This window comes from Triticum urartu, chromosome 5A, assembly GCF_056163025.1.
Source record: "Triticum urartu cultivar PI428250 chromosome 5A, HENAU_Tu73, whole genome shotgun sequence".
Taxonomy (NCBI): Eukaryota; Viridiplantae; Streptophyta; class Magnoliopsida; order Poales; family Poaceae; genus Triticum; species Triticum urartu.
In genome coordinates, this window is record NC_141877.1 from 443540049 (window position 1) to 443612137 (window position 72089).

At 46.3% G+C, this 72089-nt stretch overlaps 3 protein-coding genes and 1 pseudogene across 3 annotated transcripts; all 4 read right to left on the reverse strand.

Annotated features, from left to right (window-relative positions):
- Positions 1–641: 641 nt before the first annotated feature.
- On the reverse strand, positions 642–1648 carry LOC147971827 (uncharacterized). Its single transcript, XM_087524140.1, has 2 exons — positions 1099–1648; positions 642–1021 (listed from the first exon to the last, which is right to left on the reverse strand). The coding sequence occupies exons 1-2, from the start codon at positions 1646–1648 to the stop codon at positions 642–644; spliced, it is 930 nt and encodes a 309-aa protein (XP_087380266.1).
- Positions 1649–29509: 27861 nt separating this feature from the next.
- Positions 29510–30873, reverse strand: BKI1 (BRI1 kinase inhibitor 1). The gene has a single exon (XM_087522863.1). The coding sequence runs from the start codon at positions 30679–30681 to the stop codon at positions 29887–29889; it is 795 nt and encodes a 264-aa protein (XP_087378989.1). The 5' UTR covers positions 30682–30873; the 3' UTR covers positions 29510–29886.
- Positions 30874–50909: 20036 nt separating this feature from the next.
- LOC125547357 (putative protein phosphatase 2C 69) lies at positions 50910–55786 on the reverse strand. Its single transcript, XM_087526365.1, has 9 exons — positions 55381–55786; positions 54719–54890; positions 54127–54280; positions 53999–54062; positions 53327–53434; positions 52992–53117; positions 52649–52908; positions 51416–51618; positions 50910–51264 (listed from the first exon to the last, which is right to left on the reverse strand). The coding sequence occupies exons 1-9, from the start codon at positions 55567–55569 to the stop codon at positions 51260–51262; spliced, it is 1281 nt and encodes a 426-aa protein (XP_087382491.1). The 5' UTR covers positions 55570–55786; the 3' UTR covers positions 50910–51259.
- Positions 55787–61409: 5623 nt separating this feature from the next.
- LOC147971829 (uncharacterized) lies at positions 61410–63176 on the reverse strand (annotated as a pseudogene).
- Between the last annotated feature and the right edge of the window lie 8913 nt (positions 63177–72089).

The following is a 72089-nucleotide window of genomic DNA, read 5'->3' on the forward strand; positions in this document are numbered from 1 at the left end:
CGTTGATATTCACTGCGGTTCTGCCTGAGCACACCATCTGCATCACCCGGGTCACCCATCGCTCGTCAAAGCCCTTCCGAAGCAGGCATTCCCGTAGGAAGTGCCAGCTAACCGTGTCATAGGCCTTGTGGAAATCCAGTTTCAGGAAGACTGCCGTGAGGTGCTTGGAATGCACCTCGTGTAGTGCTTCATGAAACACTAGGACTCCGTCCAGGATATAGCGGCCCTGGATGAATGCCGACTGATCCGGGTGGATGATCCGGTCCGCAATTGGGGCCACCCTATTGGCGTACCCCTTCGCGAGGATGCGAAAGATGACATTGATCACCGTGATTGGGCGGAATTGGCGGATGTCCGAGGCACCCGTAACTTTGGGAATGAGGGTGATAATTCCAAAGTTGAGCCTGGTGAGATCAATGGACCCAACGTAGAATTCCTCAAATAGGACCATGACCTCTGGTTTAATGGACTCCCAGAAAGTTTAAAAGAACTTTACTGGGAGGCCATCGGGGCCGGGGGCCGAGGATGAGTTCATGCCCTTAATGGCCGCCATACTTCAGCTTCAGAGAACGGCGCCGTTAGAGCAACGTTATCCTCCTCTGAAACACAGTATCGGGGCGGACAAATATCGTGGGCAAGGGCTAATCCTCCCCGAGGGGAGGCAGAGAATAAGTCTCTGTAGAAGCCATCAACATGGGCCCGGATGGCCTCCGGCTGTTGTAGCAAGGTATCACCATCCCAGAGCAAGGGGATGGTGTTACGGCGTCGGCGCCATTCGCGATTGCCTGGAAGTAAGCTGTATTGGCGTCCCCCTTGAGGACCCAATTCTGCGTACCTCGGAGGCGCCAGTATGCCTCCTCGTCCGTGTAGATGATCGTGAGTTGGTCTTCCAAGTCGTATCTAAGCATCCATTCCTCGGCCGAGAGGCCCGCGGCGTCTGCCCGAAGGTCTAGTGCCTGGATGCCCTCAAGGAGAGTTCTCTTCCGCTCTCGGAGGTCGCGACCTAAGTTAGCACCCCACCCTTTCATGAATTGGCGCGACCGTTTAGCACAGAAATTCCAGGAGTCGACGGCCGAGAGGGAGCGGTGGGTGCCTCACGAGCCTCATGCCACCGAGCGGCAACCGCAGCAGCGAACCCGGGCTGATTCAACCAGAATGTCTTGAAGCGAAAGCGGGGAGGCTGGGGGGGTCGCTCGTTCTCTGAGGAGAGAAGTAGAGGGACATGGTCAGAACCGATCCTAGTAATCGCGCGCAGCGACACGAGAGGGCACCGCAAGTCCCATTCCGGGGAGACAAAGACCCGGTCAAGGACCGACCTAGTCGGGTCGGCCTGGCGGTTGGTCCAGGTGAACCTGGCACCGACCCTGTCTAGTTCACGGAGCCCCGTGTCCGCGATGTAGCCATTAAACATTTGCATCCGGGGAAAGTTGACCAGATTATTGCTTTTATCCTCTTCAGACCGAATGAGGTTAAAGTCTCCACCCAGCACAACCGGAAGCTGGGCGGCCAAGACTTCCGTTCGGATCTCAGTGAGGAAGGTCTCTGAGCGGCTATGGTCTGCCGGTCCGTAAACGGCAATGACCTCCCATTTGAAGTTGAGGGCACGCTCAAAGATCTCCATGCCGACGAAGAACTCACCACGGTCCATGCTTCCGACCTCAAAGGTGGCATCCTTGACACCTAGAAGGATACCACCCGAGTGGCATGCGCTCCCACTAGAAGGGAGCTAGTGCCAAGCAAATAAGTCGGAGCTCAAATGTTCGAGTTCCGACAGCGCAAACTCCGTACGCATCATTTCTTGAATGGCTACAATGTCTATTCGCTCGTTCCTCATGTACTCGATGAGTTGGCGGCGGCGGCCGTCTTGACCGAAGCCGTGGATGTTCCAGAATAGGGTCCGCATCATGAAGCCATTGGGGGGCTGCTTGACCCCAATACTCGGGATGCGCTTTGAGCGTGGAGGGCAGCGGTGCGTGAACGGGTGCGGCCCCGGATCTCAGTCGGAACAATGGCTGCACGGGACGCAGACCCGCGCGGAGCCACGATGGAGGAGACGGAGGCGTCCTGGAGGCGAGCCCGTGCCTCGGCAAGGTGCCCGTCTAGGATTTTGCAAGCACGAATCGCCGCGATCTGGACTAGCGGGGGGCCAATCTCCCCCGGAACATGATGGCCGAATCAGTTGCCACCTTAGCCAGGTGGCCTAACGGAGCGGAATCTAGAGCGGAAAACGAGCAAGTAGCAGGGGGTTACTGGGACGAGCGGGGTACCTGGCTCAAGGTTCCGGGCGGCGGCCCTAAGCTCCGCCCGCTCGGGGATGGGCAGAGCTGGGCTACCCTCCGGCCTGGCCGCCTCGATCCTGACGCTGCGACGAGAGGACGTCACTGGAGTCGAGGCCGACCTGCCTCTCCTGGAGTACGCCGCGGTCCGAGGGGGGAGGGGGGGCAACCACCGGGGTGGTCACCTCCGCCGTCGCCCCTCCGGGCATCGGGCCATGAGCCAGGAGCTGAATCAGTGAGGCGGTGAGCACGGGCAGGACTGTAGAAGTTGCGGGGGGAGTCGGTGGGGCATCATCAGCAGGGCCCGCACCCAACGCCAGCGGGACCAGGAGCACCGGAGCGGCCAGGGAGGGGGGGCGAAGTCTGCTCCACATCCAATCCCTGCCCAGCCGAGGCCTCTGCCACCGAGCGCAGGGAAGGCGCGGCACAAGGAGACAGGTCTGGGAGGGGCCCGAGCGCATCCGGGTCGGCCTGCGTCGGCTCGACATGCGGGCCAGCAGCCGGCCGGACTGGAACCGACCCCAGCCCAGCCGAGGACGCATCCAGCGTGAGGGGCAGAGGCGAGCAGATGGTGGAGGCGGTGACGACTGGAGCGAAGGGCGGGACTTCGGGGGAGCGAGGAGAGGAGGCTGGGAACACCTGGAGGTTGGCGTCAGAGGAGTCGTTGCCGTCAGCCGGCTGCGACGGAGCCACGACGTGGGAGCGGCCGGTCCCCGCGCCGCCCCTCGAGGTTGGAGCGGAAGCCGGGGGGTGGGGCGGGCTATCCTCGGAATCGTCGTCATCCTCCTCCGAGCCGGGGTTGGGACCGTGGCGAGGGTTCCGGTCGCTGTGGTGACCCGGCCCCTCAGTATCGCCACCCAGGAAGTTGTCGTCGGGGATGCGTGGGCGGCCAACGTGGTTGGGCGGCTCGGGGGATATCCTGAGGTCGAAGCCCTGGTCGTTGAAGAACACCTGGATCTTGGCATGGAGTTTGGACGAGTCGAGGGACTTGACTTTGACGCGCACCTCCTCCTCCTTCCGGAGGGAAAGCTCGTCCACCACGACCACCTTGCCAAGGATACGGGACATGCTTCGGATGACACGCTCCGAGCGTGCGATGTCGGGGAGGCCGGCAATGAGGATCCAAGCCGTGTCAAGGACGGCAACTGCCAAGGGGTCACGAATCGGCACCGAGATGTCCACCACTAGCTTGTAGAGAGCAAGAGTGATGTCACCACTGCGGGTGCCGTACCCGTGGCTGACGGCGTCGGGGAAGATGACTGAGAACTGGTTACCATCCATCATGGCGACCGTCCATCATGTAGCGGCACTGTGGACTGGTGCAGGCGACCTGCGAATGGCTGGCGAGGCCGCAGTTGAAGCACTTCTGGAGGTCTTGTGGTTGGTTCCCGGATCGGGCGAGGTTGGCGGGTCATGCGCCGGAGCCAGTGGAGGGGCACCGCCATTACCACGACCAAGACCCCGCTTCTTCTTCCTCTTAGCCCCCTGACGGCCGCGACCTGCCCCATTAGCATTGGGAGGGAAGGTCGGCTCGTCTCGGGGCGGCTGGTACCGGCGACCAGGGGCGGTAGGCGCGGGCTGGGAGAGCTACTGGTTGGGACGGGGAGGCAAGCGCGAGCGGCCCGAGCGGACAGGGGATCGGTCGTCCCGACGCCGCGTCGGGGAGGGGGAGCGACGCCATTGGTTGCGCCAGTCCGCCCCAAGAGCGGGCAAGTGGGATTGAGATCGGCCCTGGCGATCAGCCCGCCCAGGCGAATGGCGTGGTGGAGAGCGGGTGTCAGTGCGGGGGGGGGGGGGGGGGGGGCGAGCGCCGGTCAGTGCGGGGGGGATCGACGGCCATCGCGCGACGATAGGTGCCGGCGCAGGTCTTCTTCCCGGCGGATCGCCTCAGGCGATGGGCGCACCGCATCACGGCGGTTGTCGGCGCGTCTCTTGGGGCGGGTCCCCTCGTCACCCCAGTCCCGCGTCATGGGGGCGGGTTCGGAGGGGGCGGCCTGGGGCGCGTGCGGGAGTTGGGTGGCGGCGGGGGTGGAGGGGAGCGCGAGGGGTAGGGTTGCCGCTGGGTTGCGCCTCGGTGGAGAGGATGGAGGACTGGGGAAACCAGCTGGGGGCCAAATCGACCTAACTGGCGGGCCACGCAGCCCAGGAGCGGACAGGGCAGAGTGGGCCAGCCCAGCATCGGAGCAGCCCACGTGCCAATCGCAGGGCCCATCCTTGGCCGGTCTAGCTGGGGACGGCCTGCCTGGGGTCGGCCCAGCCCGCGAGGCGATGAGGGGGCAGCGAGGGTTTCCCCTCCCGCCGCCGCCGCCACGGCCGGCACCGGCGTCTTGGACGGGGCGAGCGCAGGTCGAGGCATCTGGGGAGCGAGGCGGGGTGAGTAGCTGAGCTTGGAGGCCCCAAATGACGCAATAAATGGCCTAAACGGCGAGAGGCGCACGAGAACGGGGGGGGGGGGAGCCGGAGAGGCCGTCAGGCGGCCCGGCGACACATCGGCCAGGGAGGAGGGTGCCCGAGAGGAGGAGGAACGCCATGAGAGCCGGGCACACCCCTGGTCCGGCCGCCCAGCGACGCCCCATGCCTGGGCGCGGCGGCAGCGAGCGGTTCGGGACCCAAGGGGGGCCCTTTGGCCAGGCGTCTGCGGGGAGACCGCCACAGGGTACCGGCGCGACCGCGGGAGGGAGCCCGATCCGCCCCGGCGAGGGAGGAGGGCGCAGTCCCTTCGGGTCGACGGCGGCCGAGCTGGGGGTTCCCAACGCACCACCGGGCGTCCGGCAGCCACGTCGTCTTCCTCCGCAAGGTCAGCCCAGCGCGGCGGCCCGACCGGTTCGGGGGACGCGGGAACAGCAGGCACCGCGAGTGTGGGGGGGGGGGGAGGACGGGGAGGCTGGCGGCGCGGCAGCGATCGCAGCGGACGGGGAGGCCGCGGGATGGATGTCCGGTAGCAGGGCCGCCGGCGGTCGGGGACCGAGCGGCGAGTCGTCCTCCGAGTCGCGGGAACCCATAGGAACCAACTGATTTCAGACAGTCTTTTTCACTATGTTGCTTTCGATCGAGGACTAGCTTTCAGCAGAAGTCTGCCGAGTTGACTCACTGACTATAACACTAGCATTAGGCCTTGTCCAGCACAATGTCTCCTTAAAGGCCCACATGTGTGACATCAATGTGACATCAACACGACACGCCCAAGCGGTTACTGGCCCAGCACTGCAACGATTCCCTGCACACGAGCCTAGAAGATGTTGTGGTACATAGTGGCACCCTGTTGAAGTCTGCTCGGTAGACTCGTCGTTAACTATAACACCAACATTAGGCCCTATCAAACTGTATCCTATTCTATATACCTAAGAGAGTCATTTCCATCAACTTATTTTATCTCAACGTGCAAGTATACCACCTCATCATATAATTATGAATTGGATAAAGCCTACCTCTACATGCAATCATGTATGGAAAAACACCCACCACTACATTCAACCATGCATATGAAATATTTTTCATTTAATTATTATACTTATATTAAATAAATACTGCTACAACTATACATAATCAAATATAATAATAAGTCATGCATATGTATTTCAGATTTTGGTTCTCATGTTTTTTTAGGGAACTTCTTTTGAGGGGGTTTTAGTTCTCATGTTATCAACTCAAACTAGAACATCAAGGCGCGCGTTGCCGCGCCCTCCCATATTAGTGGCAATATAACTACTTATGAGAGAAAGGAAAGTGTAATTATCAATCAAGATATGAATTGAACGCCTCAATTTTTAGCATGGACAACAATATATTTTTAATAGCAAGGTAAAAAATTATTTTGAATACCCCTACTGAAGGGCCAATTCAAATAATCATCAAATATTATTGAACAAGTTAATCCGCATGAGATTTTACAAATCTTCTACATACCCCTAAGATAGAAGATAGAGAAGGAAACATTTAAAAGATTGAGTGAGTGAAAATAATGAGTTGTGGCATCACATACAGAAATGACATATAATACTGGATTTTACATTTGAGCTTAAGTGTACATAATTTATAATTCTAAGTGAAACTACATAAGTTACAGAAGTGGGTATAATATTGAAGCTAAAATGTGCATTGGTGCCATGGATGTATGAAATCCAGGGCACATGTCAAGGGCTCAATTTAACATCACATATTCCAGGCAGAAGAAATTTTATCTATTTTTTGGGGGAAAGAAGAAATGATATCGAATAAGCACCTTATTCATCTAGCATCATATTGTCCGTTGTTTGCATCACTGTGTATAAATTTCTTCCATCAAGCAGCTGAAATCATTTTATATACAAAACATTGTTAGCATAAGGAAATTAATGGCACCGAGGGTTGCATATTGTCGTGCAACACTTGGCTTGTGCTTTATGTACGGATGCCATGAAGCAGTATTTTACCTCATCGTTCATAACTTGAAGAATTTTTTGTGGGTTCCCGTGTCATAGGACAAACCTTCAACTTAGTGGAAGAAATACCAAGAGATGGAAACATGTGAACTGATGTAAATCCTTCCTAACATTTACATTTAGTAAAAATGCTAGGTACGCATACTGCAATGTGCAATCTCATAGTAGGAACTTCATATCTTAAACCAGACAGGCAAACTGAGTGAAATGTCGGCGTACAAAAGAACCTCATGTATTAACTCTTACCACTAATGAACAATTTGGAGCATAGGGAGAAAACAATACAGATTTTCCATTGGAACTGTGGCAGAGGGTAGCGGGCTTTCTTCCCCAATTCAGCACCAACAGCAAACCTTAAAAAAAAATTCTCCAAATCAGTAAAGAATCAATAACAAGATAGGGCATGCAAGAGATTGAAACAAAAGATTTGACACAGAGTACTAGTGAAACCATCTTGGAAGAGGGCAAAACAATTCGTCCGCTCGTAAACGAATGCTGCCATGCGCCATCGCAGTCGCAAACTCACTCGCCATCGCCAGTAGGTACCGCTGCCACCTTGTCGCAATTGCTCGGTGTTCTGCCTGACTTTTTTTTCTTGTGGGGAGCAGCGGGATGAGCCGGCGGCCGGCGTCCCCGCCGCTGGTGGAGGCAGTGCCGCTGGAGGGTTTGGGAGTTGCTATTGAGGTGACTTTTTTTTAGAAAAGGAACACAAGGGAAAGGAACCGCACAGTGGGCTAGAATGAAGGCCCAGTTAAATATTTCTTGGTCCAAATGATGAGAGAGCGCGCAGCTCGTCCCCCGGAGCAGCGGCCCGGGCACGTTGGCCCGAAGATGATGTGTGCAGCAATAATAGATTAAATTGGTCATGGTGCGTGCGGCGGGAGGGTAAACCAATCTAATGTGTTTGTACGTGAGATCCGATGGCTGAAAACGTCAAATTGCTGTGGATAGCTGTAGCTAGCTTTGTTTTACTGTTTTGTAATTATCATCAACCAATTCCGCATCTAACTCTTCACGTGCATGTTCCCACCAACTCTTCATGCACATGAAGACTACCACAAGTAACAATTAACTACTTCCCCGTTCCAAAATATTTGTCTTTTTAGATATTTCAACAAGTGACTACATACGGAGCAAAATGAGCGAATCTACACTCTAAAATATGTCTATATATATCCGTATGTGGTAGTCTATTTGAAATCTCTAAAAAGACAAATATTTAGGAATGGGGGGAGTATTTTTTTCATGCACTCTCAAGAAGCCACGTTATCCTAGTTTTTTTTGTGCTATCCTATATACCTAGTTCATCCCCACTACCTCTGTTATCTGAATATGCACACATGCCACATTATCTAAGACCCACCACAACATGCATGAAAATCATTTTTCATTATTAGTTGTTTCCCACTAGTTCTATTTATTTCAATATGCACACATGTCACCTCGTCGAAGTTCATTATAGTATACTACCTAAATCCTATATTCTTAATAGTTCATCTCCACTACCTCTATTATCTTAACATGCACACATGCCACATCATCCAAGACCCACCACAACATGCATGGGAATTATTTTTCATTATTTGTTGTTTTCCACTAATTCTATTTATTTCAACATGCATACATAAGTCATGCACACACGTCACCTCATCAAAGTTCATTATAGCATATTACCTATATTCAATAAATTTTTTGCAAGTATACAATAATCCAATACAAATATAATATGTATTTTTAGTTTTTCAATATTATTAATCCAAATGTTTCATACGACCAAATCTTATTGAAAATTACAACATATTCCCGCCGCAACGTGCGGGGTATCATCTAGTTTGTATATGTCTTGGTGTCATCCGATCCACTCCAGACGTCCAACACGAGTGCCCCGTTCAACCATTTGGTTAGACTTCACGTGTTGTTAATGCGATCGTCTAATTTTGAGAGCCCAAACCAGCGTCTTATCTCATTCCTATTATCTTGCGCTTCCTATCCACGTGTCTTTTGCTCCTCACAGACCACACAATTGCACTAGATGCCTTTGTTCCCTCAAACCTCCAATGTTCCAAGCAACCTTTTAATCTTAATTTGATCTATTGTGTACAGAGAGGTATCTCATCAAGTTTTCCCTTTTCTTTTTAAGAACCCATGGTCCCAATTGAATCTTTCAATTCCAATTTGGTTCAGTTGCATACACCCAAGTAGCTAATCGGGCTTTTTTATTATGGAACTAAACTTCATGCCTTCATCTAATGGGGAAGCATGCATGGTTGCACCCCACAGACAAACAAAAAGAATTAGAGTCACCTAATATATTGTGGTGAATGGCTAAGAAAAATAGTGGACCTCATGATTTATAAGCGACCTTTTTTCTAATAGAAATCAAATTATGAGTGAACTCGTGTTTTATTTTTCTATGTGAGCTATGTTTTTTTATGAATGCACATTTGTAGTTGTTATTGTCGTTTTAGGTTTAGCCAAGGATTGATATGTCTCCACTTCCTCTACTCAACATTGTTTTCGTCTCATATCGCTGATATATTGTCAAGGTAATAAATTAACATAACAAAATTCATACTCATTTTGGCTTTTTTTTTATCAAATTTGCTTTAGATGATCACTCTAAGAGGATCTCTAGCCGTTGCCCCCCCAGGAGGCGCCTAAAATCGCCCCCTGAGGGCGCACCGGCGCTAAACCGTGTGCTGGGGGCGTGATGACCCCCAGTCGCGGCGCCCACATTTTGTTGGAAAACTTAATTTTTGTCACAAACACGACGCAAATTAAATCAAACTTCGGCGAGTTCATTCATATTTAAAATATTTTACAAAAAAATGCTACTAGTCTGCTCCTCGCCGTCTCCCTCGCCGCTCCTTGCCGCCCGCCGCCCTTGTAGTTCTACATGCCGAGGAGGCGGTAGAACCGCATGTAGTCGTCGCGTCGTCGTCGTCGCCTCCGCCGCGGCCGCCGTCCCTGCTGCAACCCTTCCCGGTTGGCGCGGCGGGTTGGATGGTCCGGGGGCGTCCTTGTCGTCGTCGCTGTCGAGGACCACAATGTCGTGCTCGTCCTCGCGCCCACGTTTGCGTGCGGCTATCTCCTCCAGGGCCCGGCGCTGCTGGACCATCTCGTCGCGGAGGTAGTCGTCGCGCGCCCATCGTAGGGCATTGATGTCTACTACACAACCTTCTTCTTGTAGACGTTGTTGGGCCTTCAAGTGCAGAGGTTTGTAGGACAGTAGCAAATTTCCTTCAAGTGGATGACCTAAGATTTATCAATCCGTAGGAGGCGTAGGATAAAGATGGTCTCTCTCAAGCAACCCTGCAACCAAATAACAAAGAGTCTCTTGTGTCCCCAACACACCCAATACAATGGTAAATTGTATAGGTGCACTAGTTCGGCGAAGAGATGGTGATACAAGTGGTATATGGATAGTAGATAATGGTTTTTGTAATTTGAAATTATAAAAATAGCAAGGTAACTAATGATAAAAGTGAGAGTAAACGGTATTGCAATGTGATGAAACAAGGCCTAGGGTTCATACTTTCACTAGTGCAAGTCCTCTCAACAATAATAACATAATTGGATCACATAACTATCTCCCAACATGCAACAAAGAGTCACTCCAAAGTCACTAATAGCGGAGAACGAACGAAGAGATTATGGTAGGGTACGAAACCACCTCAAAGTTATTCTTTCCAACCAATCCGTTGGGCTATTCCTATAAGTGTCACAAACAGCCCTAGAGTTCGTACTAGAATAACACCTTAAGATGTAAATTAACCAAAACCCTAATGTCACCTAGATACTCCAATGTCACCTCAAGTATCCGTGGGTATGATTATATGATATGCATCACACAATCTCAGATTCATCTATTCAACCAACACATAGAATCTCAAAGAGTGCCCCAAAGTTTCTACCGGAGAATCACGACGAAAACGTGTGCCAACCCCTATGCATAGGTTCATGGGCGGAACCCGCAAGTTGATCACCAAAACATACATCAAGTGAATCACGTGATATCCCATTGTCACCACAGATACGCACGACAAGACATACATCAAGTGTTCTCAAATCTTTAAAGACTCAATCCGATAAGATAACTTCAAAGAGGAAACTCAATCCATTACAAGAGAGTAGAGGGGGGAAGAAACATCATAGGATCCAAATATAATAGCAAAGCTCGCGATACATCAAGATCGTATCACCTCAAGAACACGAGAGAGAGAGAGAGAGATCAAACACATAGCTACTGGTACATACCCTCAGCCCCGAGGGAGAACTACTCCCTCCCCGTCATGGAGAGCACCGGGATGATGAAGATGGCCACCGGAGAGGGATTCCCCCTCCGGCAGGGTGCCGGAACGGGTCTAGATTGGCTTTCGGTGGCTACGGAGACTTCTGGCGGCGGAACTCCCGATCTATTGTGCTCCCCGATCGTTTTAGGGTATATGGATATATATATAGGCGGAAGAAGTACGCCAGGGGAGCCACGAGCGGCCCACGAGGGTGGAGGGCGCGCCCAGGGGGTGGGCGCGCCCCTGCCTCGTGGCTTCCTCGTTGCTTCCCTTACATGGACTCCAAGTCTCCCGGGTTGCTTTCCTTCCAAAAATAAGTTCCGTGAAGTTTGATACGTCTCCGTCGTATCTATAATTTTTGATTGTTCCATGCCAATATTATTCAACTTTCATATACTTTTGGCAACTTTTTATACTATTTTTGGAACTAACATATTGATCCAGTACCCAGTGCCAGTTCCTGTTTGTTGCATGTTTTTTGTTTCGCAGAATATCCATATCAAACGGAGTCCAAATGGAATAAAAACTGACGGAGATTTTTTTTTTGGAATATATATGATTTTTGGAAAGAAGAATCCACGCGAGACAATGCTCGAGGGGCTCACGAGGTAGGGGGCGCGCCCTGGGGAGGCATGCGTGCCCTTGACCCTCGTGGCCACCCCGTAAGGCGGTTGATGCCCTTCTTTCGCCGCAAGAAAACTAATTTCCGGATAGAGATCGTATCAAAATTTCAACCCAATCGGAGTTACGGATCTCCGGGAATATAAGAAACGGTGAAAGGGAAGAATCTGAGAACGCAGAAATAGAGAGAGAGAGACAGATCCAATCTCGGAGGGGCTCTCGCCCCTCCCGTGCCATGGAGGCCATGGACCAAAGGGGAAACCCTTCTCCCATCTATGGAGGAGGTCAAGGAAGAACAAGAAGGAGGGGGCTCTCTCCCCCTCGCTTCCGGTGGCACCGGAGTGCCACCGGGGGCCATCATCATCATCACCGCGATCTACACCAGCACCTCCACCATCTTCACCAACATCTCCATCACCTTCCCCCCTCTATCTATAGCGGTCCACTCTCCCACAACCCGTTGTACCCTCTACTTGAACATGGTGCTTTATGCTTCATATTATTATGCAATGATGTGTTGTCATCCTATGATGTCTGAGTAGATTTTCGTTGTCCTATCGGTGGTTGATGAATTGCTATGATTGATTTAATTTTCTTGTGGTTATGTTGCTGTCCTTTGGTGCCCATCATATGATTGCGCGCATGGATCACACCATAGGGTTAGTTGTATGTTGATAGGACTATGTATTGGACGGTAAGAGTGACAGAAGCTTCAACCTAGCATAGAAATTGATGCATACAGGATTGAAGGGGGACCAATATATCTTAATGCTATGGCTGGGTTTTACCTTAATGAACATTAGTAGTTGAGGATGCTTGCTAATAGTTCCAATCATAAGTGCATAGAATTCCAAGTCAGGGATGACATGCTAGCAGTGGCCTCTCCCACATAATACTTGCTATCGGTCTAGTAAAGTAGTCAATTGCTTAGGGGCAATTTCGCAACTCCTACCACCACTTTTCCACACTCGCTATATTTACTTTATTATTTATTTATCTAAACAGCCCCTACTTTTTATTTACGTACTCTTTATTATCTTGCAAACCTATCCAACAACACCTACAAAGTACTTCTAGTTTCATACTTGTTCTAGGTAAAGCGAACGTCAAGCGTGCGTAGAGTTGTATCGGTGGTCGATAGAACTTGAGGGAATATTTGTTCTACCTTTAGCTCCTCGTTGGGTTCGACACTCTTACTTATCGAAAACTGTTGCGATCCCCTATACTTGTGGGTTATCAAGACCTTTTTCTGGCGCCGTTGCCGGGGAGCAATAGCATGGGGTGAATATTCTCGTGTGTGCTTGTTTTCTTTATCACTAAGTAATTTTTATTTGTTGTTCTTAGTTGTTTTCTATCTTTAGTTATGGGTAGGAAACGCAAAATACCAAAAAAATTAGTTGTACCTACTAAACCAATGGTTGAAGAACCACTCAAAATCTATCACACTGCTGAAGCTTATTACTTGGATCATCTTTGATCCCTATGCGCTCATGCTGAAACCCCAACTAGCTTAGTTGAGGGCAAATCTTTAGATGAGCATGCTTGTTATGTGCGACACCGAATATCTGAAAAGGGAAAACTTTACTGGATCAAATTCATCGTTTGCAATGCTATGCTTGGAATTTATGTGAAATATATGATTTTACTTGTTGTTCTGAAAACCCTAAGAAACACCTTCCCTATCAATGTGAGTTTAGTGATAATGGAATCGTATCTTCGTATGTTAAGGGTGTTTATAATTACTATGATGTTCAAGAAATTGAAGAATTTGTTGCTTTTAAGGGTGCTTACGAAATTGCTTCTTTGATTGAAAAGTATGATGCTACTCTTTACAAATCTGAAAATTTTACCATACTTAAATATTGCTATGATAATTATGCTTCTAATGCCTATGTTGAACCATATATTGAGTACTACTCCGCTGTCCAAGAAGAGACTAATATTTTGCAGGAGTCTATGAAAGAAGAAATTGATGAAACTGTGAGCTCATTGGATGAAAAAGATGATGAGAAGAGCGAAGAACAAAAGGAGGAAGAGCTGATTAGCTATCCGTGCCCACCTTCTAATGAGAGTAACTCTTCAACTCATACATTGTTTAATTCCCCTTCGTGCTTACCGAAGGATGATTGTTATGATCCCATTGATTCTCTTGAAATATCCCTTTTTGATGATGCTTGCTATGCTTGTGGCCAAGATGCCAATATCAATTATACTTATGGAGATGAACTTGCTATAGTTCCTTATGTCAAACATGAAATTGTTTCTATTGCACCCACGCATGATAGTCCAATTATCTTTTTGAATTCTCCCGACTACACTATATCGGAGAAGTTTGCACTTATTAAGGATTATATTGATGGGTTACCTTTTACTACTGCACATGATGATTTTGATGAATATAATATGCATGTGCTTGCTGCTCCTACTTGCAATTATTATGAGAGAGGAACTATATCTCCACCTCTCTATGTTTCCAATATGATAAAATTGCAAGAAATTGTTTATACTATGCATTGGCCTTTACTATGTGTGCATGAATTGTTCTTTTATGACATGCCGATGCATAGGAAGAGATTTAGACTTCGTCATTACATGATATATGTTACCTTGTGCTCACCACTAAATTACAAATCATTGTTAATTAAAATTGGCTTTGATATACCTTGGGATCCGGGTGGATCCATTACTTGAACACTATATGCCTAGCTTAATGGCTTTGAAGAAAGCGCTGCCAGGGAGACAACCCGGAAGTTTTAGAGAGTCATTTATTTCTGTTGAGTGGTTTTATATAGTTTAAAAACAACAAAAATAAAGAGGGGAACCCAAAACTTTTTTTAAAAGGAAAGCGAAAGTGAGAAAGACAAGCATTGTTGAAGTGGGAGCTAGCCTTGAACTTTGTTCATGATCAGGGAAACTTTGTGAATCTTGATTACAGAAACTTTTCAATAAAAATAATTATCCCCTTGTACAATTCCATTGTATTATAAAAATAATGTGCCAAGGTTTGCCATTAGGATGTTTACATGTGCTTGATGTTTGTATGGTGCAGGACAGAAACTTTGGCTGTAGTGCGCAATTTTACATTTTTAGCTGGAGAGTCAAATGGTTCTGATTCTTCTTGCACTGTCTTCCTATACAAATTGTTTATTTTTTCTAATTTTGGTAGAATTTTTAAAGTATCAGAAGTATGGTGAATGTTCAGATTATTACAGACTGTTCTGTTTTAGACAGATTCTGTTTTTGATGCATAGTTTGCTTATTTTGATGAAACTATCAATTTATATTAGTGGATTAAGCCATGAAAAAGTTATCTTACAGTAGACACAATGCAAAAACAAAATATGAATTGGTTTGCAACAGTACTTAGAGTAGTGATTTGCTTTATTATACTAACGGATCTTACCGAGTTTTCTGTTGAAGTTTTGTGTGGATGAAGTGTTCGATGATCGAGAAGGTCTCGATGTGAGAAGAAGGAAGAGAGGCAAGAGCTTAAGCTTGGGGATGCCCTGGAAGGCATCCCCTCTTTCTTCAACAAGTATCGGTATGTTTTCGGATTCATTTCGTTCATGCGATATGTGCAATCTTGGAGCATCTTTTGCATTTAGTTTTCATTTTTCTTTTATGCACCATGCTGGTATGAGATAGTCCTTGGTTGATTTATAGAATGCTCTATGCACTTCACTTATATCTTTTGAGTATGGCTTTATAGAATGCTTCATGTGTTGCACTTATATCATTTGAAGTTTGGATTGCCTGTTTCTCTTTACATATACTGTTGGGGAACGTTGCAGAAAACAAAAAATTTCCTACGGTTTCACCAAGATCCATCTATGAGTTCATCTAGCAACGAGTGATCGGATTGCATCTACATACCTTTGTAGATCACGCGCGGAAGCGTTCAAAGAACGGGGATGAGGAAGTCGTACTCGATGTGATCCAAATCACCGGAGATCCTAGCGCCGAACGGACGGCACCTCCGTGTTCAACACACGTACGGTTAGCGTGACGTCTCCTCCTTCTTGATCCAGCAAGGGGGAAGGAGAGGTTGATGAAGATCCAGTAGCACGACGACGTGGTGGTGGATGCAGCAGCCACCGCAGCAGGGCTTCGTCGTTCTTCTGCGAGAGGGAGAGGTGTAGCAGGGGAGAGGGAGGCGCCAAGAGTCAAGGGTGCGGCTGCCCCTCCCTCCCCCCTTTATATAGGCTCCCCTAGGGGGGGGGGCGCCGGCCCTAGGAGATGGGATCTCCTAGGGGGGCGGCGGCCAAGGGGTGGAGTGCCCCCCAAGCCAGGTGGGGCGCCCCCCCACCCTAGGGTTCCCAACCCTAGGCGCATGGGGTGGGCCAAAGGGGGCGTACCAGCCCACTATGGGCTGGTTCCCCTCCCCACTTCAGCCCATGGGGCCCTCCGGGATGGGTGGCCCCACCCGGTGGACCCTCGGGACCCTTCTGGTGGTCCCGGTACAATACCGGTGACACCCGAAACTCTCCCGATGGCCGAAACTGCACTTCCTATATATAATTCTTCACCTCCGGACCATTCCGGAACTCCTCGTGACGTCCGGGATCTCATCCGGGACTCCGAACAACTTTCGGGTTACTGCATATTCATATCTCTACAACCCTAGCGTCATCGAACCTTAAGTGTGTAGACCCTACGGGTTCGGGAGACATGACCGAGACGGCTCTCCGGTCAATAACCAACAGCGGGATATGGATACCCATGTTGGCTCCCACATGCTCCTCGATGATCTCATCGGATGAACCATGATGTCGAGGATTCAAGCAACCCCGTATACAATTCCCTTTGTCAATCGGTACGTTACTTGCCCGAGATTCGATCGTCGGTATCCCAATACCTCGTTCAATCTCGTTACCGGCAAGTCACTTTACTCGTACCGTAATGCATGATCCCGTGACCAGACACTTGGTCACTTTGAGCTCATTATGATGATGCATTACCGAGTGGGCCCAGAGATACCTCTCCATCATACGGAGTGACAAATCCCAGTCTTGATCCGTGTCAACCCAACAGACACTTTCGGAGATACCCGTAGTATACCTTTATAGTCACCCAGTTACGTTGTGACGTTTGGTACACCCAAAGCACTCCTACGGTATCCGGGAATTACACGATCTCATGGTCTAAGGAAAAGATACTTGACATTGGAAAAACTCTAGCAAACGAACTATACGATCTTGTGATATGTTTAGGATTGGGTCTTGTCCATCACATCATTCTCCTAATGATGTGATCTCGTATCAATGACATCCAATGTCCATAGTCAGGAAACCATGACTATCTATTGATCAACGAGCTAGTCAACTAGAGGCTTACTAGGGACATGTTGGTGTCTATGTATTCACACATGTATTACGATTTCTGGATAACACAATTATAGCATGAATAAAAGAAAATTATCATGAACAAGGAAATATAATAATAATCCTTTTATTATTGCCTCTAGGGCATATTTCCAATAATCTCCCACTTGCACTAGAGTCAATAATCTAGTTACATTGTGATGAATCGAACACCCATAGAGTTCTGGTGTTGATCATGTTTTGCCCTAGGGAGAGGTTTAGTCAACGGATCTGCGACATTCAGGTCCGTATGTACTTTACAAATATCTATGTCTCCATCTTGAACATTTTCACGAATGGAGTTGAAGCGACACTTGATGTGCCTGGTCTTCTTGTGAAACCTGGGCTCCTTGGCAAGTGCAATAGCTCCAGTGTTGTCACAGAAGAGTTTGATCGGCCCCGACGCATTGGGTATGACTCCTAGGTCGGTGATGAACTCCTTCACCCAAATTGCTTCATGCGCTGCCTCCGAGGCCGCCATGTACTCCGCTTCACATGTAGATCCCGCCACGACGCTCTGCTTGTAGCTGCACCAGCTTACTGCTCCACCATTCAACATATACACGTATCCGGTTTGTGACTTAGAGTCATCCAGATCTGTGTCGAAGCTAGCATCGATGTAACCCTTTACGACGAGCTCTTCGTCACCTCCATAAACGAGAAACATGTCCTTAGTCCTTTTCAGGTACTTCAGGATATTCTTGACCGCTGTCCAGTGTTCCTTGCCGGGATTACTTTGGTACCTACCTACCAAACTTACGGCAAGGTTTACATCAGGTCTGGTACACAGCATGGCATACATAATAGACCCTATGGCTGAGGCATAGGGGATGACACTCATCTCTTCTATATCTTCTGCCGTGGTCGGACATTGAGCTGAGCTCAATTTCACACCTTGCAACACAGGCAAGAACCCCTTCTTAGACTGATCCATATTGAACTTCTTCAATATCTTATCAAGGTATGTGCTTTGTGAAAGACCTATGAGGCGTCTTGATCTATCTCTATAGATCATGATGCCTAATATATAAGCAGCTTCTCCAAGGTCCTTCATTGAAAAACTCTTATTCAAGTAGGCCTTAATGCTGTCCAAAAGTTCTATATCATTTCCCATCAAAAGTATGTCATCTACATATAATATGAGAAATGCTACAGAGCTCCCACTCACTTTCTTGTAAACGCAGGCTTCTCCATAAGTCTGCATAAACCCAAACGCTTTGATCATCTCATCAAAGCGAATATTCCAACTCCGAGATGCTTGCACCAGCCCATAAATGGATCGCTGGAGCTTGCATACCTTGTTAGCATTCTTAGGGTCGACAAAACCTTCCAGCTGCATCATATACAATTCTTCCTTAAGGAAACCATTAAGGAATGCCGTTTTGACGTCCATTTGCCATATCTCATAATCATAGTATGCGACAATTGCTAACATAATTCGGACGGACTTCAGCTTCGCTACGGGAGAGAAAGTCTCATCGTAGTCAACCCCTTGAACTTGCCGATAACCCTTAGCAACAAGTCGAGCTTTATAGATGGTAACATTACCATCCGCGTCCGTCTTCTTCTTAAAGATCCATTTGTTTTCTATCGCTCGCCGATCATCGGGCAAGTCTGTCAAAGTCCATACTTTGTTTTCATACATGGATCCTATCTCGGATTGCATGGCTTCAAGCCATTTGTTGGAATCTGGGCCCGCCATCGCTTCTTCATAGTTCGAAGGTTCACCGTTGTCTAACAATATGATTTCCAACACAGGGTTGCCGTACCACTCTGGTGCGGAACGTGTCCTTGTGGACCTACGAAGTTCAGTAGCAACTTGATCTGAAGTTTCATGATCATCATCATTAACTTCCTCTCTAGTCGGTGCAGGCACCTCAGGAACATTTTCTTGAGTTGCACCACTTTCTGGTTCAAGAGGTAATACTTCATCAAGTTCTACTTTCCTCCCACTTACTTCTTTCGAGAGAAACTCTTTCTCTAGAAAGGATCCATTCTTGGCAACAAAGATCTTGTCTTCGGATCTGAGGTAGAAGGTATACCCAATAGTTTCTTTGGGGTATCCTATGAAGACGCATTTTTCCGACTTGGGTTCGAGCTTTTCAGGTTGAAGTTTCTTGACATAAGCATCGCATCCCCAAACTTTTAGAAACGACAGCTTAGGTTTCTTCCCAAACCATAATTCATACGGTGTCGTCTCAACAGATTTCGATGGAGCCCTATTTAAAGTGAATGCGGCAGTCTCTAAAGCATAGCCCCAAAATGATAGCGGTAAATCGGTAAGAGACATCATAGATCACACCATATCTAATAGAGTGCGATTACGATGTTCGGACACACCATTACGCTGAGGTGTTCCAGGCGGCGTGAGTTGTGAAACTATTCCACATTTTCTTAAGTGTGTGCCAAATTCGTGACTCAAGTATTCTCCTCCATGATCTGATCGCAGGAACTTGATTTTCCTGTCACGTTGATTCTCAACCTCACTTTGAAATTCCTTGAACCTTTCAAAGGTCTCAGACTTGTGTTTCATTAAGTAGACATACCCATATCTACTCAAGTCATCAGTGAGGGTGAGAACATAACGATAACCACCGCGAGCCTCAACACTCATTGGACCGCACACATCAGTATGTATGATTTCTAATAAGTTGGTTGCTCGCTCCATTGTTCCTGAGAACGGAGTCTTGGTCATTTTACCCATGAGGCATGGTTCGCATGTGTCAAATGATTCGTAATCAAGAGACTCTAAAAGTCCATCTGCATGGAGCTTCTTCATGCGTTTGACACCTATGTGACCAAGGCGGCAGTGCCACAAGTATGTGGGACTATCATTATCAACCTTACATCTTTTGGTACTCACACTATGAATATGTGTAGCATTACGCTCGAGATTCATTAAGAATAAACCATTCACCATCGGAGCATGACCATAAAACATATCTCTCATATAAATAGAACAACCATTATTCTCGAATTTAAATGAGTAGCCATCTCGTATTAGACGAGATCCTGATACAATGTTCATGCTCAAACTTGGCACTAAATAAAAATTATTGAGGTTCAAAACTAATCCCGTAGGTAAATGTAGAGGTAGCGTGCCGACGGCGATCACATCGACCTTGGAACCATTCCCGACGCGCATCGTCACCTCGTCCTTCGCCAGTCTCCGCTTATTCCGCAGCTCCTGCTTTGAGTTACAAATGTGAGCAACTGCACCGGTATCAAATACCCAGGAGCTACTACGAGTACTGGTAAGGTACACATCAATTACATGTATATCACATATACCTTTCGTGTTGCCGGCCTTCTTGTCCGCTAAGTATTTGGGGCAGTTCCGCTTCCAGTGACCACTTCCCTTGCAATAAAAACACTCAGTCTCGGGCTTGGGTCCATTCTTTGGCTTCTTCCCGGCAGCTTGCTTACCGGGCGCGGCAACTCCCTTGCCGTCCTTCTTGAAGTTCTTCTTACCCTTGCCCTTCTTGAACTTAGTGGTTTTATTCACCATCAACACTTGATATTCCTTTTTGACTTCTACCTCTGCTGATTTCAGCATTGCAAATACTTCAGGAATGGTCTTTTCCATCCCCTACATATTGAAGTTCATCACAAAGCTCTTGTAGCTCGGTGGAAGCGACTAAAGGATTCTGTCAATGACCGCGTCATCCAGGAGATTAACTCCCAGCTAAGTCAAGAGGTTATGTAACCCTGACATAGTGAGTATGTGCTCACTGACAGAACTATTTTCCTCCATCTTACAGCTGAAGAACTTGTCGGAGACTTCATATCTCTCGACCCGGGCATGAGCTTGAAAAACCATTTTCAGCTCTTCAAACATCTCATATGCTCCGTGTCTCTCAACACGCTTTTGGAGCCCTGGTTCTAAGCTGTAAAGCATGCCGCACTGAACGAGGGAGTAATCATCAGTACGTGTCTGCCAAGCGTTCATAATGTCTTGTTCTGCAGGGAGAGAGGGTGCTTCACCTAGCTGTGCTTGTCGGACATAATCTTTCTTGGCAGCTATGAGGATGATCCTCAGGTTCCGGACCCAGTCCGTATAATTGCTGCCATCGTCTTTCAGCTTGGTTTTCTCTAGGAACGCGTTGAAGTTGAGGACAACGTTGGCCATTTGATCTACAATACATGTTGTAAAGATTTTAGACTAAGTTCATGATAATTAAGTTCATCTAATCAAATTATTCAATGAACTCCCACTTAGATAGACATCCCTCCAGTCATCTAAGTATAACATGATCCGAGTTAACTAGGCCGTGTCCGATCATCACGTGAGACGGACTAGTCAACATCGTTGAACATCTTCATGTTGATCGTATCTTCTATACGACTCATGCTCGACCTTTCGGTCTTCTGTGTTCCGAGGCCATGTCTGTACATGCTAGGCTCGTCAAGTCAACCTAAGTGTTTGCATGTGTAAATCTGTCTTATACCCGTTGTATGTGAACGTTGGAATCTATCACACCCGATCATCACGTGGTGCTTCGAAACAATGAACTGTCACAACGGTGCACAGTTAGGGGGAACACTTTCTTGAAATTATTATGAGGGATCATCTTATTTACTACCATCGTTCTAAGTAAACAAGATGCAAAAACATGATAAAAATCACATGCAATCAAATAATAATAGTGACATGATATGGCCAATATCACATAGCTCCTTTGATCTCCATCTTGGGGCTCCATGATCATCTTGTCACCGGCATGACACCATGATCTCCATCATCATGTCTCCATGAAGTTGCTCGCCAACTATTACTTCTACTACTATGGCTAACACGTTTAGCAATAAAGTAAAGTAATTTACATGGCGTTTCTCAATGACACGCAGGTCATACAAAAAATAAAGACAACTCCTATGGCTCCTGTCGGTTGTCATACTCATCGACATGCAAGTCATGATTCCTATTACAATAGCATGAACATCTCATACATCACATATATATCATTCATCATTCATCACAACTTTGGCCATATCACATCACAAAACACTTGCTGCAAAAACAAGTTAGACGTCCTCTAATTGTTGTTGCAAGTTTTACGTGGCTGCAATAGGGTTCTAGCAAGAACGTTTTCTTACCTACGTGAAAGCCACAACGTGATTTGTCAACTTCTATTTACCCTTCATAAGGACCCTTTTCATCGAATCCGCTCCAACTAAAGTGGGAGAGACAGACACCCGCCAGCCACCTTATGCAACTAGTGCATGTCAGTTGGTGGAACCGGTCTCACGTAAGCGTACGTGTAAGGTTGGTCCGGGCCGCTTCATCCCACAATACTGCTGAAGCAAAATAAGACTAGTAGCGGCAAGAAAGTTGACAACATCTACGCCCACAACAAATTGTGTTCTACTCGTGCAAAGAGAACTACGCATAGACCTAGCTCATGATGCCACTATTGGAGAACGTTGCAGAAAACAAAAAATTTCCTACGGTTTCACCAAGATCCATCTATGAGTTCATCTAGCAACGAGTGATCGGATTGCATCTACATACCTTTGTATATCACGCGCGGAAGCGTTCAAAGAACGGGGATGAGGAAGTCGTACTCGACGTGATCCAAATCACCGGAGATCCTAGCGCCAAACGGACGGCACCTCCGTGTTCAACACATGTACGGTCAGCGTGACGTCTCCTCCTTCTTGATCCAGCAAGGGGGAAGGAGAGGTTGATGAAGATCCAGCAGCACGACGGCATGGTGGTGGATGCAGCAGTCACCGCAGCAGGGCTTCGCCGTTCTTCTGCGAGAGGGAGAGGTGTAGCAGGGGAGAGGGAGGCGCCAAGAGTCAAGGGTGCGGCTGCCCCTCCCTCCCCCCTTTATATAGGCTCCCCTAGGGGGGCGCCGGCCCTAGGAAATGGGATCTCCTAGGGGGGGCGGCGGCCAAGGGGTGGAGTGCCCCCCAAGCCAGGTGGGGCGCCCCCCCACCCTAGGGTTCCCAACCCTAGGCGCATGGGGTGGGACAAAGGGGGCGTACCAGCCCACTATGAACTGGTTCCCCTCCCCACTTCAGCCCATGGGGCCCTCCGGGATGGGTGGCCCCACCTGGTGGACCCCCGGGACCCTTCCAGTGGTCCCGGTACAATACCGGTGACCCCCGAAACTCTCCCGATGGCCGAAACTGCACTTCCTATATATAATTCTTCACCTCCGGACCATTCCGGAACTCCTCGTGACGTCCGGGATCTCATCCGGGACTCCGAACAACTTTCGGGTTACTGCATATTCATATCTCTACAACCCTAGCGTCACCGAACCTTAAGTGTGTAGACCCTACGGGTTCGGGAGACATGTAGACATGACCGAGACGGCTCTCCGGTCAATAACCAATAGCGGGATCTGGATACCCATGTTGGCTCCCACATGCTCCTCGATGATCTCATCGGATGAACCATGATGTCGAGGATTCAAGCAACCCCGTATACAATTCCCTTTGTCAATCGGTACGTTACTTCCCCGAGATTCGATCGTCGGTATCCCAATACCTCGTTCAATCTTGTTACCGGCAAGTCATTTTACTCGTACCGTAATGCATGATCCCGTGACCGGACACTTGGTCACTTTGAGCTCATTATGATGATGCATTACCGAGTGGGCCCAGAGATACCTCTCCGTTATACGGAGTGACAAATCCCAGTCTTGATCCGTGTCAACCCAACAGACACTTTCGGAGATACCCGTAGTATACTTTTATAGTCACCCAGTTACGTTGTGACGTTTGGTACACCCAAAGCACTCCTACGGTATCCGGGAGTTACACGATCTCATGGTCTAAGGAAAAGATACTTGACATTGGAAAAACTCTAGCAAACGAACTATACGATCTTGTGCTATGTTTAGGATTGGGTCTTGTCCATCACATCATTCTCCTAATGATGTGATCTCGTTATCAATGACATCCAATGTCCATAGTCAGGAAACATGACTATCTATTGATCAACGAGCTAGTCAACTAGAGGCTTACTAGGGACATGTTGGTGTCTATGTATTCACACATGTATTGCGATTTCCGGATAACACAATTATAGCATGAATAAAAGACAATTATCATGAACAGGGAAATATAATAATAATCCTTTTATTATTGCCTCTAGGGCATATATCCAACATATACAACTGCCATTTGTGGAATGCTCTTTTGCTTCACTTATATTTGTTACAGCGTGGGCATATCTTTTGTATAAAGAATTAAACTCTCTTGCTTCACTTATATCTATTTAGAGAGATGACAGGAACTGGTCATTCACATGGTTAGTCATAAAATCCTACATAAAACTTGTAGATCACTGAATATGATATGTTTGATTCCTTGCAATAGTTTTGCGGTATAAAGATGGTGATATTAGAGTCATGCTAGTGGGTAGTTGTGGATTAGTAGAAATACTTGTGTTGAGGTTTGTGATTCCCGTAGCATGCACGTATGGTGAACCGTTATGTAACGAAGTTGGAGCATGAGGTATTTATTGATTGTCTTCCTTATGAGTGGCGGTCGGGGACGAGCAATGGTCTTTTCCTACCAATCTATCCCCTGGGATCATGCGCGTAGTACTTTGTTTCGATGACTAATAGATTTTTGCAATAAGTATGTGAGTTCTTTATGACTAATGTTGAGTCCATGGATTATACGCACTCTCACCCTTCCACCATTGCTAGCCTCTCTAGTACCGCGCAACTTTCGCCGGTACCATAAACCCACCATATACCTTCCTCAAAACAGCCACCATACCTACCTATCATGGCATTTCCATAGCCATTCCGAGATATATTGCCATGCAACTTTCATCATCATCATATACATGACTTGAGCATTCATTGTCATATTGCTTTGCATGATCGTAAGATAGCTAGCATGATGTTTTCATGGCTTGTCCGTTTTTTGATGTCATTGCTACGCTAGATCATTGCACATCCTGGTACACCGCCGGAGTCATTCATATAGAGTCATATCCTTGTTCTAGATATCCAGTTGTAATATTGAGTTGTAAGTAAATAAAAGTGTGATGATCATCATTATTAGAACATTGTCCCATGTGAGGTTATCAAAATAAAAGTGGCCAAAGAAGCCCCACAAAAAAGAGAGAGGCCAAAGAAGCCTACAAAAAAGAAAAAAAAAGAAAAAAAGAAAAAAAAATGAGAGAAAAAGAGAGAAGGGGCAATGTTACTATCCTTTTACCACACTTGTGCTTCAAAGTAGCACCATGTTCTTCATATAGAGAGTCTCTTGAGTTATCACTTTCATATACTAGTGGGAATTTTCATTATAGAACTTGGCTTGTATATTTCGATGATGGGCTTCCTCAAATGCCCGAGGTTTTCATGAGCAAGCAAGTTGGATGCACACCCACTTAGTTTCAGTTAGAGCTTTCATACACTTATAGCTCTAGTGCATCCATTGCATGACAATCCATACTCACTCACATTGATATCTATTGATGGGCATCTCCATAGCCCGTTGATACGCCTAGTTGATGTGAGACTATCTTCTCCTTTTTGTCTTCCCCATCATCATATTCTATTCCACCTATAGTGCTATGTCCATGGCTCATGCTCATGTATTGCGTGAAAGTTGAAAAGGTTTGAGAACATAAAAAGTATGAAACAATTGCTTGGCTTGTCATCGGGGTTGTGCATGATGTGAATATTTTGTGTGGTGAAGATGGAGCATAGCCAGACTATATGATTTTGTAGGGATAACTTTCTTTGGCCTTGTTATTTTGAAAAGACATGATTGCTTTATTAGTAGGCTTGAAGTATTATTGTTTTTTTGTCAAATGATAGACTATTGCTTTGAATCACTCGTGTCTTAATATTCATGCCATGATTAGATATGTGATCAAGATTATGCTAGGTAGCATTCCACATCAAAAATTATCTTTTTTATCATTTACCTACTCGAGGACGAGCAGGAACTAAGCTTGGGGATGCTGATACGTCTCTGTCGTATCTATAATTTTTTATTGTTCCATGCCAATATTATTCAACTTTCATATACTTTTGGCAACTTTTTATACTATTTTTGGGACTAACATATTGATCCAGTGCCCAGTGCCAGTTCCTGTTTGTTGCATGTTTTTTGTTTCGCAGAATATCCATATCAAACGGAGTCCAAACGGAATAAAAACTGACGGAGATTTTTTTGGAATATATATGATTTTTGGGAAGAAGAATCCACGCGAGACGATGCTCGAGGGGCCCACGAGGTAGGGGGGCGCGCCCTGGGGCGGCATGCACGCCCCTGACCCTCGTGGCCACCCCGTAAGGCAGTTGATGCCCTTCTTTTGCCACAAGAAAACTAATTTCCGGATAGAGATCATGTCAAAATTTCAGCCCAATCGGAGTTACGGATCTCCGAAAATATAAAAAACGGTGAAAGAGAAGAATCTGAGAACGCAGAAACAGAGAGAGACAGAGAGACAGATCCAATCTCGGAGGGGCTCTCGCCCCTCCCGTGCCATGGAGGCCATCGACCAGAGGGGAAACCATTCTCCCATCTAGGGAGGAGGTCAAGGAAGAAGAAGAAGGAGGGGGTCTCTCTCCCCCTCGCGATCATCATCATCACCGCGATCTACACCAGCACCTCCACCATCTTCACCAACATCTCCATCACCTTCCCCCCTCTATCTACAGCGGTCCACTCTCCCGTAACCCGTTGTACCCTCTACTTGAACATGGTGATTTATGCTTCATATTATTATCCAATGATGTGTTGCCATCCTATGATGTCTGAGTAGATTTTTGTTGTCCTATCGGTGGTTGATGAATTTCTATGATTGATTTAATTTGCTTGTGATTATGTTGCTGTCCTTTGGTGCCCATCATATGATTGCGCGCGTGGATCACACCATAGGGTTAGTTGTATGTTGATAGGACTATGTATTGGAGGGCAAGAGTGATAGAAGCTTCAACCTATCATAGAAATTGATGCATACGGGATTGAAGGGGGACCAATATATCTTAATGCTATGGTTGGATTTTACCTTAATGAACATTACTAGTTGCGGATGCTTGCTAATAGTTCCAATCATAAGTGCATAGAATTCCAAGTCAGGGATGACATGCTAGCAGTGGTCTCTCCCACATAATACTTGCTATCGGTCTAGTAAAGTAGTCAATTGCTTAGGGGCAATTTCGCAACTCCTACCACCACTTTTCCACACTCGCTATATTTACTTTATTGTTTCTTTATCTAAACAACCCCTACTTTTTATTTACGTACTCTTTATTATCTTGCAAACCTATCCAACAACACCTACAAAGTACTTCTAGTTTCATACTTGTTCTAGGTAAAGCGAACGTCAAGCGTAGAGTTGTATCGGTGGTCGATAGAACTTGAGGGAATATTTGTTCTACCTTTAGCTCCTCTTTGTGTTCGACACTCTTACTTATCGAAAACTGTTGCGATCCCCTGTACTTGTGGGTTATCAAAGTTTCAGGTCAATTGGACTCCGTTTGATTTTCCTTTTCTACGATACTCTAAAACAAGGAAAAAAACAGAAACTGCACTGTGCTCTGAGTTAATAGGTTAATCCCAAAAATAATATAAAAGTGTATAATAAAGCCCATAAACATCGAAAACATATAATATAATAGCATGGAACAATAAAAAATTATAGATACGTTGGAGACGTATCAGGCATCGTCGTCGGAGAGACCGCGCCGGGCTATCTCCTCGTACTCCGGGGGTAGACCGGGCTCCGGCTTGGGCGCGACGAGGACGAGGCGGCCAGAGGCGGGGGTGGAGTCGCCGATGCGGACGCCGGAGCTGCGGGTGCGCCGGCTGACAGGCGTGTCCTGGGGCTCCGGCTTGACGGGGCGGAGGCAGGGGGAGCCGGTCGACCGACCAGACGAGGAGGAGGATGGCCCGGGGTCCATGCGCCTCGACGTCCACGAGCTCCCACGGCGGCGAGAGAAGGACGGGGGGTCGGGGTACTCCAGCCTCGGCGTGTTGCCGCCCTCGATGTACTCAAGAACGGCCTCCAGCGTGCGTCCGGGCACGCCCCACCATCGGCGGCGCCCCGCGGAGTTGAGCCTGCCGGAGGGTACGACGCCGTTGGTGGCCTCGAGCTGCTCGGCGTGGCGCTGCCGGAAGTATGGCTCCCAGATCGGGCTGTCGAGGACGGAGCGTGGCCCCTCCCTCGGCGCCCGCGGCAGGGAGGCGCGGATACGCGTGATCTCCGCACGCTGCGCCGCCCCGGTGGGCGGTGGTGGCACCGGGACCCCGCCGGCGCTGATTCTCCAGGCCCCGGGCACCCGCATGTCCGGCGGGACCGGGTACTCGGCCTCGAAGAGGAGCCGAGCTTCGTGCTCGTGAAGGTGGCGGCGGCCGAAGCCGTTCGCCGCCGCGCCGTCGCCTGGGAAGCGTTCGACCATTCTTTGAACTAGAGACGGCGAGAGGAGAGGGAGGAATGGGGGAGAAAGGGCTCGTCGGCGATGGAGACTCTGTGCGTGCCACCGGTGCGCTGGGGTCGGCTTTATATAGGCGGAGGCGTCGCGCGTACACGTGGCCGGCGCATTACGTGTGGCATGCGAGGGGACGCGCGTCTCTCGTGTTCACTGCGCCGCCCGTGAGGCATCAATGGCGGAGGCTGATCGGCGCGGCAGCGCGCGGCAGCTTTGGCATTGATTCGCGGCGGGAAACAAGGCGATGAGGACGACGAAGCGGCGAGAAGCGAGACGAGTCGCTGGTAAGGAGGGCCCGCGGCTCTTTCGCGCCAAAAACGATTCGCCCGGCGCCCCCGAGCGCCCCCAGCACACCGAGTTCGGGTTGGGTCCGCCGACGCCAATTTCGGCCCGAGCCGGCGAAAATTGAGCCCTTGGAGGCGCGACTGGGCCGATTTTTTGACGCCGACGACCGAAATGTCACCTAGGAGGCCTTGTTGGGGACGCGGCTGGAAATGCTCTAAACAATACCTCTTTCAAACAAAATTCTTTATCATCAACTTATACTTATACTATGTTTCATAACTTTCTCATGATATTAAACACCAAATTATTTGTCAACAGTTTCCGCAGCAACGCGATACGTATCATCTAGTTAAATCTAAGTTAATGGAACGCACAAGGCCACTCCTGCCCTTGCGGTCGTGCCCAGAGAAAGACATCGGATCGGCTTAAAAGGAAAGGACAGAGTACCAACGAAAGCTGGATGGGCGTACGACGGTACGTGGTACACCCACTAGTGAGCTTGTCTCCACTCGTGCACTTGCATTCTCATGTAGACAGTTTGTACTGACTTTGTATCGTGGCTGGTGATGTGTATGTGGCTGCCGGTGGTGGCATGGTTAGATCGAATGAGTTGCGGGTAAAGTTTAAGATGTGAGTTATTTTACCCCCCAAAAGGAAAAAATATATATTATGAATTGAGTTACTACCAGGCTATCAGGATCTAGAAACGGTCAGCATCATCAAATATTCAACCGGTCAATGAAAACCGACGGAAAGATAACCTCAGCCGGTGTTGATTTACCGGCCACTCCAATCTCCAAATGACAAGAAGATTTATTTGTTTCGGTCAATTATATCACATACACAAGTAGGAGCAATAAGCTTCCACGGGAGTATTAGTGAGAAAAATCTTGCAAGGACACAGTAGTACATGATCAGTATCTATTTTACTCGCAAAAAAATGCTCACTACCTATTTTGGCTATTTTCCATAGTAATATTGTTTACATCTTTGCAGTCGCAAGCAAGAAAATCTGAGATGGAAGTACTATATGGAACAGAGTGAAGTTCACATTCGCGACCTGTGTCCACCGAGAACTTCTGATTCGATCGGAAGCAGTACGCACGCATGGCGATCGCCGGGAGAGTGCAACGACGCACACCATGCCGCTACCCTACCATTTACACTAGCCTGCCTGTGCCCCGGCCGGCCCCGGCAGTCTAGTCTACGTACTAGTACTACTGCTTGGCCACGGCGATGGAGTTCTTGCAGTGCGCGATGGCGGCCTGGATGGCGCTCTGCAGCTCCTCCATCGTGCTCTCCTCCGACGACGTCGACACCTTCACCAGCGACCCGCCCACCGACAGGTGGCCGCTGTTCACCGGAGACGCGCGCAGCGACGCCGGCGCCGACGACAGATGCCCGCGCCGCTGCCTCCACCGCTCCCGCTCCATCGTCGCGGCGGCGCCCGGCCCGCTCACCGAGAACGTGTGCGGCCTCCGCCGCTGGCCCCGCCGGTCCCGCTCGCCGTGCCGGGAGAAGGTTGCGAGCAGCTGCTCCACCAGGGACGCCATGTACTTCTTCACCCGCTGGCCCACCTCCAGCGGCCCTCTCTTCCCCTTCACCTTCTTCCTGTCCTCCTCGGCCTTGCCGGCCGTGTCGTCTCTGCCCTCGCCTGCCCTCCACGCGCCGCCGGGGCCGGGGAAGAAAGGCGACGCCCTGGCCTTGGCCCTGTCCCTGTCATCGCTGCTGCAGCTGCTGTGGCTCGTGGCTTGACGGTGGCTGGCTTTGGCGTAGTTGTTGTGGCTGATGTCGCTGCCGACGCGGCCGAGGGGTGTCCGGGACATGTCGGCGGCGGCCGGAAGCGGAAGGACTCGGAGGGGGACGTGAGAAGGTGGAGGCGATGGAGGGAAAGGGGAGAAGGAGAAGGAGAAGTCGGGGGAGGGCGAGGAGGATAGCTGTGGCGGTGGCGGTGGGGAAGGCGTGATTGGCATGAACAGAGGAGGAGGCGACCGTGGCCGCGGCGCGTCCATGGCTTTGAGCTGTAGGGTTTGTGCTTGCGCGCGCGCACGCGTGGTGGTAGGCAGGCAGGTTAGGTCGTCGGCAGCTATTGTGGGGGACGCAGTATGGCACGCACAAAAGAGCTGAACGAGGAACCTGTAAGGTGGAGAAGGTAAGCACAGACAAACAACAGGTGAAGAAGACAAGTAGTACTGCTAGGAGCAAGCTGATGAAGTGAGAAATGTAGTAGATATGGACTAGTATTTAAGTCGGAAAGTAACGTTAACAGGGACATATTTGACACCATGATCCAAGAAACGGTCAGCTTGACTTGTGGAGTACTCCCTCCATCAGAAAATATTTGTCAAAGAAGAATGTAACCATTTCTTTGACAAATATTTTTGTCGGAGAAGTAGATCTATCTGGATGCAACCATTTGGTCGCTTGCTTTTAAATGCCACAACCCTGTCGGCATGCCTTGGTTTTCTTCTCCCTTCCCCTTTTAGGCCGCCCCTTCCTTTTTCCTCGTTCCTCCTCTCCTTCTTCCTCTCTCAATGTCATGCATCGCCCTACTCGTTTCTCCTCCTCCTATTTGATCACCGCAAATCCACCCCGTAACCACTACCAAAAACCACCAGATCTTCGCCCACTTTCCTGTACCAAGTCAGGGCATCAACGACCACGATAGAGCCTAAGCATAGAAATATGCTTATCACCCGCGTTGGTACACGTAGACCTCGCCCATTGTCTCCATCGCCGTTGGCCTCGAGATCAACCCTTCCTTTTATTTTGTAACTCTCATCCCTCTTCTCCTCCTTTCTCCGCCAATGTCATCCATCGTCGCATTGTCACCCGTCACCACTACCAAGACACACTGCATCATCTACCTACTTTTGATACCAAGTCGGGCCAGCGATGTACCCCGATAGATCTGATCTCTAAGCCTGGAAAGGTGTTTATTGTCCGTTTAGTGCCAATACACGTAGACCTAGTTGATGTCATTACCGCCATTGCCTTTTCGGCCTCGAGACTATCCCTACTCTTTCTTTTATTTTCTTTTTAACCCTCCACACTCTTCTCCTCCTTCCTCCTTCCTCCATCAATGATGTCCATCGCTGCATTGGCGCCTATCACCACTACTAAGAACCACTGCATCATCAACCACTTTTGCTACCAAGTCGGGGCGCTACCCTGATAGATCCGATCTCTAAGCCTCGAAAGGTGTTTATTACCCGTCTAGTGTCGGTATATGTAGAACTCATTATCATCATTATCGCCATCTCCTTTCTGACACTAAGATTAATTATCCCTCACCATCCCGCATTTCCTCCCTCTTGATTCCTCCTCCTCTTTCTTTTTTCGTCCTCTCTTCTCTCTCAATCACTAGTAGAAAATAGGGCTTTGGTCCAGGCCGGGTCAGCCCATTAGTCCCGGTTCAGTCTAGAACCGGGACCAATGTGGGCATTGGTCCCGGTTCGTGAGCCCAGGGGGCCGGCCGGGCCACGTGGGCCATTGGTCCCGGTTCATCTGGACCTTTTGGTCCCGGTTGGTGGGATGAACCGGGACCAATGGGCCTCGCTCCTGGCCCACCACCATTGGTCCCGGTTGGTGGCTTGAACTAGGACCAAAGGCTCCCCTTTAGTCCCGGCTCATGTCACCAACCGGGACCAATGAGGTGCCTATATATACCCCTCGCTCGCGAGCAGAGCACCCCAGTGCTCTGTTTTTCTCTGGCCGAGGGGGAGAGGGCTTTGTGGTGCTCTAGCTCACCTCCTATGCACATGAGGTGTTCGATGGAATGCCCGAGCCACACTACTTAAGCTTTCTCCTCTCGAAGCTCGACCTCCAAGCTCCATTTTCCTCGAGATTTGTCTAGATTTAGCGGTCCGTCATGCCCCGTCCCCGTCTTCACCGCCGTCGATCACCCACGCCGATCTCATCACCGACACCACCGTGGTGAGCCTCTTGTTCTTATCTTCTTTCTGAAAGGAAAAATATTCTTACTTGTATGTTTAGATAGATACTTGTATCATTTTCTTACATTTATTATTGCATCTTATATAGTGCGATGGTTTTGGTATCCGCCCCCGTCGGCCCTCGTCCTGTCTATGATTCGGATGTGGTATGCATATTATCTTTATAACTATTGGTTCATTTATTGTTTATGAAAATTATGCCGACCAACGTGACATAGATTTTATTTATCTAGGATATATGTGAATCGGAAATGCCAACCGACCCTATTATCGAGAGGTTAAATTTAGTTGAAGAAGAAAACAATTTGTTGAAGGAAAAAATAAAAAAAATTGAGGAGGAGAAGATGATATTGGAGTTGCATGTTGCGGATGTCGTCGATGATCACAAGATCAAGATGGATGCAATGCGCTTGAAGATTAGAAAGATTAGAAAATATGCCATTCATACCGAGGCTCGGTATCATTATGCCGTTGGATCAATTGTTACCTTGGTTGCGATTATGATCGCATTTGTTTTCGCATTGAAATGTTTTACATAGTTTCAATGTATGGTTTAATTAATTAGATGCTCTGGAGAGCTATATGTTGTTAGATGAGAACTATGTATGCACTTTGGTTTTAATGTGATGATGAACTTCTATTAATTTGGACACTTAATTATATATAATGCACGCAGATGAACCGGCAATGGATGTACGGTGACAGACACACCCGCGGGTACATTAAGGGCGTGCATGAGTTTCTCGATGCGGCTGAGGCAAACAAGCAGAATGGTTTTATGTGTTGTCCATGCACTGAATGTGGGAATACGAGGTCTTACTCTAACCGGAAAATCCTTCACTCCCACGTGCTTTACAAGGGTTTCATGCCACACTATAATGTTTGGACGAGGCACGGAGAAATAGGGGTTATGATGGAAGACGGTGAAGAAGAAGACTACGATGACAACTATGTGCCCCCTGAATACGGTGATGCTGCAACGGGGGGAGCTGGTGAAGATCAAGAGGAACCAGACGATGTGCCCAATGATGCTGCAACGGGTGAAGCTGCTGAAGATCAAGAGGAACCAGACGATGTGCCCGATGATGATGATCTCCGCCGGGTCATTGTCGATGCAAGGACGCAATGCATTAGTTAAAAGGAGAAGCTGAAGTTCGATCGCATGTTAGAGGATCACAAAAAAGGGTTATACCCCAATTGCGAAGATGGCAACACAAAGCTCGGTACGCTACTGGAATTGCTACAGTGGAAGGCAGAGAATGTTGTGGCTGACAAAGGATTTAAGAAACTACTAAAAATATTGAAGAAGAAGCTTCCAAAGGATAACGAATTGCCCGACAGTACATACGCAACAAAGAAGGTCGTATGCCCTCTAGGATTGGAGGTGGAGAAGATACATGCATGCCCTAATGACTGCATCCTCTACCGCGGTGCATACAAGGATCTGAACGCATGCCCGGTATGCGGTGCATTGCGGTATAAGATCAGACAAGATGACCCTGGTGATGTTGACGGCGAGCCCCCCAGGAAGAGGGTTCCTGCGAAGGTGATGTGGTATGCTCCTATAATACCATGGTTGAAACGTCTGTTCAAAAACGAAGAGCATGCCAAGTTGATGCGATGGCACAGTGAGAACCGAAAGAAAGATGGGAAGTTGAGAGCACCCGCTAACGGGTCACAGTGGAGAAAAATCGAGAGAAAGTACTGGGATGAGTTTGCAAAGGACCCAAGGAATGTATGGTTTGCTTTAAGCGCGGATGGCATTAATCCTTTCGGGGAGCAGAGCAGCAATCACAGCACCTGGCCCGTGACTCTATGTATGTATAACCTTCCTCCTTGGATGTGCATGAAGCGGAAGTTCATTATGATGCCAGTTCTCATCCAAGGCCCTAAGCAACCCGACAACGAAATTGATGTGTACCTAAGGCCATTAGTTGAAGAACTTTTACAGCTGTGCAATGAAAACGGTGTACGTACGTGGGATGAGCACAGACAGGAGGAATTTAACCTTAAGGCGTTGCTGTTCGTGACCATCAATGATTGGCCCGCTCTCAGTAACCTTTCAGGACAGACAAACAAAGGATACCACGCATGCACGCACTGTTTAGATGACACTGAAAGTATATACCTGGACAAATGCAGGAAGAATGTGTACCTGGGCCATCGTCGATTTCTTCCGACCAACCATCAATGTCGAAAGAAGGCAAGCATTTCAAAGGCGAGGCAGATCACCGGAAGAAGCCCGCCATGCGCACCGATGATCACGTGCTTGCTATGGTCAATGATTTACACTACGTAATCTTTGGAAAGGGTCCCGGTGGACTAGCTGTTCTGAATGACGCTGAGGGACACGCACCCATGTGGAAAAAGAAATCTATGTTTTGGGACCTACCCTACTGGAAAGACCTAGAGGTCCGCTCCTCAATCGACGTGATGCACGTGACGAAGAACCTTTGCGTGAACCTGCTAGGCTTCTTGGGCGTGTATGGGAAGACAAAAGATACACCTGAGGCACGGGAGGACCTGCAACGTTTGCACGAAAAATATGGCATGCCTCCGAAGCAGTATAAAGGTCCTGTCAGCTACGCTCTTACGAAAAAAAGAAAGAAATCTTCTTTGAATGCCTGCTCAGTATGAAGGTCACGACTGGCTTCTCGTTGAATATAAAGGGAATAATAAATATGCCAGAGAAAAAATTTCAGAACCTAAAGTCTCATGACTGCCACGTGATTTTGACGCAACTGCTTCCGGTTGCATTGAGGGGGCTTCTACCGGAAAACGTCTGATTAGCCATTGTGAAGCTATGTGCATTCCTCAATGCAATCTCTCAGAAGGTGATCGATCCAGAAATCGTACCAAGGCTAAGGAGTGATGTGGCGCAATGTCTTGTCAGTTTCGAGCTGGTGTTCCCACCATCCTTCTTCAATATCATGACGCGCGTCCTAGTTCATCTAGTCGACGAGATTGTCATCCTGGGGCCCGTATTTCTACACAATATGTTCCCCTCTGAGAGGTTCATGGGAGTCCTAAAGAAATATGTCCGTAATCGCGCTAGGCCAGAAGGAAGCATCTCCATGGGCCATCAAACAGAGGATGTTATCGGGTTTTGTGTTGACTTCATTCCTGGCCTTAACAAGATAGGTCTCCCTAAATCGCGGTATGAGGGGAGACTGACTGGAAAAGGCACTCTTGGAAGAGACTCAATAATATGCAGGGACGGATATTCTTGGTCTCAAGCACACTACACAGTTCTACAAAACTCTACCTTGGTGACCCCGTATGTCGATGAACACAAGAACAGTCTGCGCTCCAAACACCCGGAGCAGTGCGACGACTGGATTACATGTGAACACATCAGGACTTTCAGCAGTTGGTTGGAAACACGTCTCAGAGGTGACAACACTGTTTGTGATGAGTTGTACTTGTTGTCCAGGGGACCATCTTCGACTGTATTGACTTACAAAGGATACGAGATAAATGGGAATACATTTTACACGATCGCCCAAGATCAAAAGAGCACCAACCAAAACAGCGTTGTCCGTTTTGATGCAGCAACCGAGAGCGGAAAGGATACATATTATGGTTACATAGTGGACATATGGGAACTTGACTACGGGCCTAATTTTAAGGTCCCTTTGTTTAAGTGTAAATGGGTCAATCTGTTAGGCGGCGGGGTAGAGGTAGACCCACAGTACGGAATGACAACAGTGGATCTGAAAAATCTTGGGTACACTGACGAACCGTTCGTCCTAGCCAATGATGTGGCACAGGTTATCTATGTGAAGGACATGTCTACCAAACTGAGAAAAAGAAAAGATAAGGAAGCGAATACATCATACGATGAGCCAAAGCGCCACATAGTTCTTTCAGTAAAAAGGGACATCCTGGGAGTGGACGGCAAGACAGACATGTCTGAAGATTATGAAAAGTTTCATGAAATTACTCCCTTCAATGTCAAGGCTGACCCAAGCATCCTGATAAACAATGAAGATTATCCATGGTTATGGCGCAATAAGCAAATGACACAAGCAAAGAAAAAGTGAAGACTTTCTCCCGCAACTTTGTAACACACGAACATGCTACCATTGTCCGTTTTGTACATGCACATGCTATGTGGGTGAAATTATGATACCATCCCAACTTTCAACTTTTTCAGAGTTCATTTGAAATGCTTTCATGTCTTATGGTTCGGCCCTCGTAATACCATGACCATTAGTCCCTGGCCCATGCCAACTTTCAAATCGGGACTAAAGGGTTGGTCCTCGTTGCGGGCCGAGTTTAGTCCCACCTCGCCAACCGAAGGGGGCTCACACCGGTTTATAAGCCCTTCCCTCTCTGCCTTGTTGAGCTCCTCTCAAAGTTAAAATAGATGCCCTAATAGAGAAAAGTTTAACCTAAATTCATAGTGAATTTCTCTGAAATTCATAGAAATTTACTAGGAATTTAGGTTGAATTTTCTCTATAAGCGCATCTATTCTCATTTTTTAGTAAGTTAATCACAAACTTGTGATTCAAACAATTTTCAAAGAATTCAAATTTTAACTATTCAAATTTGAAAACTAATGGCACTAACAGAAAGTTTATAATTTTTCTAAAACTAATGGCACTAACAGAAAGTTTATAATTTTGCTAACCTAAAAGCAAACAAAATTAAAAATTAAAGAAAAAACAAAAGAAAATAAATAATACAAAAACAAATCAAAAAAACAGGTAAAAACTATTTTTATAGTAAAGTTAATCACAAAATAAAATAAATAAAGCAACAAAGAAAACTAAAAAACTAAAAAAGTGTTTTCAAATTTGAAAACTAATGGCACTAACAGAAAGTTTATAATTTTTCTAAAACTAATGGCACTAACCGAAAGTTTATAATTTTGCTAACCTAAAAGCAAACAGAATTAAAAATTAAAGCAAAAAACAAAAGAAAATAAATAATGCAAAAAACAAATCAAAAAAATAGGAAAAAACTATTTTTATAGTAAAGTTAATCACAAAATAAAATAAATAAAGCAACAAAGAAAACTAAAAAACTAAAAAAGTGTTTTCAAATTTGAAAACTAATGGCACTAACAGAAAGTTTATAATTTTTCTAAAACTAATGGCACTAACAGAAAGTTTATAATTTTGCTAACCTAAAAGCAAACAGAATTAAAAATTAAAGCAAAAAACAAAAGAAAATAAATAATGCAAAAAACAAATCAAAAAAACAGGAAAAAAACTATTTTTATAGTAAAGTTAATCACAAAATAAAATAAATAAAGCAACAAAGAAAACAAAAAAACTAAAAAAGTGTTTTCAAATTTGAAAACTAATGGCACTAACAGAAAGTTTATAATTTTTCTAAAACTAATGGCACTAACAGAAAGTTTATAATTTTGCTAACCTAAAAGCAAACAGAATTAAAAATTAAAGCAAAAAACAAAAGAAAATAAATAATGCAAAAAATAAATAAAAAACAGGAAAAAACTATTTTTATAGTAAAGTTAATCATAAAATAAAATAAATAAAGCAACAAAGAAAACAAAAAAACTAAAAAATTATTTTCAAATTTGAAAACTAATGGCATTAACAAAAAGTTTATAATTTTTCTAAAACTAAAAGCATAAAGAATTAAAAAATAAAGCAAAAAACAAAAGAAATAAATAAAGCAACAAAAAAACAAAAAAATGCCACCTACTGGGCCACCACGGCCTGAATACGACTAGAAACCCTACCATGGACCAGGATTCAGGCCCGCAGCAGGCTCAGTAGGCCCACAGGCATTGCAGTGACAGATTAGGCCCGAAAGGCTGCAGTTGAGAGGAGCTCGGGAGGGTGGGCGCAACAGCGCTTATAAACCACTCCCGAGCCCTCTCAACTAGCGAGGTGGGACTAAACTTTTGGGCGCGGGGCAGCACAAGGCCATTGGTCCCGGTTGGTGGGAAGAACCGGGACCAAAGGGGGGCATTGGTCCCGGTTCGTCGCACCAACCGGGACCAATGGACCCCTTTGGTCCCGGTTTGCCTCACCAACCGGGACCAAAGGCCGCCGCTTCCCGCCCTTTGGGCTGCTGAAAAGAGGCCTTTGGTCCCGGTTGGTGGCACCAACCGGGACTAAAGGGGGGCATTGGTCCCGGGTTGAGCCACGAACCGGGACCAATACCTTTCCTATATAACCAAACACTTAGGAAATTTCCCCCACCCGCCATTCTTCTCTCCAAACGCCGCCAGGCTGCTGCGCTGCTCCTCGACGCCGGCTGCCCCGACGTCGCCGTCGCCTCCCCTAGCCGCCCGAGGTCGCCGTTGCCGCCTGCCCGCCGTCGCCCGTGCCCTCGCCCGACGCCGTCGCCGATCGCCGCCCTGCCCCGACGCGCATCGCGCGCCCCGGCCCACCCGTCGCCGTCGCCCTGCCCCGCCCGTCGCCGTCGCCCCTGCCCCGCCCGTCGTCGTCGCCCCGCCCCGCCCGTCGCCGTCGCCCCGCCCCGCCCGTCGCCGTCACCCCGGCCCGCCCGTTGCCGTCGCCCTGCCCGTTGGTCCGGCCGGCGCCCCTCCCCTGTTTTTTTATATATTATATATGCTTGTGTATATTGCCTCTTTGTGTATATTATGTATATATGTCAGTATATGTATTGTGTATATTGCTTCTTTTCAGATTCTTTTTCATATATATGTTTGTATTTTGTATTTTTCTTTTTTATAAAAATGTATATATGTTTTTATGTTCTCTGTGTATATATGTTCATATATGCAAAAGTTATGTTTAAATATTTAGAAAAGGATTATCTATATATGTTCTCTGATTTAGTACATTTTAGGTTACTTTCATTTTTAGAAAAGTTTTATATATTTAGGAGAGGAAAAAGGAGAAGAAGAGGAGAGGAAGAAAAGGAAGAGGAGAAGAAGAAAGGAATAGAAAAAATTTCTATTTTTTCTTCTTCTCCTCTATTCCTTTCTTCTTCTCCTCTTTTTTTTCTTCTTTTTTTTTCTTCGATCTTCTCCTCTATTCCTTTCTTCTTCTCCTCTTTTTATTTATTCTTTGTTTTCTTCAACACGAGGGGGGGGTCGATATAACCTCCTCCCGATAGGAAAGTTTTATATAGAAAGTTACAATTTTAGAAAAGTTTTATATATGCAAAAGTTACAATTTTAGAAAAAGAAGGATAGGAAAGAAGAAAATAAGAAGAGGAAAGAAAGAAGAAGAGGAGAGGAAAAGAAGAGGAGAAATAAATAAGAAGAAGAAAAAAGAAGAAAAGGAAGAGGAGAAGAAGAAAGGAATAGTGGAGAGGAAGAGAAAATAGAATATTCTAGTTTCTCTTCTTCTCCACTATTCCTTTCTTCTTCTCCTCTTTTTTTCTTCTTTTTTTCTTCGATCTTCTCCTCTAGCTATTCCTTTCTTCTTCTCCTCTTTCTTCTTCTTCTTCTTCTTCTTCTTCTTCTTCTTCTTCTTCTTCTTCTTCTTCTTATTAATTTTTATCGGGAACGAGGGTGTCAAGGATCGCCGAGGGGTCGAGGGTCGGGAACTAGGGTAGAGGGTCGAGGGTCGTTAAGGGGTCAAGGGTCGAGGGTTTCAGGGTCGAGGGTTTGAGGGTTCTATAGGGTCTAGGGATCGAGGGTCGAGGGTTCCAGGGTCGTCTAGGGGTCGAGGGTTCCAGGGTCGTCGAGGGTTCGAGGGGTCGAGGATCGCCGAGGGGTCGAGAGAGGTTTCCTAGTGTCAAAGTATTGAAGAAATCCATGGCTTCATCATTAGCCGGAAGTAACCAGGGCATGACGAAGTCCTCCAAAGTTATTTTGGAATGGTGTCCCGGATAGGATAATTTGCCTTTTTGTATGAATTTTAGCAAAGGCCTTCCAAATAACGATATTTGGAAGGTGTTGCTGAACTTTGTACCAAAAAGCGAATTATCTTATCTGGGACTCCGTTCCAAAATAACTTTGGAGAGCTTCGTACCATCATGCACATGTTATTTTCGCCTAATGATGAAGACATGGTTTTGTTGAATCCTTTGACACTAGGCAACCTTCCGACCCCTCGACGATCCTCTCGAAAATGAGAGGAAGAACAGGATAAAAAAAGAAGAGGAAGAAGAAAAAAAAAGAGGAGAAGAAAGAATAGAGGAGTTCTTCTCCTCTATTCTTTCTTCTCCTCTTTTTTTTCTTCTTCTTCCTCTTTTTTTATCGGGAACGAGGGTCGTCGAGGGACATATAGATGTAGTGTCGTCGTTGTCGATATATACCCCCTCCCGATAGCTTCAACACGTGGGGGGGGGGTCGAGGCCACTAATTAATATATATGATCCCTTACTATGATTAGGTAGCTAGTTCTACGTTTGGCACTAATATATCCATCTGTCATGTTTGAATAATAATTGCCATGTTGTAAATATTTGTAGAAACTATGGACACCGCCCTAGACGAAGGAAAAGAAGCGTTGTTGAGGGACATAATCGCAGAAGGAAGTGATGCCGTCTCGTTGTTTCTCAACGACACCGATGGTCTGGAAGGAGAGGGTGAACAAGCTGGCTACGGTGACCTAATGCCGGTGCAAGAAGAAGAATATGAGGACGGCTCCGGTGACCCAATGCCGGTGCAAGAAGGAGACTGTGATGACGGCTCCGGTGACCGAACCGAGTCCGGCCAGGTATATATATTAGTTAAGCCTGTGCTGACTAGCTGATTGATGCATTCATTGTTTTGGTATGTACACATATTAATTAAGTCTTTGTTCTTTTTTCTAGCCCTCCGGATCGAGCACAACTTTGGTAAAGAGACGAGGCCCGAAGAAAAAGTTGAGCTCGGATGAAAAGTTTGAGATCATAGCAATCGCGCCCGACGGCCAACCGATTGAACCCCTCCGGACAAAGAGCGCATTTGTTGCTCAGTGCGGGGTTCTGGTTAGGGACAAGATCCCGATAAGCATCCAACAATGGTTTAAGCCGGCTACAGAAGACCCTGAGGTGTCTTATGTCAATGATATGCAGAAAAATGATCTTTGGACTGAGCTGAAGTCAAATTTCACCCTACCGCCAGAGGATAATCCAGAGAACCCAGTTAAAGAGCAATTAATCAAGTCTTTTGCTCTTAAGAGGATGGCAGAACTATTCAGGAGGTGGAAGAAAGAGCTGAATAAGTTTGTCGAAAATAATGAGACACCAGAATTCAAGGGCAGATATGAGAAGATCAGAGATCACTGGCCCGCATTTGTGGCCCACAAGACATCGGAAAAGAGTAAGAAGATGTCGGCGACAAACAAGCAAAATGCTGCGAAGAAGATGCTTCACCATCGCACGGGGTCAGGTGGCTACCTCGTAGCCCGGCCTAAGTGGGCCAAGACTGAGAATGATCTGGTTGATAAAGGGATCGAACCAGAGACAATTAGCTGGCTAGACCGTTGCCGAACTTGGTTCTTCGGGGCTGGCGGAACCTTGGACCCTGTAACAGGGAAGTGCATTTGGACGAACGATCAAATGGACATACCAGTCAGGAAGCTTAAGCAGTATATCGAAGCAGTGCAGCAAGGGAAGTTCTTTCCAGATAGAGAGAACGACGAGCTCACAATGACCCTCGGGAATCCTGAGCACCCTGGACGGACACGAGGCACGCCAGGCTCCATTCCGTGGAAGGTTGGGTTTCCGGACGCAGGCAGTTACAAATCCCATGAGAGGAGGAAAAAAGTGCAGCAGACCCAAATGCAGGCGCTGCAAGCAAGGGTAGACGCGATAGAGGAACGAGAAGCAAATCGCAGCAAACGTACTGCTGAAGCCTCCCCCGAAGCTACCCCGCCATCTCAGCGCAGAAGCAGCATGGCTTCCACCGAGCTGCTTCAGCTGGAGCATGCCTTGATGGCTCCTGCCAGCTATCCCGTGGATGCTATCACGGAGTCTCAAAATTGCCACCTTATGACGCAATGGATGAATTTGAAGGTCAAGGCGGTTGTTGGCTCTGTTTATCCTACTGAACCCGGCGCAACTTTTCACTGCCGGCCGATTCCAGAAGGATATGCTAGGGTGATGGTGGATGAAATAACGGAGGGATTTGAGGACCTCCAGCTTGACCACCCTACCGGTGAAGGGGAGACTCGGCTGGGGTCTGCTCTGAAGACTCCATGCCTATAGCGGAAGGAGCTCATCAACCTTCCGAACTGGACGCCTCCGCCTCCTCCTCCTCCTCCGGCGAGTCAGGGCACTCCGCCTCCTCCACCGCCTCCTCCTCTGGCAAGTGACGATCAGGGCCCTCGGTCGGCTCCTTCTCCGGCGCGTGGCGGCACTCCGCCTCCTTCTCCGCCTGCGCCGACACGCCCGAGCAGCCAGCCTCCTCCTTCTCCGCCTCGTCAGCAAGGGCGGAAGAGACCTGCCGCCGCTCCAGCTGCTCCGGCGCATCGTAGTCCTTCTCCTCCGCCTCGTAAGCAAGTAAAGAAGACAACCGCTCCGTCTGCTCGGTCGGCGTCTAGCAGTACAACCAGAGGCGGGAGGACATACAGATTCTGTCCTTCTCTGAAGACTCCAGAGAAGTTACCATATGAGAGGACCCCGGAGGAGAACGCCGAGATCGCGCGAACCGAAGTGGATGACTGGTTTCAAGGGTTGAGAGCAAAGAGACATCCACCTCCGGAGGAGAAGGTAGATCCGGTGAAAGGGAAGCGCACTCTGGCTGCCCTGGCAAAACCACCCAAGTCTCCATCGAAAGGCAACTATGAGCGCATTATTGCAAAGACATGGGCCGAAGCGGAGCGGTCGGGAAGTACAGTCAGTGATCAAAGGCTGAAAGAACGACGAGCAACTGGGAAACAAATTGCCCAGCTCGGCGAACAAGCGAAGCAATCGTGCCCCCCCCTCAAGGTGCCTAGTGACATCATCGATCCGAGGATGGTGCCCGGTTATGGCAATGTTGATGATTACCTGCCCGACGATGTACATTATGATCCCATGGAGGTGCAGATACACAGATACGAGTACGGGAAGCCTCTCGTCAAAGATGAAAAATCTTTAACAACGATGATGCGAAGATTACATGATTGGTACTTGAAAATCTGCAGAGAGTCTGGGGGGAGGAGTACTTTGTATGCGAGAGTTAAACCGGAGCATGACCTCGTTGGAATTGAACTGTTGCCTATTCCATTTGAGGAGTTCTATCAGTTTTTCAATCAATTGGCCCTCGATAAAACAACGATCACCTGCTATTGTCTGTACGTACTACTACTTCTGTCATTAAATCTCTCTATATAGCTCATCTCTTTCATTGCATGTATTTATAATTATCCTCACTATATTATGCAGAATGAAGATCGCCGATTGAACAAAAGACAAATCGGTGATATTGGGTTCGTTAACACATATCTCATAGATGCAACTGAGGTTCAACATCGTCCCGGAGATACCGAGGCCAACTTGCTACGATCATTCAAAAAAAATGAAAACAAAGATATAATACTCTTTCCTTACAACTTCAAGTGAGTGTTACTGTCTTGTGCATATTCGGTTTCCCTTATACATTAGTCCAGGTTATAGTAATGTAATTGATGAGTTATGCATGCGTGTGCAGTTTCCACTATATTCTCCTAGAGATTAGGCTTGAGCAGGGAGTAGTAACCGTCTTGGACTCTAAACGAAAAGATCCCCAGGAGTATGCAGACATGACTAAAATCCTCAAGAAGTAAGTTAAATCGATCATTATCCACCATATCAGCAACTTTGTTCATTTCCTGATATCAAGTAATTGTTTTCTTTGTCCGGCAGGGTTTGGAGGAAATTCACCAGAAAAGTTCCGGGACTGCCGAAGGAGCTAGAATTTAGACACCCGAAAGTAAGTACTATAGTAGCATGTTCCGCGCATCTCCTAGTGATTCAAGCGCTAGTTTCATCAATACCATTTAGCATTCTTGCTTATCAGTTTGATTGACCTCTATTTCTTGTAAAGTGGTTGTGGCAGGAACAAGGGAATGATTTCTGTGGATACTACGTCTGCGAGTCCATCCGCCACACGACCTGTGAGCGGGGAGGGTACTCTGACGAACAATATGAAGTACGTAAATAACAACATTCACAATTTTATTTTATTACCATCATTTGTATTGAGTTCCATTCATTCATATATATATGTATTGACCCCCTTCTTCAAATTAGATGTTTCGGAAGCGGGATGAACTCCTAGCACCAGCTCGCATGCGAGCAATTCAAGAGGAATTGGCGGCATTCTTTCTTGACCACGTGATCGCTGAAGACGGAGAATACTATGTGGACCATGAGTCCGTATGATTATATTTGTAAGAGATAATTATTGTATATATGTAGTCGGTAGTGTCGGATAGATATACGAGAACTTGTTGTTCGACCAATCTCTCGGAGAAGGAGAGGTGGTCGATATCACTTCTCTCTGTATGCATATATGTTCATGACGGTCTTCTGTTTCCTTCATTTGCTTACTAGCTAACTAGTGTGTCTAGTCCTCTCTATACGTATGTATAGTACGTAGCGTCGACCAAGCACGGACATAAGAGAGGACACTTCTCTCTATTAATTATAGCTAGCTAACACAATATATGAAACACCTAAATTAACCCCCCAAAACCCCCAAACCCCCCCCTCAAAAAAAACAAAAACTCCAGCCACAGAAATGCTGACGCGTGGATGCCTATTGGTCCCGGTTGGTGCCACCAACCGGGACCAAAGGGTCTCCTGCCTGGGCTCCGCGCACAGGCCACGTGGAGGCCCATCAGTCCCGGTTCTGGATTGAACCGGGACTAAAGGGGCAGGGCATTAGTACCGACACTTTAGTCCCGGTTCAGGAACCGAGACTAAAGGCCCTTACGAACCGGGACAACAGGCCCTTTTTCTACCAGTGAATGGAGCCTTAACCAATCCAAAATGACCTGTTACCACCCTCAGACTTGAGTGTATTTGATGAAAGGAATTTATTGGTATATTGTTCTCCTTTAATAATCGGTTGTCATATATAATCTTAATATTGGCAATGGTTCATTACTCCGTTTACTAAACTCCAAATATGGGCACAAGGTATTAGAGAAAACTCTAAGTCTTAAATGGGAACATAGGTGGACTATTCTTAGGTTGTGATTGTAATGAAGGGATTACAATAATATCATTTGTCAATATGATTTCCCATGTTTTAATGTTTGATTGGCCTTTCCTCCCTATTTTTGTGGCAAATTTTGCATACACCAAATTAGAAAATAATAAAGCCTCATAGTTTAGCAATTAGCCCCACTCCGAATTAGACTACTCATAGTGAGAGTAACATAGGTAGTAACATGCATGCCACATAGACAAAAAAATTTGACATGACAAGTAATTAAAGAGGAGAGGCACATATGGGGTAACATAGCTTGTTACCATTACGTAGCACTTCCCAATAAAGAATGACTATATAAAGTAATAAATTAAAGTCTCTATGTTATCACACCTATCACCTATGACACTACCCACTATATTCACCATGGAAGTATTAACATACTCACCACTATGACCAACCTTGGTGTAACAGTAGATTAAGGTATCATCTAACTATGTTGTGGGTAGGGATAAAAGTGGAGTGGAAACTTTCTGTTTTTCCAGAGGAAAAATGAAAACGGAGAGGAAATATGAAAACGAAAATGGAAATTTGCAAAACGAAAGTGAAAATGGAGACTTTTATACGGAAAAGGAAACAAAAATGGAACAGAGTTTTTCAGTGGAATGGGTGTGGAAATAGAACTTTCCATTTCCGTGAATATGGAATTTCCGTTTTGATTGTAACCCAACCATCAAACAACACATAATGACACAACGAGTAGAATGGATCATTTGTGGCCCAACTTGTACTATCAGACATGTACTCAGCTTGACCCTATAATCAATTGTCCGGTACTACTACGATACTAAGCTAAGTTGCTAACATGATGATATTATTTTTTAGCCATGTTAAGAATTCATTAAATTTGTTTTCTTTGTGTATTTCTCTATAATTCAAGGGGTTTTTAAGTTCCGGTCAACGCCCACTTATGTTTCCGTGTCAGCTTTGTATTTGCTGCGTGTCCATTTCGAGTAGTATTTGTTTCCGTATTCATTTTCATGGTTTCTGTATTCATTTCCACTTCTGCAAAAATATATGAAAACAAATGTGGTAGCACTCAGTCTCGTCTCCATTTTCATCCCTAGTTGTGGGGCTACCTAAATTTCTATTTTCATACCTAATTCTCCCACCACTGATAGACTAATAGATTCATCCCAACGTGCTCAACAAGTTGAGTCCTAACCACTCGCAAAAAAAAAAGTTGAGTCCTGACTAGGCCTAGTTGGCTAAGATTTCTGGACCCTGACTTCACGGGACTTTATGGCTTATACTCCCTCCGTACCGAAATACATGTCGCTGGAGTAGCAGTCTGCTACTCCAGCGACATGTATTTCGATACAGAGGGAGTAGTAAACTTCAAAAGTGCATATCTTCATTTGCTAGCAGTATTTTGATTGAGTGGATATATGCAATTGCTCCTTTCGAGTTAAACCGACACGGCTAAAGTAGTGTGCTAAAACGCCATGCACATGCAGTATACTCATTGATTGTCCGAACTTTTAAGACGAACAGTAGAGAGCCGCAATCTGGGATGACACGCCATGTAGTAGTATCATTTGCTGATAATTCGACATGGCCCACGGCAATCGGGCCGCTCGACCGGTGGCGCGTTCAATGTGCTCCGCCGTATCTTTGATGTGTACACGCACCTGTAGCTCCATACGGACCATCACGACGCACGCGGTGCCCCCCGCCCGAAGCAACCCGAGCCGTACATGCATGCATGATTGATTATAAAACGGAGAACTTTCCGGCCACCAGTTCACGCAGTTCCGTCTCTCCTCTCGCCTAAAATAAACCAGCAGGACGACAGACGCCGCACTGCATGCCCACATTTCACAAACTAGCATGCATGCATGATGCACCATGCAGAGCCAGCCAAGAGCACGCCTGCAATCGGAGTCCGGCCCAGGGATCTACATGCTTCATGCTTGTCACCGCTCGATCAACAGGGTTAAATAAAACGGAGCCAGCAGCAGCTCACATGCACGCATGAGTGCGTGCATGGTGAAGACTGATGCTTTTGTTCTGGGCCGCGCCGCGTCACGTTGCACCGCGCGCATGATTGGGACGAGGATGGCGTCCACGGACGGGGCCCTTCCCCTCTTGGGCTCTTCCCCCTGTCCCTGCCCCCCAACCAGCTCCCCCGAGAGCGAGAGCGATTTCCAACCGCGACGCCTTCGAACGCGTAGACGTCGCCGGTAAAGCGATGTGCGCCGTACTGCCGTCGTTTCTGATGTCCGTATCGAATGGGGAGAGAGAGGAGTGCTGCGACGCGCTTCGCCTCCTTAATTATGTTTACTTCACTCCACTGCTTGCTCGGCAATCATTCCAGGGCAGATCGGTACATCTAATTAAGCTGGATTTGCTGTGGCTGAAGCTCTCCGACGCTTCGATCCGAACAAGCGGAGCAGAGGAGCGACCCACACGTGGCCAGCGGCAGGGCGCTCGCCGGAGCGGGACAAGGAGGGCCAGCTCGGCTCGGCGGCACGCCCGGCCGGCCGGTCACATGACTCGGCAACGATTCCCGGCGTCGCCTTCACAGTTTGAACGGGGCCGAGCACCGAACCAGGCAACCACCTGGTGTACGGGTGCAGGGTGGTACCGGCGGCGCTCCATCAGGCCGGTAGTGGCGCCGTCTAATTTGTTGTTAGTGGTAGTAGTACAATTAGGACCCGATTAGGCGTCCATACGGAAGGACTAAGGAGGGTGTCGCGTGCAGATCGATCCCAGTAGGTGAGCTGTTGTATTGGCGGGTGCTGTAGCATGCAGTCGGTTGCCCGGTCCTTGTGCTTGGTCACTCGCTTTCCCGGGCTTTGGCGCCTTGATTTGCTAATCAGAGGAGACAAAGATGGACTTGCCAAGTGGCAATGTCTGGGAAGGGTGCGCAATCTGCCCAGAGATTCGTTGCCCCGGACCATCTTGTCTTGAGCGATGCTAATCATGCCAGGCTTAGTATCTCAAAGATGCTCGTAGGATTAGATGTGCGTGCGTGGACTCACAAGACCGGATAAATGTATGTGTGTATATGTCGACATCTATTATTTTTGTGCTCAGAATAGGTGAAAGATTAATGGAGAAGAGGGCACATCAGCATGTAGATTTAGTCTGTAACAAAATTGGCCGTAAGCCTAAGAGCATCTCTAGAAAATTCCTTGGTCTAAAGTCTAAAACTCATTCCCTATCTTAAAAAGTCAAAAAAAGGGATTAAACCTTTTCTCAGCTGGCAGATCGCCTAAAACTTAACCCCTTAAAAAATATTCACTTTCAGTTCATCCAACCGTTTTCAAACTTATCACAACACGTTAGTGCAATACGTAAGAGTTGAAGAACACACAATTCAACTAGATAGCAAATTTTAATATTCTCAAACATAACCATGCAAATTCAAATACAACAGACGGTCCAATTGAACTCAAAATCCAAATAAACATGGTAAAAAAAAGCACAAGAATCAAGTGTTATGAAGGCAACAATGGTGTTCACTGCTCGATAAGATATTTTCAAAGTCAGTTATGAGCTTGACGGTTCTCGATCCTTCGGGGTTCTTGGAGGAAGGCGGCTTTGATCATGTTTGGGTTATGTTCTGGCTCCACTGGGTGTCTATTGAAGGGATACCAAGAGGCATGCCAGTCCTTTCTCTTATCCTTGATGATCATGTTGTGCCAGGTCACACATGTTGTCATGATGTTCTAGAAGGTCCTAGGCTTCCAATACTCAGAAGGTCCACGGACAATCACAATGCATCGTTGAAGCACACCAAAGGCTCTCTAAACATCCTTTCTAACATATTCTTGCATATTTGCAAAGTGAGATTTCTTGTTGCCTTTAGAACAGTGGACTATCTTAAAAAATGTGGCCAACGGAGGATAGTTGCAATGTGTTTTTTTTCGTAGTTTCATTTTTCAAAACGTTTTATCTCTTGAACCGTCATCAAAATCACGAACCATTTTCCCCATTGTGTTTCTCGTGTTGAGATTTTTTAAACTAGATTCCATGTTGATAGGTATCGACAAACTTTCTTTTCAAGACGAATATGTGCTTCCAACTAGTAGTAACTTGTGCTTCACACGGAAGTACATATGTGCTTCACTTTGTGGTAACACAATTTATCACACAACATAACTGTGTTTCAAGCAGTAAAAAGACAAAACAAAAACAAAGGACAAAAACCCGAAGAGAAAAAAAAAGAAAAAAGTTGGAAATCCATATAAAAAAATCACAGAAGCACATTATAGTTTGTGCTTCACCGTCAAGCACAATTGTATTTTTCACGAGGAAGCGTAACTCTGCTTGAGCAAGCACGTACTTCTGCCAGATGTAAAACGAAAAGAAAGACCCCCCCCCTCCCCCCCCCCCCCCCCCCCCGCCCCCCCCCCCGCCCCCCCCCCCCCCCCCCACACACACACAAAAAAAAGGAAAACCAAGCAAAATTCGAAACCTAGAAAGAACCCACAAAAAAAGAAAAGAAAAGGTGCTCCCGCGGATTTGCTCGGCGTGCGACATCATGCCGGCGGTTGGGCAGACCACACGGCTGGCCCTCGCGCACCCGCCGTAAGGCCCTTCCGCGTATTTGCTCGGCGTGCGACATTATTGGTTTGAGAGATCTGCTAGCTAGGCCTTATAATCCTTAAAAAGTCATGCTCTAAAATTGTTTTGTTTATCTTTGACTGCACAGTCATCTCAGCCCTCCTCACCTGATTCCACTCCAGCCCTTCTTTTCTCGAGTGACAACCAACGCTTCCTTACAGCATCTCTAGCCCTATTTAGGTCATCAAAGTTGGCTTGGAGCAAAATTTGCAACACCAAAATGTTCATCACAAACAGTTGTCCTAAAATTGATGCCCTAAAATTAGGGCTCCCGGTGGAGCAACATTGTGATGTAAAACACGTGTTTTCTTCTGGTTTTATGTGGTCCCAGATGCCCTAAAGTTTGTTACAGTCACCCAAGTATTTTGCAACTGCACTATTCTTTGAGTATTTTCTTTTGCATACAGGGCACCTATTGAAGCAGCGATTTTGCTCCCTCATGATGTAAAAAGCGGTTATGCCTTATTTTTGGGCAACTGTTGAAGATGCTCTTACACCTGTTAACCGTCACCTAGATGTCTCCCTACCCGCGTCTACCACCAGTCACAAGACCACATCGCACCACATTCACATTCAATACTTCTAGAACAAAAAGTATATCTTATCAATCGATTTCAGAAGAAAAGGAAATGCACAGATAAGCTTAAAGCATTCAAACAATCACCAAACTTTTTCTTTTTCTCAACCACCGTCATTCAACTCATCTACAAAAAGAATATTAGTGATCCTTTAGACACCTGTACAGTCAAGCTAAAATTCTAACGACTATGCTTTTCTCATTTGAAAAGGGTGCCCTTTCCCATGTCGGTCCGACTGATCAATGAAATTCCAATCTAACTTGTCAAGAATACTTTGTACTGCTTGACTAGAGTGGTCAATGTACAAAAAAAAATGTGGTCAACTGACTAACGTTCCTGGTAAAGAAAACAAAAGGAATGTCTATCAAAGAATGGTTTCAGCAATTAGGCCTGCTCCGCGTGACTGAAGGCATCTGCGGTCGACTAATCTGAAAAACAAATAGAACCAAAGAGCAAATTAGCAGGTTACAAAATAGCTGTCAATATCTACTAGTGATAAAAACAGTGTATATTTCTTCGAGAAAAGGCACTGCATATAGTTTAGATAACCAAGATAGCTGATGAGATCGTTAATCGTACCTATTGGACGCCGTTTACCCTCCATTGCTTTCTTCTTTTCATGGCAGCTTTGGCAGAGGAAAGGACCTTGCCAACCTTGCATTTTTTCGTGTTGCAGCGGGTTAGCATGTATGGAAATCCCCTGACCAGATTTCAGTCTAAACTGGCAGATCGCACAGCTGGAGGGTTCAAACATGTTCCGAAGTGCGTATCCTGTACTAAGCCTGCAAGGAACAAGCAAAACAGAAAGCAACATTATTATAATATGAAAAACTATTGGTGCTTGTTACAAGCAAGACGTATTCACATTACAGCATGGAGTATCAGTTTAGTGAAATGCTTAGAATCGTCTCATAAACTTGAGCAAAGAAAATGCTAACTTCTATAACCCAATAAGAATTTAACTATCAACTGTAGTTGCTAGTGCATTCCTGTTTATCTCAGAGCTGAAGAGCTGCACTGCATTGAAGTCAGTCTGAAACTGCAGCTGCATAACTAAACAAGTAACCATCCCATCTAATATATGCATTCTGAATTTTAGTCATCTATCGAACACTTTTAGCTTCACTGCTAAGCTAGCAAGAGTAATTGATACTACGCTATGCCACTCATACACATCAACCATGTCTTTCTGACTTGATCGAGGACATCAATATGTAGATGACCAGAGAAAAGAAGAGGGTCCAATGTGGTGGAGATTGGAAAAGGAAACAGCAGACAAGTTGAGGATTAAAATGAAACTATGCGATGGAACATAAATGGGCTGCATGGCTGACACCATCAATCAGCAGTGCCAACTCATCTGCTGCTTCCAATAATTCATTTCCTACTATTAGCAGACAGCAATATTAGCTTGTTGCCCATATGAGACAATCAAATACAGGATATAGGTAACTGGAGAAGCTACAAATCCAAGACTAATAAGCCTAAGTTGAACGAATGTCTCTTTCAGTGGCATCTAGTATGTTACAGATCTACAGTGCTATATTGATGCTTTTAAGGCCGCCAAATTGAGAAAACTCAGGCCATCAGAAACACCAGACAAAAATGATGACTAATTAAAATATGATTTACCTGAGCATTTGGTTAATTTCAAGTTGGTGTATATACTAGTGTACATGTCTGGCAACACAATGGACAATCCTAATGCTCTATAATGGAATATTTATGTCCTTTTCTCTTAGAACTGTTATGGAGCTCCTATCTAGTACCTCAAGTGAAAAAAGGCCTAGAATATTGGTTAACAGAACATACCTTCTTGAAAGCATGGCAGACCCGTCCTCAAATATTTCTTCCACCACATCCGGCTCAGCATATTCTCTATCTATTTTAAAAGATGCATCTGAATTTTTTCGGCGGAACATGTTATTCTTCAGATCAACACGGAACATATTATTGAGTACGGTTTTCCCCTGCCACTTTGCTGGAGGACTAGGAGCTAGTTTTTCTGGGGGTAGTATGTCCACCACGATGCAGGTAGTATCATCTCTTAGTCCTCGAGGTAGGGTTGCTTCCTTCAGATAAGAAAATATATCACGAAATGAGGGGCCAGAAGTTTGAGTCTATTAACCAATGGAAATGATTGTAAATTAGTTACATTAACAATTCGATTGGCAGCTATATCGGATGGATATCCACGAGAACATTCAAGAGCCATTTCAAAAGTCAAATCATCCCATACACCATCGCTTGCAATGATAATTCTGCCTCCAGCATTGGATAGCTGCAACAAAAATGCAATAGAAAAATCAAAATAGTGTCACAGCGAACTACGCTCTGCAGTGGTGAGACGTAGAAGCAGATCACACCATGAATTACAGATGTTGTGGAATATTATTGAAGAGGTCATCTAAAAGTAAATCTGATGATAAGTAGGAACCCAAACAAAAACATTTGAAAATAAAAAAGAAATATGTGGTGCAGTGAGCAAACCTTCACTTGCTTCACGTGAGGAACAGGGATGATGCATTCACCAACATCCATATCCCCGATTGATCTAGATAGGCACAAACCACCTGGCCAGCATCTTAAAGGACCAACCTGAAAATGTACATGATAAATTTCAATGACAGAAATGATTATAGCAAGCAAAACAAATAGTGACCAGATTATCCAATAAAAGAGTAGATCAAACAAACATAAGAATTGAGTTAGACATTGATGATACAATGGATGTAAGATGAACATTCTCTAAATTAAACAAACTTGGAATACAAACTCGGTAGAGGTTTACACGCAACCAAAGTATTCAATATTCATCAATGCCCACGGAAAATACAGAGAGGGAACAACAACAAGAGTTGTTAAATAAAATCTGCAGGGCGCAGCCAAAAATAGGAATTACCTAATGGCTGAAAAAATCAGCAGCACAAGAAATTTAGTCCCATCATATCATAAGCTAAGACATTGTTTGGTAGGCACTTAATTTAACAGTGATGTCAGGTGCAAGTAGGACACAACATATTTGAGAATTATTAAGAAACAGATGGTTAGCAGGTTACTACAGAAAATGAGAACTATCAGATTGGTAACATGTAACACCATGCATCCACACCGCACATCCCAACTCAAGAGCACAACGTATTAAAAGTAAAAGAGACGAACCTCTGGACCACCAACAACATTCAGTTTTCCAACCTTGCTTCCCCATGCAGTTACACGTTCCACCCTGTAAAACGAACAGGTCATAAACTGCACAATTCTCAACAAATTACCTCAAAGGCAGAACTTACTCATCTCGGTTGGAGTCAAAGCGATGATCAGCTGACAAATGGTATAGTGAACCATCAGCTGACTCTAGTATGCAGCGCGAATCACCAACTGATGCTACTGTTACAACCCACTCGTCTATTATCACAAATGTCACAGTTGTACCAGAACTTTCAGCTGAAACGGCAAAAAGACTGTTTCAGAAGATAAAAGAGAGCCATCACTCGAGGTGTTAAGAAAGACAAATTAAACAAAAGCACGATTGTCTCAACCACGCGGCCTAGCACTACAATTAACTGAAGAACATATCTGATGGTGTAATATCTAATCAACCAACTAGAATGACTATGAATGGTTCATACAACTTTACTTCGTCCTTGACAACAAACAAACTGCGAAGTCCCTGCTTGGAATACATGAATTCCACAGGATGACAGGAATAGTTCGATTGCCATAAGGATCAGGAACATTTCCAAGTTCACAAGATGGCCTAAATAAACAGTAACAGCATGCGCACTAACGAACAGTCATATGAAAAACTACAGTGTATGCCTATTTCCTAAAGGAACTGGAAAGTTTACATGAACAAGGTAAACAAGGATAGGCCTGATTTACCTGCGGCTTGCAAATCCTTATCTGTCTTGACAAATGCTGCAACGAGTGAACGTGGAAGCACTGCAAGCCACTCATCCCTGGTCAAACCTGAAGGGGTAGCACGCAGGACATTGTTGAGCAGATTGTTCTTTGCGTATATGGCCGCTCCAGATCCATGGTGGCCATCAAACAGCTATAAACATGACACAGTGAGTCAGTGATCAATCAACAGAAACACACCACCCGGATTAAAAAATGACCAGTCAAGCCACTAAATAAATCAAATGATGGCGCCAGTCAACCCGACAATAAGATTAAGACACGAGATCATTTGGATCAAAGGTAATATTTCCTAGTGGTGTGTTTTTTACTACGAGTAAGTTTTCATACGTAGCAGGATCCAAACACTCTTGGTCATGAACTAGCAGCCTACGTGCAGACGACCAACAAATATTCTGAACCCTACCAAAAAGGCATGGCAGCTCTGCTGCCAAACGCGACAGAGAAAAACATGCTGGGTGTCAATCATGTACAGGAGACTGGAGGAGTGGCCTCCATGTCGCACAATTCTGGGCGGGTATTCTAGAACCTTCTATTTTTTCCGGGTATTCTAGAACCTTCTCGACTCTCGAGAGACAGGCATGGGCATGGGCAGGGGAAGGGGGCGCGGGGCAATGCAGTACCGCGAAGACGGAGAAGGAGGTGGAGGGGTCGCCGGCGACGCGCTGGCCAGCGTCGGCGAGGAGCAGCGTGACGTCCTCGCCCTTGCGGCTGCGGCTGGCCTCCCCGCAGAGCACGTCCGGGCGCTCCATCCGCTCGCTCGTGACCTCCCGCCGCAGCAGCACGCCGAGCGGCACCGCCGCCATCGCCATGGCGCCGCCGCACCGATCGCCTGCCTCCCCCCCAAACCCTCCTCCTCCCAGGAAGAGCGCTCAATCCAACGGCTCGCCCCCCACGCTTCGCCCCCGTAACGGAAAGAGGGAGGGAGGGAGGACAAAATCCACGCGGAATGCCGCCGCTGGTGGGCCGCGCGCGCGCGATCGTGGGCGCCACGCGGAAGGGGGCGATCGAGGGAGGGAGGGAAGGGAGGGAAGAGGGGCACGAATGCTTTGCGATTTTATCGGGTGCGGAAACGCGCAGTGCGGTTATGATTTGACTCGTGCCAGCTCTGTTTTGTTTCCGTTCCGTTAGTTTCTGCTCTGGTGCGTCCCTCTCTTGTTCCGGGCCAGGTGGGGCTTGGAGGATGCGTGCGTGGACGGGTGGGGCCGGGGGGTCTGAGAACCCGAGAGGCGGCCGGCCCGGCCGGCCGGGCGCTGTCGCTTGCTCGGCCTCGATCGGACGGGGTGGTGCGGGTCTTTGACGGGGTCAGGTGAAGGTGCACGTGCGGAGCGCGGCGCCGGCGAGAGGGGAGGTGGTGGCCAGCGTGGCCGGCGAAAGGACCTCAACTGTTTTCTCGTTCTTATTATTGGAAACGCTTTACCATCACCAGAAACGGATCCATCACCTCCCCTGCATGACACGCGTTCAAGTAAGGCCCGCACATCATCCTTCGCGGACGCGTTCTTGTAACAGGTGCTATGCTTCTAAAACATATATGATGTTGCAATGGTCTTCGACGGGTCTATGTTTTACGACAAAACCTCTCTTACAGAAATTTTCTGCAACAAAATCTCAGTTGCCAAAAGAATGCAACAAACAGTTGTTGCAAAAAAAAAATACTGCAAGAAAACCTGTGTTGCAAAAATAATTCTGCAATAAAACCTGTGTTGCAATGATGGAGGCGTGCTCCATCGCTCGATGCGGCAGATTTGAAAGGATCAGCCGGCGGGCTCAACGGTTCAGATTTTTTTTTACTTTTGACAAATCATCAACACTCCGGTTTTGAATCTTTTTGTCTCCCAAAGACAGTTTCTTTAGTAACAACGTGCTTATTCAATTCTCAAAATGCCGACTGATACAAACGTGAGCTGCTGGTTCATCGACCCACATCTAAATAAGCTGCCATCTTGTAATTTTTTTTGAATAATAACAAAGTTTTATTAATTACAAATAACGGTTACATCGTCTATAAGGAGAAATACAATCTCATCCAAAGGCTCCTCAAACCAATCTTTTGTCGCTGAAAGTTTCGCTAACCTAACAAGTTCATAGGCAACCCTATTCGCTTCCTTATTACAATGTTCAAAACTAGTAAGAAAAAATTTACAAGCCAAAAAATAACAGTCATTCATTCTTCATTGTATGAGTGACTTCCATATTATCCGAATTAATAACAAGGCGATTGTAGCCCGCTTGATGTGCAAGAGATAGGCCAAATCCTAGAGCAAACGCCTTCGTTCTGCCCTCGTGTGAACTCACATTTAAGGTTTCCGTGCCTCTCTCCTATGGTTCTTGGACCATGTTGGCACGGCCGATCCCGGTCCTTGCCGGCAGGAAGGCTCCGTTTTTAGGTGCTTTTTTTAGTTTTGTTAGGGTTTGTGACATGCTCAAGAAGACGAGGCGATGGCGGCTTCTTAAAGATCGGATAAGGTCCTCCCTGCCCAGTCCTCATCTCGGTGATGGTTCAAGCATTGTCGAAAGGCGTGTGGAGGTCTGACTCCGACGGATCTCGTGGGATCCGGTCGGCATTCGTCTTCGGTGGATCGACTAGATATGGTCTTCGTTCTTCAACGTCTGTGTGTTTGCAGGTTGGATCCTTTCGATCTACGTTTCTCTTCATTGGCGACGGTTGCTGTTCTAGTGTGCTGGTCCTATGGGGACTTAGCATAACGATTTCCCGACTGTCTACTATAACAATGTTTGTCCGGCTCCAAAGAGGGAGGGGTGATGACGGCGGCGCGTCCTCGGCTCGCTTCACTGCTTGTAGTCGTCGCTAGGTGGTCTATGGATTTGGATGCAAATTTTACTTCTAATGTTCTTTGTACTATCTTAATAGTTGATGAGTAGATCAGAAGTTTCTCGCAAAAATAATAATCTTCGAGCCAACGCTGCACAAAAAAAGACAGATGTGAATCTTAATCACCGTTGGTTATTTACTATGGCCTTATTTTTATATTTTTTAGAGAAGGAGGATCACCCCCGACCACTGTATTTGGGGAATGCATGCAGCCATTTTATTTATTATTCACCAATGACCTCACAAAGAAATACACAATAAGTCTAAAGCCACCGTCTATGCGACAACTGTCGCTATTCCTATCCAGCTGATGAAGAAATGCTGACAGTCCGGGCCTAATACCACATACCTCGCTGGCAAGCCTAACATCTAAGACCTGAGGCCCCAACCAAGCCACTTGTCGGGTATGGGCACACACCGGTCCGACGCGCTCTCAGATGCCGCCGCCGCCAACTGCCACCACTTCATCTTATTCCTATCCAGCTGATGAAGAAATGCTGACAGTCCGGGCCTAATACCACATACCTCGCTGGCAAGCCTAACATCTAAGACCTGAGGCCCCAACCAAGCCACTTGTCGGGTATGGGCACACACCGGTCCGACGCGCTCTCAGATGCCGCCGCCGCCAACTGCCACCACTTCATCTTCAAATCTGTACTGACGCATCATCCTTGCCCAGTCTAGTTGCCGTCAACGCCACCACGGCGCCCAACGGCACCGTCACCCTGTGTGCGAACTGCTGAGCACGTCGCGGTCGCTGCCGGTACACCTCAGCACCATGCCGCCAAGTACCACCAGCCGACACAGCTTGAAGTCTCTGAAAGATCTGTCGTGCGTAGCACCTGCCGACCAGGCATGACAAAGCGTAGCACCTGTCGGTCAGGCATGACTTGACATCTCCACTAAAGCTCCGTGCAAGGCGAAGCCGCTCCACCTCCTGCCTCTGACCACCAGCACTGCTCCACAAACGATGCACCAAAAAGAGAAACGCCACCGCAGTGCTGCCATCGTCCGATCTGGAAGACCAGATCCTAGGGTGTCCTCCAGAGCAGTACGAGTGGGTCGACATAAGTCACACAACGATGCCTTCATCAAGGTAACGACGTAGATCGCCGCCGTCGGCTCGGTTTTCACCGGCAACTATGTCTCACTGACTCGCAGCCAGTACTGGATCACGGATCCGGAGATTCGGACACCCAGCCTCAGGACGACCACCTGTGACGGAAGAGATGAGCACCACCGGCGGTCGCATCAGTCAGAACAGATCTGACCGGAGATGCCGCCGATCAGACCACCAGGCCCTCCATGCCGCCGCCGCCGATCTAAAGGCAGTTTGCACGCCACCGCAGCCTAGCTGGCCGCCGCCGCTGACCGCAGCTGCCGCCTAAAAAGGCCGGCCGCTGCGCCCGCAACCATGCCGCCGTCCGAGGCTGGGCCGCCCGACGCGCCTAGCCGCCGTCGTCCGAGGACGGGCCGGCCATCCGCCACCTGCCGTACCCATCCATCGCGCCGCAGAACCCAGATCAGCCGTGCCACCACATGCCTAGGGGTCCCGCCCCAACCCGGAGACGCGTGAGAGAGGAGATCCCCCGCTACCGCCGTCGCCCCCCGGGCTTAGCCCGACGGCATCCCCCGGCGGCGGCGGAGGGAGTTCTTGGCGACTGCGGCTAAGTTTCTGGGAGTCGCCCTAGGGGGAGAGCGACGCGAGCGGGTTTTTCTAAAAAAAATAGGATACCTTTTAAAATTAGGAAAGAATTTTACTTCCCCGACCTCTGCACGAACTAAAGATGCATACGGTCATTTTAGTATGAGTACCAAGATAAACATAATTCATAGAATTTTTTACTATGGCCTTATGGCTAGCTCGGTTTTGAAAGATTCGAATGAGAGTGAGGAAGCCCACGATTAACATCTAGGCCATGGAGAATGCTGCGAGGCGACTATCGCTTGCACGCTCCAGACGCGTGTCCCATGCTGCGTTGCTGCGTTGCGTACCGGATGAGGAGTTTATGGTTTTGTTAATTGCTACCGATCAGCGATCACATCCGACTGATGATTATTCGGGGACGCTTTTTGTAAAGCTCTATTGAACGCACGATTAAGCCTTTTTGTGAATATAAATGAACAGTTAAGCCTTGTTATTGAATGGCCGGAGAAGGTTTGGACGAGGGGCCACTGAAGGCTCGAAGCCGACCACTAGCTTCCTGTTGAAAGACCAAGAGATCATGCAATTTTCTTTGTGCATTTTCTGTGAGAAATCTTTAGGTCACGGGGAATATGATAGTCTCTAGTGATGTTCAATCATTTTTCATTTTTATTTGAAAACTTTTCTTTTGCCATCTGCATGTAATATTGTGAACTACCCGGAACTTCTGACAACCCCCACCTACCGAACCTACAAGCTGCGCTGAAACTTCGGTCATGCATGCGCGCGGTGACTTTGGGTTGGGCGCATGTTCTTTCCCTTCCCACTTATCCCTTTACGGTAGAACTATATTACCTTTTCGTCACCTCCTCAAACAAAGGTTAGATCCAAAACTAAAAGAGCTTTACTTGTCGAGTTCTTACATTTGTGGAGATGGCTACTCATGGGGGGAAAGGCTTCCCGAGGGCGAAAGCGCCCTTCTCAGCTCAAGCTCACATGAGGTCGGGTGAACAGTAAAATTCGATTAAGAAAACAAATTCCAAAAATTAGGAAAAAAAATATTGTGACACGCTTTGACAAATGTTTTCAATGCTATTTTCATCATGAAATGACATTTGTGGAAGTCGTGATAAAAAAAATCTCAAAGTTTTTTTTGGAGTGCTGTTTTTTCATGACTTATATGAATGTCATTCTATGATTGAATTTTGCAAGAATATAAGACATTTGTGAAATGTTGCCACATTTTTTTTTCAAAAGTGTTTGATTTTTTTTAGATTTTACTGTTCACCCGAGCTTATATGAGCTCGAGCTCAGTTAATCCACGTCCTCCTGAGGGAGAATACTCTGATGAGTATCAAGGATACATTCGGGTGAAGATTCCTCCAAAGATATCAAACCCTGGTCAGGACTTGGGGAAGAACTCTCTCTCTCACTCTCTGATATTTGGAATCAAGGATTTATCCATGTATATCTTGTGTTGCAACTTGTGTGTCAATTTGTGCTAGTTTTTCTTGTGTTCCTTCTCATTCCCCACAGGTTCTTCCTCAAATTCTCACCAATTCGTGAAGATGGGTCCGCCGATATGGTTTTCCCTGTGTCAATAGGGTTGGTATTGCACGCCACATGCTCTAGCCAAAGTTATATAGATTCATCGTAAGTAGCCTTTCACCTTTCCCACCGCATGTATGATATCATTATGGCCATAAACTCATTTCTCTAGACATCAAGTAATAGTGACGCTGACACATTCTTGTTCAGCAGTAGGTCCCCAAAGACCAAGGAACCTTCAGTATCTAATCACGAAGCCTTTGTCACACCATCTCCAGTCCTGAAATTCTCCGTATTCCAGGCAACAGTGGACATCGAAGGGGGTGTGACGAATACTTCTAGAGTAAGATTATTATTTTTCGAAATGGAGGCAAAAGATTTGCCTCATCGATTAATTAAGCAGAAAAAATTGCCCAGTTAATTAACGAAAAGCTGGGCAAAAACCGATACAAATCCACATGTGAACTACTCACAGAACATGCAACCCCATAACCACACGATCAACCCGACAACCAAACCCAACACGCAACGACCATCAACCCTAACACTATTACATCGCAAAGAAAACCCCAATGAGAGTACCTCGCTGAAGACCACGGTCATCACCAGAATCCACTGAGTCATCAAACTGCTGCGGACGCCTTTCCTCTGGTGCCACTCTTCTTTGCTTTACTTATGAGAGCCTTCTCCACAATCGTCTTGCCAGATCCAGGGCTAGCCCTCTCCAAACGTTTGAGCAAACTATGAATCTCAATCTGAAAGGGAATATCATCAACCTTGTCGCGCACAGACGCCTCTTGCCTCACGGCCACATGCGAGTCGGTGACCGCAACGTTGGAACCTCCACGGTCCACAGAGGCGAGCGGCTGGCTGGGTGCTGAAGGATCGGGCGCCAACATACTGACTGCCTCAACATCATCAGCCACAGGTACCACCGACACAATGGGCTCAGGCGCCACCGACACAATGGAATCAGGCGCCTCCAGTTGCTCACATGACAAAGGTGAATCATGTCCCTCACACGAGGTCATTGGCGCGTCGACCTCCATATGCTCCACAGACAGAGACGAAGCAGGTCTCACACGTAGCTGCTGAAGCTCAGGCATGATCTGCAGCACAGGGGTACGACCCCGGCGATGGCCTCGCCCTCAGCAGTAGCCGACACAAGGGCGAAGACACTGGCGAAGAACTGACCCCAATACAAGGGGAGAAACAACCGAAGAGCTCCGTCCCCTTGTCTCCCATGGAACCAACACTAGGAACGACAGGAGGCCACGGCGTCGGAGCAGTCGACAACATAGCCGACGCAAGGGAGAGCTTGGTTAGAGCAGCCTCTGTCCGCTCCAGAAAGCTCCCAACACGTGCCATCAAGCCTTGCATCATCTTGGACTGATCTGCTAGAGTGGATTGTAGCTCCACATTAGACAGGGTAGCTGAGCCAATAGTACCGGAGACGACAGACGCCCAAGACCCACACGAAGCGCCTCGGAGGGAAGCACAGACTTCATCAGACCTTCATAGGAAGCTGGAGCTTGACGATGCCCGATGCCGAGGCGCGACCTGACAAGGCATGCCAACGAGCTGAGTGGACGCCAGGGGTTGCGGCACTCGCGTGCAAGGTGACCATTCTGCAAACATCGGGAGCACCGAAGGGGATCTCTGCAAACAGCCGCATGGTGCCCAGGAGCAAGGCGTCTGCCATAAAGCCAAGCAGGGATGGGGCGAGCAGCCAATGTCAGAGACGGTGATGCCGGATGCCGCGGACCTCGCCACGGCAGCACCTCCTGCCAACCCTCTCTTGTGTCCGGCCCGTGCCCGATGCACACCTCGGCGGAGTCGGAGTCGATGGCCTTGGCAGCAGCCGGCGGAGTCCGGTGGCCCAACTCCTCACTATCGTCCTCGTCCTCGTCTTCATCAGCATCGGAAGCCCACAACACAGAATGCGGCCGGCGGGTCAGCTGGTCTGCACTGGCCGAGGCCAGCGGCGTCTGTAACGCCATCTCCACATCTTCATCCTCATCCGAGTCGAGACCACACGATGCCGTGACAGAAGCGGCCAGCAGAGCCGGAGCAGCAGACTTTCCTGGGGGCACCTCCATGGAAACGCCGCCAATTAAGGCGCGCCGGCCCAGCGCAGCTTGCCCCTGATCCAAATCGGGCCGAGCATCACACGAGGATTGCTGCAGGATGGGGAGGTGGCCAGCTCGGGAGAAACGACCACCAGCGGCTGGGGCGACCTTGCGGGAGGCAAGGGCAACCGCGGCGAGCGTGGCGGCGGCGGGAGGCGATGGCGGCGCTGGGGGCGTGGAGCCGGCACTTGGCACGGAGGTGGCGACAGCCACCGCCGGAGTTGCCGCAGACAAGGACCGGGTGCGCTGCAGGAGCGCCATGGTGCCAAAGCTTCTGCAGAGTCGGAATTACAAAGCGAGCACTGGGATCTAGTATGTATGTGTCGACTGGCAAGAACTCCCAAGCATGGGATTGCTCCCATGAGAGACCTCCAACAATGAATCTTTGCTGAAATTTTGAGCGACCAGACAGTACTCCAAAGTGGACTCACTCTCAACACATCAAACATATGTGTCCTTATTAGTTTATTACACTCATGCGGGTGGTCCCATCCGAATGGTATGCACTTATGACTAAGAACATGCCTTTTTCTGTTATAATGCCAAGACACGAAGTCTTCCATCATGCCAGTAGCTAAAGGAATATTAAGGAAACATCCCCAAATGATCTATTCATCCTACACCCTGGATTCAATATTTATCAACTCATAAACTTTTGTTAGAACAATGTTTCCCCCCCTCGTCATTACTTTCCTTATCAGGCTACTAAATACCCATGAGTCGGTCCCAAATGTTGATTTGTGTTCCACTTTTCACATGCCAAGTATGTCCACGTTTGAAAGTCTATATACCGGCCCACAAACTTCGCAAGGTGTGCGAACTCCCTTTCTTCAAGCCACAGTTTTGTTATGAAAAGGACTCCAATCTATTACTTCCTCCGATCTATATTGATTGTCACTGAATTGAATGTATCTACACGTATTTCAGTGCTAGATGCACCAGCTTAAGGGACAATTAATATGGATCAGAGCGAGTATAAAGGTTTGCCAGGAATACAAAAGCACCCCAGACATAACAAAGATTACATTAAGGTCCTTGGACCACCGAACGACCACTCCCGCCGCTAGAATGAGCCGCCGATGTCTTGCTGCCACCGCTCCCATATCAGAGCCGACCTGACCTCGCCAGTGACATCCGAAAAGTCTTCGTACACGTGGTCCTAACGACCAGCGCCCCAGAGTCGTAGTCATGGTCATTCAACCCTTGAATCGATTCGAAGAACATGACACTAAATCTTGCCTTCGCATGCGCATAACGAGAAACCCTAACCTCGCCGATCCGAGTAGCCGATAGAAATCTACTCTGAAGCTCCGTTTAATCCTTCCAGACAAATGAACTTGAGAAGGATAGGAGCTCGGAAGGCCGATTTCGAGATGAAGCGTTGTCATCTGTGCGAACACCACCCCTATGAGGACTAAAACACTAACATATGTACTACTAATTGAAGGAAATATGCCCTAGAGGCAATAATAAAGTTGTTATTTTATATTTCCTTATTCATTATAAATGTTTATTATTCATGCTAGAATTGTATTGATCGAAAACCTAAATACATGTGTGAATACATAGACAAACATTGAGTCCCTAGTGAGCTCTACTTGACTAGCTCGTCGATCAAAGATGGTTAAGGTTTCCTGACCATGGACATGAGTTGTCATTTGATAATGGGATCACATCATTAGGAGAATGATGTGATGGACAAGACCCATCTGTTAGCTTAGCATATTGATCATTCAGTTTTATTGCTATTGCTTTCTTCATGTCAAATACATATTCCTTCGACTATGAGATTATGCAACTCCCAAATACCGGAGGAATGCCTTCTGTGCTATCAAACGTCACAACGTAATTGGGTGATCATAAAGATGCTCTACAGGTATCTCCGAAGGTGTTTTTTTGTTTGGCATAGATCGAGATTAGGATTTGTAACTCCAAGTATCGAAGAGGTATCTCTGGGGCCTCTCGGTAATGTGATACATCTCCAACGTATCTATAATTTTTGATTGTTCCATGCTATTATATTACCACCTTTGGATGTTTATGGGCTTTATTTTACACATTTATATCATTTTTGGGACTAACCTACTAACCGGAGGCACAACCCATATTGCTGTTTTTTTGCCTATTTCAGTATTTCGAAGAAAAGGAATATCAAACGGAGTCCAAACGGAATGAAACCTTCGGGAGCGTTATTTTTGGAACGAACGTGATCCGGAGAGCTTGGAGTGCAAGTCAAGAAGCTTCCGAGGGCCCCACGAGATAGGGGGCCGCGCCCCCCCTGTAGGGCGCGCCCCCTGTCTCGTGGGCCCCTCGGGCGGCCACCGACGTACTTCTTCCTCCTATATATACCTACGTACCCCGAAAACATTCAGGAGCACCACGAAACACAATTTCCACCGCCGTAACCTTCTATATCCGCGAGATCTCATCCTGGAGCCTTCACCAGAACTCTGCCGGAGGGGGAATCGACCACGGAGGGCTTCTACATCAACATCCTTGCCCCTCTGATGAGTTGTGAGTAGTTTACCACAGACCTACGGGTCCATAGTTATTAGCTAGATGGCTTCTTCTCTCTTTTTGGATCTCAATACAATGTCCCCCCTCTCTTGTGGAGATCTATTCGATGTAAACTCTTTTTGCGGTGTGTTTGTCGAGATCCGATGAATTGTGGGTTTATGATCAAGTTTATCTATGAATAGTATTTGAATCTTCTCTGAATTCTTTTATGTATGATTGAGTTATCTTTGCAAGTCTCTTCGAATTATCAGTTTGGTTTGGCCTACTAGATTGGTTCTTCTTGCCATGGGAGAAGTGTTTAGCTTTGGGTTCAATCTTGCGGTGTCCTTACCCAGTGACGGAAAGGGTTGCAAGGCACGTATTGTATTGTTGCCATCGAGGATAACAAGATGGGGTTTATATCATTTGCATGAGTTTATCCCTCTACATCATGTCATCTTGCTTAATGCGTTACTCTGTTCTTATGAAATTAATACTCTAGATGCAGGCAGGAGTCGGTCGATGTGTGGAGTAATAGTAGTAGATGCAGGCAGGAGTCGGTCTACTTGTTATGGACGTGATGCCTATATACATGATCATGCCTAGATAATCTCATAACTATGCGCTTTTCTATCAATTGCTCGACAGTAATTTGTTCACCCACCGTAATACTTTTGCTATCTTGAGAGAAGCCTCTAGTGAAACCTATGGCCGCCGGGTCTATCTCTTATCATATTTGCTTTCAAATCTACTTTTATTTGCATCTTTACTTTTTGCATCTATATTACAAAATACCAAAAATATATTTATCTTATCATACTATCTTTATTAGATCTCACTTTCGCAAGTGGCCGTGAAGGGATTGACAACCCCTTTATTGCGTTGGTTGCGAGTTCTTAGTTTGTTTGTGTAGGTGCGTGGGACTTTTGAGGAGCCTCGTACTGGATTGATACCTTGGTTCTCAAAACTGAGGGAAATACTTACGCTACACTTTGCTGCATCACCCTCTCCTCTTCGAGGAAAACCAACGCAAGCTCAAGACGTAGCAAGAAGGATTTCTGGCACCGTTGCCGGGGAGGTCTTCGCTCAAGTCAAGACATACCAAGTACCCATCACAAACCCATCTCCCTCACATTTACATTATTTGCCATTTGCCTCTCGTTTTCCTCTCCTCCACTTCACCCTTGCCGTTTTATTTGCCCTCTCTTTCCCAATCTCCTCCTCTCTTTTCGCTTGCCGTTTTTCTGCTTGCTTGTGTGTTGGATTACTTGTTGCCATGGCGCAAGATAATACCAAATTGTGTGATTTCTCGAATACCAATAATAATGATTTCCTTAGTACTTCGATTGCTCCTCTTAATGATGTTGAGTCTTGTGAAATCAATACCGCTTTGCTGAATCTTGTTATGAAAGATCAATTAGCCGGCCTTCCTAGTGAAGATGCCGCTACTCATCTAAACAATTTTGTTGATTTGTGTGATATGCAAAAGAAGAAAGATACGGATAACAATATTGTCAAATTGAAGTTATTTCCGTTTTCACTTAGAGATCGTGCTAAAGTTTGGTTTTCGTCTTTGCCTAAAAATAGTATTGATTCTTGGAACAAATGCAAAGATGCTTTTATCTCTAAGTATTTTCCTCCCGCTAAGATCATCACTCTTAGAAACGATATTATGAATTTTAAACAACTTGATCATGAGCATGTTTCCCAATCTTGGGAAAGAATGAAATTGATGCTTCGCAATTGCCCTACTCATGGTTTGAATTTATGGATGATCATACAAAATTTTTATGCCGTTTTGAACTTTGCTTCTAGAAATCTCTTAGATTCGGCCGCGGGAGGCACGTTTATGGAAACCACATTAGGAGATGCTACAAAATTGCTTGATAATATTATGGCTAATTACTCTCAATGGCATACCGAAAGATCTTCTAGTAAAAAAGTGCATGCTATAGAAGAAATCAATGTTTTGAGTGGAAAGATGGATGAACTTATGAAGATGTTTGCTATTAAAAATACTCCTATTTATCCTAATGATATGCCTTTGTCTTCCTTGATTGAGAATAATAATGAATCTATGGATGTGAATTTTGTTGGTAGGAATAGTTTTGGAAACAATGCTTATAGAGGAAATTTTAATGCTAGACCGTTCCCTAGTAATCCCTCTAATAATTATGGAAATTCCTACAATAATTCTTATGGTAATTTTAATAAGATGCCCTCTGATTTTGAGAATAGTGTGAAAGAATTTATGATTTCTCAAAAGAATTTTAATGCTTTGCTTGAAGAAAAATTTCTCAAAGTTGATGATTTGGCTAGGAACATTGATAGACTTTCGCTTGATGTTGATTCTCTTAAAATTAGATCTTCTCCTCCTAAGCATGATATCAATGAGTCTATCAAAGTAATGAGAATTTCCATTGACGAGTGCAAGGAAAGAACCGCTAGATTGCCTGCTAAAAAAGAAAGCTTTATAAAAGCGTGTTCTTCTAGTTTCCATGAAAACAATGATGAGGATCTTACAGTTATTGATGCGTCTCCGATTAGATCTATGTTTTCCAATATGAATTTTGATGATTATGGGAGTGATGATGAATCAACTTTGCCTAGAAGGCATCCCAAAAATTCGGAGTCTTTAGATCTTAATGTTAAATTTGGTAAAAGTGAGATTGGAGAATCTTCAACTTCTAATATTGAACCTACTATCTCGGATTTCAAGGAATTTAATTATGATAATTGTTCTTTAAAAGGTTGTATTTCCTTGCTGCAATCCGTTGTTAATTCTCCTCATGCTTATAGTCAAAATAAAGCCTTTACCAAACATATTGTTGATGCCTTGATGCAATCTTATGATGAAAAACTTAATTTAGAAGTTTCTATACCTAGAAAACTTAATGATGAGTGGGAACCTACTATAAAGATTAGAATTAAAGATTATGAGTGTTTTTCTTTATGTGATTTGGGTGCTAGTGTTTCCACAATTCTGAAAACTTTATGTGATATTCTAGGTTTCCATGATCTTGATGATTGCTCTTTAAATTTGCACCTTGCGGATTCCACCATTAAAAAGCCTATGGGAAGGATCAATGATGTTCTTATTATTGCAAATAGAAATTTGGTGCCCATAGATTTTATCGTTCTTGATATAGATTGCAATCTTTCTTGCCCTATTATTCTTGGTAGACCTTTCCTTAGAACGATTGGTGCGATTATTGAAATGAAGGAAGGGAACATTAGATTCCAATTTCCATTAAAGAAAGGCATGGAGCACTTTCCAAGAAAGAAAGTCAAATTACCTTATGAATCTATCATGCGTGCTACTTATGAATTTAGTGCCAAAGATGACACTCGTTAGATCTATCTTCGCTTTTTATGCCTAGCTAGGGGCGTTAAACGATAGCGCTAGTTGGGAGGCAACCCAATTTTCTTTATGTTTTGTTTTGTTTTTGCTCCTGTTTAGGAATAAATCTTGCATCTACCTTCTGTTTAGATCTGTTTTTATCTTTTAATTAGTGTTTGTGCCAAGTAGAACCTATAGGATAACCTATGGTGATAGTTGATTTGGTTCTGCTGAAAAACAGAAACTTTGCGTGCACGAGAAAAAATTAGTAAATCACAGAAACATGCTTTTGCGTTGATTCTTTTTGCTTCTAATCAATAGACAAATTGTCCAGGACTTCCTATTTTGGTAGGATTTTTAGAGTTCCAGAAGTTTGCGTTAGTTATAGATTGCTACAGACTGTTCTGTTTTGACAGATTCTGTTTTTCGTGTGTTGTTTGCTTATTTTGATGCATCTATGGCTAGTAAAATAGTTTATAAACCGTAGAGAAGTTGGAATACAGTAGGTTTAACACCAAAATAAATAAAGAATGAGTTCATTGCAGTACCTTATGTGGTGGTTTTGTTCTCTTTCACTAACGGAGCTTATAAGATTTCCTGTTGAGTTTTGTGTTGTGAAGTTTTCAAGTTTTGGGTAAAGCTTTTATGGACTACGGAATAAAGGGTGGTAAGAGCCTAAGCTTGGGGATGCCCATGGCACCCCAAGATATTCAAGAATATCCAAAAGCCTAAGCTTGGGGATGCCCCGGGAAGGCATCCCCTCTTTCGTCTTCGTTCATTGGTAATTTTACTTGGAGCTATATTTTTATTCGCCACATGATATGTGTCTTTCTTGGAGCATCGTGTATTATATTAGTCTTTGCTTTTTAGTTTACCACAATCATCCTTGATGTACACACCTTTTGGGAGAAGCCTATTTTATTAGAATTTGCTAGAATACTCTATGTGCTTCACTTATATCTTTTGAGCTTGATAGTTTTTGCTCTAGTGCTTCACTTATATCTTTTAGAGCATGGTGGTGTCTTAATTTTGAAGAAATTGCTAGTCTCTCATGCTTCACTTATATTATTTTGAGAGTCTTTTAGAATAGCATAGTTTTTGCTATTATCATAAAGTTGGTCCTAGAATGATGAGCATCTAAGTTGGGTATAATAAAAACTATCATAGGAAGTGAATTGGATGCTATAGTCAATTTGATGCTTGATAATTATTTTGAGATATGGAGGTAGTGATATTAAAGTCATGCTAGTTAGGTGATTATGAATTCAAAGAATGCTTGTGTTGAAGTTAGCAAGTCCCGTAGCATGCACGTATGGTTAAAGTTGTGTAACAAATTTGAAACATGAAGTGTACCTGGCTTGTGCATCCTTATGAGTGGCGGTTGGGGTCGAGCGATGATCTTTTCCTACCAATCTATCCCCCTAGGAGCATGCGCGTAGTACTTGGTTTTTGATGACTTCTAAATTTTTGCATTAAGTATATGAGTTCTTTTAACTAATGTTGAGTCCATGGATTATACACACTTTTACCTTTCCACCTTTGCTAGCCTCTTTGGTACCGTGCATTGCCCTTTCTCACCTTGAGAGTTGGTGCAAACTTCGCCGGTGCATCCAAACCCCGTGATATGATACGCTCTATCACACATAAACCTCCTTATATCTTCCTCAAAACAGCCACCATACCTACCTATTATGGCATTTCCATAGCCATTCCGAGATATATTGCCATGCAACTTTCCACCGTTCCGCTCATCATCATCATGACATACTTTACTTTTGTCATATTGCCATTGCATGATCATGTAGTTGACATCGTATTCGTGGCAAAGCCACCATGCATTATTTTTCATACATGTCACTCTTGATTCATTTCACCATTTCGGTACACCGCCGGAGGCATTCATATAGAGTCATATTTTGTTCTAGTTTCGAGTTGTAATTCTTATGTGTAATCAATAGAAGTGTGATGATCATCATTATTAGAACATTGCCCAAAAAAGAAAAAAAAGAAAAAAAGAAGAAAGGCCCAAAAAAGGAAGGCCCAAAAAATAAATAAATAAATAAAAGGGGCAATGTTACTATCTCTTTTTCCACACTTGTGCTTCAAAGTAGCACCTTGTTATTCATGTAGTGAGTCTCATATATTGTGCTTCAAAGTAGCACCATGTTTTTCATATAGTGAGTCTCATAAGTTGTCTTTTTCATATTAGTGGGAATTTTTCATTATAGAACTTGGCTTGTATATTCCTACGGTGGGCTTCCTCAAATGCCCTAGGTCTTCGTGAGCAAGCAAGTTGGATGCACACCCACTAGTTTCTTTTGTTGAGCATTCATCTATAGCTCTAGTGCATCCGTTGCATGGCAATCCCTACTCCTCATGTTGACATCAATTGATGGGCATCTCCATAGCCCGTTGATTATCCTCGTCAATGTGAGACTTGTTGGAAATATGCCCTAGAGGCAATAATAAATTAGTTATTATTATATTTCCTTGTTCATGATAATCGTTTATTATCCATGCTAGAATTGTATTGATAGGAAACTCAGTTACATGTGTGGATACATAGACAACACCATGTCCCTAGTAAGCCTCTAGTTGACTAGCTCGTTGATCAATAGATGGTTACGGTTTCCTAACCATGGACATTGGATGTCGTTGATAATGGGATCACATCATTAGGAGAATGATGTGATGGACAAGACCCAATCCTAAGCATAGCACAAGATCGTGTAGTTCGTATGCTAAAGCTTTTCTAATGTCAAGTATCATTTCCTTAGACCATGAGATTGTGCAACTCCCGGATACCGTAGGAGTACTTTGGGTGTGCCAAACGTCACAACGTAACTGGGTGGCTATAAAGGTGCACTACAGGTATCTCCGAAAGTGTCTGTTGGGTTGGCACGAATCGAGACTGGGATTTGTCACTCCGTGTAAACGGAGAGGTATCTCTGGGCCCACTCGGTAGGACATCATCATAATGTGCACAATGTGATCAAGGAGTTGATCACGGGATGATGTGTTACAGAACGAGTAAAGAGACTTGCCGGTAACGAGATTGAACAAGGTATAGGGATACCGACGATTGAATCTCGGGCAAGTATCGTACCGCTAGACAAAGGGAATTGTATACGGGATTGATTAAGTCCTTGACATCGTGGTTCATCCGATGAGATCATCGTGGAACATGTGGGAGCCAACATGGGTATCCAGATCCCGCTGTTGGTTATTGACCAAAGAGTCATCTCGGTCATGTCTGCATGTCTCCCGAACCCGTAGGGTCTACACACTTAAGGTTCGGTGACGCTAGGGTTATAGAGATATTAGTATGCGGTAACCCG

Bases quoted from the DNA above. Each gene is read 5' to 3' on its own strand.
- LOC147971827 (XM_087524140.1), bottom strand. From the start codon at position 1,648: ATGGACCGTGGTGAGTTCTTCGTCGGCATGGAGATCTTTGAGCGTGCC. The intron at 1,022-1,098 runs GTGAGGCACCCA...AATTCATGAAAG, and splicing joins CGCTCGGTGGCATGAGGCTC to GGTGGGGTGCTAACTTAGGT.
- BKI1 (XM_087522863.1), bottom strand. From the start codon at position 30,681: ATGGACGCGCCGCGGCCACGGTCGCCTCCTCCTCTGTTCATGCCAATC.
- LOC125547357 (XM_087526365.1), bottom strand. From the start codon at position 55,569: ATGGCGATGGCGGCGGTGCCGCTCGGCGTGCTGCTGCGGCGGGAGGTC. The intron at 54,891-55,380 runs GTACTGCATTGC...TCATGTTTATAG, and splicing joins CCTCCTTCTCCGTCTTCGCG to CTGTTTGATGGCCACCATGG. The intron at 54,063-54,126 runs GTAAGTTCTGCC...TTCGTTTTACAG, and splicing joins TTTGACTCCAACCGAGATGA to GGTGGAACGTGTAACTGCAT.